Source organism: Lipotes vexillifer, unplaced genomic scaffold, assembly GCF_000442215.2.
Source record: "Lipotes vexillifer unplaced genomic scaffold, Lipotes_vexillifer_v1.1 scaffold343, whole genome shotgun sequence".
NCBI classification, from domain to species: domain Eukaryota; kingdom Metazoa; phylum Chordata; class Mammalia; order Artiodactyla; family Lipotidae; genus Lipotes; species Lipotes vexillifer.
In genome coordinates, this window is record NW_006777506.1 from 1,955,716 (window position 1) to 2,027,804 (window position 72,089).

Here is a 72,089-nt window from a genome sequence, read left to right on the forward strand (position 1 = left end):
TTGAGAGGGGAGTACAGGCCTGGTCACCTCAGTATGGGTTTTTCTTCATTCACCTTGCTTGGCACTTTGGGCTTTTTCAAATTGAACTTTTGTGGGTTGGTTTGTTTTTCAGAGCAGTTTGGGTTTACAATAAAATTAAGAGGAAGGTACAGAGATTATCCTGCCCACACATATGTAGATCCTCACCCATTATCAACATCATTCACCAGAATTGTATAGTTTTACCCAGAATGATCTACATGGACACATCATAATCACCCAATGTATTCAGTTTACCTTAGGGTTCACTATTAGTGCTATATATTCTATGGGTTTGGACATATATCCATCATTTATTTCCATTTCCCTAGGACGTGGATCAAAAAGGATCTTGCTGTGATTTATGTCAAAGAGTGTTCTGCCTATGTTTTCCTCTAAGAGTTTTATAGTGTCTGGCCTTACATTTAGGTCTTTAATCCATTTGGGAGTGTTTGGGAGTGTTCCTCCCTCTGCTATATTTTGGAAGAGTTTGAGAAGGATAGGTGTTAGCTCTTCTCTAAATGTTTGAGAGAATTCGCCTGTGAAGCCGTCTGGTCCTGGGCTTTTGTTTGTTGGAAGATTATAAATCACAGTTTCAATTTCAGTGCTTGTGATTGGTCTGTTCATATTTTCTATTTCTTCCTGGTTCAGTCTCAGAAGGCTGTGCATTTCTAAGAATTTGTCCATTTCTTCCAGGTTGTCCATTTTATTGAAATAGAGTTGCTTGTAGTAATCTCTCATGATCTTTTGTATTTCTGCAGTGTCAGTTGTTACTTCTCCTTTTTCATTTCTGATTCTATTGATTTGAGTCTTCTCCCTTTTTTTCTTGATGAGTCTGGCTAATGGTTTATCAATTTTGTTTACCTTCTCAAAGAACCAGCTTTTAGTTTTACTGATATTTTCTCTTGTTTCCTTCATTTCTTTTTCATTTAATTCTAATCTGATCTTTATGATTTCTTTCCTTCTGCTAATTTTGGGGTTTTTTCATTCTTCTTCTCTAATTGCTTTCGGTGTAAGGTTAGGTTGTTTATTTGAGATGTTTCTTGTTTCTTAAGGTAGGATTGTATTGCTATAAACTTCCCTCTTAGAATTGCTTTTGCTGCATCCCATAGGTTTTGGGTTGTCATGTTTTCATTGTCATTTGTTTCTAGGTATTTTTTGATTTCCTCTTTGATTTCTTCAGTGATCTCTTGGTTATTAAGTTGTTTAGCCTCCATGTGTTTATATTTCTTACAGATTTTTTCCTGTAATTGATATCTAGTCTCATAGCGTTGTGGTCGGAAAAGATACTTGATAGTATTTCAATTTTCTTAAATTTATCAAGGCTTGATTTTTGACCCAAGATATGATCTATCCTGGCGAATGTTCCATGAGCACTTGAGAAGAATGTGTATTCTATTGTTTGGATATGGAATGTCCTGTAAATATCAATTAAGTCCATCTTGTTTAATGTATCATTTAAAGCTTGTGTTTCCTTATTTATTTTCATTTTGGATGATCTGTCTATTGGTGAAAGTGGGGTGTTAAAGTCCCCTTCTATGATTGTGCTATTGTTAATTTCCCCTTTTATGGCTGCTAGTATTTGCCTTATGTATTGAGGTGCTCCTATGTTGGGTGTATAAATATTTACAATTGTTATATCTTCTTCTTGGATTGATCCCTTGATCATTATGTAGTGTCCTTCTTTGTCTCTTGTAATAGTCTTTGTTTTAAAGTCTATTTTGCCTGATATGAAAATTGCTACTCCAGCTTTCTTTTGATTTCCATTTGCATGGAATATCTTTTTCCATCCCCTCACTTTCAGTCTGTTTGTGTCCCTAGGTCTGAAGTGGGTCTCTTGTAGACAGCATATATACGGGTCTTGTTTCTGTATCCATTCAGCCAATCTATGTCTTTTGGTTGGAGCATTTAGTCCATTTATATTTAAGGTAATTATTGATATGTATATTCCTTTTACCATTTTCTGAATTGTTTTGGGTTTATTATTGTAGGTCTTTTCCTTCTCTTGTGTTTCCTGCCTAGAGAAGTTCCTTTAGCATTTGTTGTAGAGCTGGTTTGGTGGTGCTAAATTCTCTTAGTTTTTGGTTGTCTGTAAAGGTTTTAATTTCTCCATCATATCTGAATGAGATCCTTGCTGTGTAATCTTTGTTGTAGGTTTTTCTCCCTCATATGTCCTGCCACTCCCTTCTGACTTGCAGAGTTTCTGCTGAAAGATAAGCTGTTACCCTTATGGGGATTCACTTACGTGTTATTTGTTGTTTTCCCTTGCTTCTTTTAATATTTGTTCTTTGTATTTAATTTTTGATAGTTTGATTAATATGTGTTGCCATGTTTCTCCTTGGATTTATTCTGTATGGGAATCTCTGTGCTTCCTGGACTCGATTATTTCCTTTCCCATATTAGGGAATTTTTCAACTATAATCTGTTCACACATTTTCTCAGTCCCTTTCTTTTTCTCTTCTTCTTCTGGGACCCCTATAATTCAAATATTGGTGCATTTAATGTTGTCCCACAGGTCTCTGAGACTGTCCTCAATTCTTTTCATTCTTTTTTCTTTATTCTGCTCTGCAGTAGTTATTTCCACTATTTTATCTTCCAGGTCACTTATCCGTTCTTCTGCCTCAGTTATTCTGCCATTGATCCCTTCTAGAGAATTTTTAATTTCATTTATTGTGTTGTTCATCACTGTTTGCTCTTTAGTTCTTCTAGGTCCTTGTTGAACCTTTCTTGCATTTTCTTCATTCTATTTCCAAGATTTTGGATCATATTTACTATCATTATTCTGAGTTCTTTTTCAGGTAGATTGCCTATTTCTTCTTCATTTGTTAGGTCTGGTGGGTTTTTGCATTGCTCCTTCATCTGCTGTGTGTTTCTCTGTTTTCTCATTTTGCTTAACTTACTGTGTTTGGGGTCTCCTTTTCACAGGCTGCAGATTCGTAGTTCCCATTGTTTTTGGTGTCTGTTCCCAGTGGCTAAGGTTGGTTCAGTGGGTTGTTTAGGCTTCCTGGTGGAGGGGACTGTTGTCTGTGTTCTGGTGGATGAGGCTGGATCTTATCTTTTTGGTGGGCAGGTCCACGTCTGGTGGTGTGTTTTGGGGTGTCTGTGGCCTTACTATGATTTTAGGCAGCCTCTGTGCTAATGGATGGGGTTGTGTTCCTGTCTTGCTAGTTGTTTGGCATAGGGTGTCCAGCACTGTAGCTTGCTGGTCGTTGAGTGGAGCTGGGTCTTGGCGTTGAGATGGAGATCTCTGGGAGATTTTTGCCTTTTGATATTATGTGGAGCTGGGAGGTCTCTTGTGGACCAATGTCCTGAATTTGGCTCTCCCACCTCAGTGGCACAGCCCTGACGCCTGGCTGGAGCACCAAGAGCCTGTCGTCCACACAGCTAAGAACAAAAGGGAGGAAAGAAAGAAAGCAAGAAAGAAGATAAAATAAAATAAAGTAAAATAAAATTATTAAAATAAAAAGTAATAAGAAAAAAGATTTTTAAGTAATAAAAAATAAAAATAAAAACAGACAGAGAGAACCCTAGGACAAATGGTAAAAGCAAAGCTATACAGACAAAATCACACATAGAAGCATACAGATACACACTCACAAAAAGAGAAAAAGGGAAAAAAAATATATATCGTTGCTCCCGAAGTCCACCTCCTCAATTTGGGATGATTCATTGTCTATTCAGGTATTCCACAGATGCAGGGTACATCAAGTTGATTGTGGAGCTTTAATCCGCTGCTCCTGAGGCTGTTGGGAGAGATTTCCCTTTCTCTTCTTTGTTCTCACAGCTCCCAGGGCTCAGCTTTGGATTTGGCCCCGCCTCTGTGTGTAGGTCGCCTGAGGGCGTCTGTTCTTTGCTCAGACAGGATGGGGTTAAAGGAGCCGCTGATTCAGGGGCTCTGGCTCACTCAGGCTGGGGGATGGGAGGGGTACGGAGTGCGGGGCGAGCGTGCGGCGGCAGAGGCCAGCAGGACGTTGCACCAGCTTGAGGCGCGCTGTGTGTTCTCCCGGGGAAGTTGTCCCTGGATCCCGGGACCCTGGCATTGGCGGGCTGCACAGGCTCCCGGGAAGGGAGGTGGGCATACTGACCTGTGCTTGCACACAGGCTTCTTGTTGGCGGCAGCAGCAGCCTTAGCGTCTCATGCCCGTCTCTCGAGTCTGCGCTGATAGCCACGGCTCGCGCCCGTCTCTGGAGTTCCTTTAGGCGGCGCTCTTAATCCCCTCTCCTCACGCACCAGGAAACAAAGAGCCAAGAAAAAGTCTCTTACCTCTTCGGCAGGTCCAGACTTTTCCCCAGACTCCCTCCCAGCTAGCTGTGGTGCACTAGCCCCCTTCAAGCTGTGTTCACGCAGCCAGCCCCAGTCCTCTCCCTGGGATCCGACCTCCAAAGCCCGAGCCTCAGCTCCCAGCTCCCGCCCGCCCCGGCGGGTGAGCAGACAAGCCTCTCGGGCTGGTGAGTGCTGGTCGGCACCGATCCTCTGTGCAGGAATCTCTCCACTGTGCCCTCCGCACCACTGTTGGTGCGCTCTCCTCCGTGGCTCCGAAGCTTCCCCCACTCCACCACCTGCAGTCTCTGCCCACAAAGGGGCTTCCTGGTGTGTGGAAACCTTTCCTCCTTCACAGCTCCCTCCCTGTTATTTCTTTTGCCCTACCCAGGTAAGTGGCAAGTTTCTTGCCTTTTGGGAAGTCTGATGTCTTCTGCCAGCGTTCAGAAGGTGTTCTGTAGGAGTTGTTCCACGTGTAGATGTATTTCTGGTGTATCTGTGGGGAGGAAGGTGATCTCCGTGTCTTGCTCTTCCGCCATCTTGAAGCTCCTCCTAGTGTAGCTTTAAACTAAGTCTTGAAGTCAAGCAGTGTCAGTCTTCCAAATTTGCTCTTCTTCAATATTGTCGGCTATTCTGGGTCTTTTGTCTCTTCATATAAACTGTAGAATCAGTTTGTCAATATATGTCTAAAATGTCTTGCTGAGATTTTTATTTGGATTGCACTGAATCTAAAGCACACTTGGGAAGTACTCACATCTTGACACTATTGAATATTGAGTCTTCCTATCCATAACTTTGGAATATTTCTCCACTTATTTAGTTCGTCTCTGATTTCATTCATGAGAGTTTTCTGGTTTCCCTAATATAGACCTTGTACATTTTCATTAGACATACTTAAGCATTACATTTGGGGGGATGCTAATGTAAATGGTATTGTATTTTTTAATCTCATATTTTACTTGTTCATTGTTGGTATATAGAAAAGCAATTGACTTTCGTATATTAACCTGTATCCTGCAACCTTGGAGATGAATTGGGCCTTTTATGTTTATCCTTGTTTCTTAACTGTCCCACTATTTTCTTCATTATTTTGCTCTACATTCTGGAATATTTCCTTATCTTCCCAGTTAATAATTCGGCTTTTCAAGCCTATTAATTCTCTTAATTTGCCTTTCTGTTTAATTTTTAGTCAATATTTCAGTATCTAAAATCTATTTATTTTTCTCTGATTGCTCCTTTAGTGTAATACTGTTTTTATTTCATGAATGCAGTATTCTCTAATTTCTCTGAGTACAATGATTAAACATTCAACACTTTCCTTCTTTTATTTCTTACATGATCTTTTCCTTTTGAATTCACTGTTCTCTTAGTTTATCTTATCTTTCTCTTCACTTTGTTTTCTTCAAATGTCTAATGATCAGATTTATGAATAAAAGTCTATGTTGAGTGGAATTGCTGGATCATACAGCAGTTCTATTTTTAATTTTTTGAGAACACTCCATACTATTTTCCTTAGTGGCTGTACCAATGGACATTCCCATCAACGGTGCACAAGAGTCCACTTTTCTCCACACCCTCGTCAACACTTGTTATTTCTTTTCTTTTTGACGATAGCCATTCTGACTGTGTGAGGTGATAGCTCATTGTGGTTTTTATTTGCATTTCCCTGATGATTAGTATGCTGAGTATCTTTTCATGTGTCTGTTGGTCAACTGTATGTGTTCTTTGGGAAAATGCCTATTCAGATCCTCTGTCCATTTTGTAACTGGGTGATTTGCCTTTTTGATTTTGAGTTGTGTGAATTCTTTATATATTTTGGCTATTAGCCCCTTATTGAACATGTCATTTGCAAATATTTTCCCCCATTCAGTAGGTTGCCATTTCATTACATTGATGGTTTCTGTTGCTGTGCAAGAGCTTTTACATTTGAGTAGGTCCCACTTGTTTATTTTTGCCTATGTTTTCCTTGCCTGAGGAGACAAATCCCCCAAAATATTGCTAAGACCAATGTCAAAGAGCATACTGCCTATGTTTTCCTCTAGGAGTTTTATGGTTTCAGGTCTTATATTTAGGACTTTAAACTATTTTGAGTTTAATTTTGTATATGGTGTGAGGGAATGTTCTAGTTTCATTCTTTTTCCTGTAGGTGTCCAGTTTTGCCAAAAACACTTATTGAAAAGACTGTCTTTTCCCCACTGTATATTCTTGACTCATTCACTTATATGTGGAATCTAAAAAATAAAATAAATGAGCAAATATAACAACACAGAAACAGACTCAGAGATACAGAGAACAAACTAGTGACTACCAGAGGAGAGAGGGGTGGGAGAGGGGCAAAATAGGTGAAGGAGATTAAGAGGTAGAACTTCTATGTATAGCATAAATAAGTTATGAGGATGTAATGCATAATAAATAAGTTATGAGGGAATATAGTCAATATTTTCTAACTTTGTATAGAGTATAAGCTATAAAAATAGCAAATTATTATATTGTACCTGAAACTAATATAATATTATAAGTCAACTATACTTCAATTTTTAAAAAGGTCTATGTTTATTAATACAAGTAACTGGCTTGGGTAAGTTTTTTTGCAGTTGTGTAGCACTGTTAGAATAAAAAGCCTCTTTTCAAACATAAGTCAGATTGTGGCCCTGGGTAAGTAGTCAGGTCTTATAGAGAGGAAGCTTTCTCTTTATGGCATGTAACTATCTTAACAACCTAATTCTGACAAATTCTTACTAGGATATACTCAGTCTTATTCTCTCTTCCTTTCTCTCTCTCTCTCTCTCAGTTTGATTATTACAGGCAGGACTGTTGCATAATGTGAAGGAGAGGGAATTACCAAATCAAACTCAGGTTCTGGCATGAGCAGTGGTCTCATTTTCATACTGTTTATTGTATAAATGAGAAAAGATAAGGCAATTTTTTCCTTCACTAGTGATTTTCAAGAAATGATGGTAAAACTTCCTAATATAATTTTTATGATAACTGTATCTTCTTATAACCTTTTTTTGTTTATATTCAATTTTACCTAGAGGAAACAGAATTTTGTTAATGCTCGTTTTTTTTTTTTCATCTTTCCTTGTATATAACTGTACTTTCACCTACTACCCTTACCCAGACTAAACTATGTGACATTGCTAAGTTTGTACATGTGTGAGGGATTTAGTTCATCTATTTCCAATAAAATCTGCCTGTCACTTAGTCTAAAATTTACTAAAGGCATGGATAAGAACAGCAAACCCAGATTAGACACATGGTTTTCTTTTCTCTTCGTACTTTTTCTTTTTTTTTCCGGCTATGTGGGATCTTAGTTCCCCAACCAGGGATTGAACACATGTCCCCTGCATTGGAAGGGCAGAGTCCTAACCACTGGACCACCAGGGAAGTCTCTAGACTTCCAAGTCCCATGGTTTTAATCATTGGTTCTATCACTCCCCAGCTGAAAGGATATTACACTGTAATTATTTTATAGAAAATGTCTTTTAATTTGAATTGGATATGACCCTTATTGCTAATAAATCTGGTATTACATTATAATAAGTTACTGCTGTATTCTATTTCTAATTCTGTCCTTTCTGGCTCAATGAAAGTGAGAGCTAATATCTCTTTTAACTGTTGTTTCTGTTTAGAAAATGGTCCTCATTATCTGGGGATTATTGGAACTAGGTAAGATTTCAAAAATTAAGGAAATGATTATCAAAAGCATTACTGTGCTGGTACTTCTTGCAAATATTGTTGGTTATTTTTATATAATAACACCCTTTTTGTAGAGCATTTTGTCTGTTTTTGTACCAGAAACATCTATATATCTTTCCTCAGACATTCTATTAATAAACATGTTCTTGAGCATCGGTCTAGCACTTTGGAAGAAATTTTTTATAATTTTTAAGTGAATTTTCTGCTTTACTCTAACCTAATTTACATGGAATGTAAATGGGGCATCACTGTTTTACAGCTATGAAAACAGTCAGAGAGTTACCCTGAAAGAAATTGACGTTCTTAGAAGAGAACCAGGTAAGTCCTCTGGATCCAAGCAACATTCATCTAGAACAGAGAGCCAAGGAGACCAGGGCTGAGTCTTCACTCCATTTCTCACTGTGTGATCTTGCATAGCTCATTTAAACTCTCTGAACCTAAACTACTATACTGTCTGTAAAGCAAAAATCATATGTGTCTTTGACAGTAATTGTAAGTATTTGCTATAAATCACTAACCTGGTAAATTCAAAATAAAATAGTAACTATTACAACTACTACTACTATAACTACTACCACCACCACTACTACAATGCTGCTGCTACTACTATTACTGTTACTATTACTACTACTACCAACACTACTACTACTACTACTACTACTACTACTACTACTACTACTAATCCTAACTCTCCTTCTATTTATTGGCAGTTTCAGATACTTTGGTTAAAATGTATACCAAAGGACTTTTAATGTTGATGATAATCATAAGCATATTTCTGGACACACTTATCCATGGCAAAGACTTGCAATTTGGCTTCTTTCTTTCTTTTTATTGAAGTATAGTTGATTTATATATATATTTTCTTTTCCATTATAGATTATTACAAGATATTGAATATAGTTCCTTGTGCGATACAGTAGGACCTTGCTGTTTATCTATTTTATGTATAGCAGTTTGTATCTACTAATTCCAAACTCCTAACCTCCCCTCTTCCTGGCCCTCCCCACCCCACTATCCCCTTTGGTAACCATAAGTTTGTCTTCTATGTCTGTGAGTCTGTTTATATTTTGTAAATAAGTTCATTTGTGTCATATTTTAGATTCCACACGTAAGTGATATCACACAGTATTTATCTTTCTCTGTCTGACTTACTTCACTTAGTATGATAATCTGTTGGTTCATCCATGTTGCTGCAAATGGCATTATTTCATTCTTGTTATGGCTGAGTAATATTCCATTCTATAAATATATCACATCTTCTTTATGCATTCATCTGTTGAGGACATTTAGTTTGCTTCCTTGTCTTGGCTATTGTAAGTAGTGCTGCAATGAACATTGGGGTGCATGTATCTTTTCAAATTAGAGTTTTCTCCAGATATATGCCCAGGAGTGGGATTGCTGGATCATATGGTAACTCTATTTTCAGTTTTTTCCCTGAAAATAGAATTTTAAAAAAATTTTTTTTTTTTTTACACTTAAAAAGAAACAAACCCTTATGTCGAGGGCTGACTTTCAATAGATCACAGCTAGGGAGCTTCCCTGCTGCATACGAAACCCTGACCCAGAAGCAAGTCATTTACAAATGGTTTAGCACCAGGTTCCCCAAGAACACGTGATGCATGACGAGTAAGTAGGTGGCCGCCTTCCCGTCTGTGCCCCTGTTTTTTAAGGAAGCTCCATACTGTTTTCCATAGTGGCTGCACCAATTTACATTCCCATCAACTGTGTATGAGGGCTTCCTTTTCTCCATACCCTCTTCAGCATTTATTGTTTGCAGGCTTTTTGTTGTTGTTGTTGTTGCAGTATGCGGGCCTCTCACTGTTGTGGCCTCTCCCGTTGCGGAGCACAGGCTCCGGATGTGCAGGCTCAGTGGCCATGACTCACGGGTCCAGCCGCTCCGCGGCATGTGGGATCTTCCCGGACCGGGGCATGAACCCGTGTCCCCTGCATCGGCAGGCGGACTCTCAACCACTGCACCACCAGGGAAGCCCTGCAGGCTTTTTAATGATGGCCATTCTGACTGGTGTGAGATGATACCTCATTGTAGTTTTGATTTGTATTTCTCTGATAATTAGCGATGTCAAGAATCTTTCCTTGAGGACACAGGGAGTGGGAAGGGTAAGCTGGGACAAAGTGAGAGAGTGACATGGACATATATAAACTACCAAATGTAAAATAGATAGCTAGTGGGAAGCAGCCACATAGCATAGGGAGATCAGCTCGGTGCTTTGTGACCACCTAGAGGGGTGGGATAGGGAGGGTGGGAGGGAGACACAAGAGGGAGGGGATATGGGGATATATGTACACATATAGCTGACTCACTTTTTTATAAAGCAGCAACTAACACACCATTGTAAAGCAATTATACTCCGATAAATATGTTAAAAAAAAAAAGAGAGAGAGAGAGAAAATGAATTTCATGAGCCTATTGGCCATTTGTATGTCTTCTTTGGAGAAATGTCTATTTAGGTCTTCTACTCATTTTTTGATTGGGTTTTTTTGTTTGTTTGTTATTGAGTTGTATGAGCTGTTTATATATTTTGGAAATTAACCCCTTGTAGGTTGCATCATTTGCAAATATTGTTTCCTAGTCTGTACGTTGTCTTTTCATTTTGTTTATGGTTTCCTTTGCTGTGCAAAAGCTTATAAGTGTGATTAGGTCTCATTTGTTTATTTTTGCTTTTATTTCTATTGCCTTGGGAAATGAGCTAAGAAAATATTGCTATGATTTATTTCAGAGAATGTTTTGCCTATGTTCTCTTCTAGGAGTTTTATGTTATCCTGTCTTATATTTAAGTCTTTAAGCAATTTGGCTTCTTTCTAATTGATTTGATAAACTGTGGGTAAAAAGCTAAAATAACTTATTTTTGCAGCTAAAACCATTTTAAAAGCAATAGGTGGGGCTTCCCTGGTGGTGCAGTGGTTGAGAGTCCGCCTACCAATGCAGGGGACATGGGTTTGTGCCCCGGTCTGGGAGGATCCTGCATGCCGCGGAGCGGCTGGGCCCGTGAGCCATGGCCACTGGGCCTGTGCATCCGGAGCCTGTGCTCCGCAACGGGAGAGGCCGCAGCAGTGAGAGGCCTGCATACTGAAAAAAAAAAAAAGCAATAGGTGAATTGTATTTGTACTTTCCCATTCCCCACAATTATACCCTAATGACATATAATACAGTATGAAGCATGGGTCTTTATTCTTTTAAATGAGACTCTGGTTCAAATACTTCAAGTAAGAGAGCACTGAAAAACCAGTGCTATTTCTTATTATCCTTTAGTATTTATATATCACTGTTTGGAGTTAGTGCTGGTTGCCTAGTAAACGACATGGCCCTTTAATGTAAATACATAAAATATGACTAATAAACTGACTAGGCTCTAGCAAAATCTTAGGTAGTAGTTTGAACTAGTGAAAAATTTTCCTTCCCAAGATTCGTAACAGTTCTTATTCAAGCAATGAGTATTTCATTTATTGTCCCTCCTATTTGGGAGGTTTTCCTCTATACCTAGTTAACTTCTATTTCTCTTTCAGATCTCAGTTCAGATGTTACATTTTGGGGGAAGGCTTTCCTGACCCTCTCTAGGCTAAGTCAAGTCCCTTGTTAGTCCTTCTCATAGTACTGCTAGTGCTGAGTGTCTTTCCTAACACACTCCGCAACTGTTTATTCGTACGATTACTTGATCTAGCCATTTCAGTGTATTTCTAAATGCGTTAGGAAGGAAGTCATAGGATTCCATAGGAATCCTCATAGTTATTCTGAAATACTTTTTGCAGTTAATTCTATACTTTCTTATTCTAGAGCCATATGTATAGATTACTGCAAAAAATTGCCTTTTTTTCTTATTGATTGCAAATATATTTGTGTTTAGAAAGACTTCCCTGCCTCCTACCCATGGGTTTCTCTGTTTTACAGTATTTACATGGACATGATTTACACCTATGCTGATAATTTACTTGTTACTTCTGTTTGGATATATCCTTCATTTATTTGTTCATGGGATTTTTCCATCACAATGGAAGCATTTGGGATTTTCCGATTTTTAATCTTCAAATATTTCCCTTTAAATTTCTCATAATTACATAATTACATTGTGGGATGGCCCCATGACCCTTTTTTAAATGACACAGAAAACTCCTGGCAGGGCGTGTTTTCAGGGTCACTAAGATCCTTCTCTGTGTTCGGTGACTCACAAGTAACATTTTAGACCCAAACACCAGTAAAGCTAAAACTACTCAGCCTAACTATAAAATTGTCTTGCAGCTGTAGCTGCCTTGGAAAAATTCCATCTTCCTCCTTATGCAAAATACATTAATTCTTAGTTTCCTATGACAGTATAGGCTTTGTGTCAACATGCTTTACAATATGATGACTTAATATATGTTGAAATACAATGTATGCCTAACTCTTTAACAGATGTCTCCTTACAGGGTAACTAATTTTTAAAATAAGTTTTTACAAATAAAGCTTTATGGGGAGGGTGAACAGTTGAAAAGTCCAATCAAAATTAGGAGTTTAATGAGAAATTCAAAACTTAGTGGATGATTCTGTTGCCCCTGACTTTCCCTATAAAAATAATTTATGCCATAGTTTTTTCTATATCTTAGAAGAATTACACGTAATAATGGTTAAATAAACTTCCAAAGTTTGGACAATAAATTCTTTGTCCAAAACGAAAGTAAACTTAACAATCTTACAAACAATATACCTAGATACATTTTTAACCCTTAAGCCTGAAAACTGACTTAATGTTCTTTTGCTAAATTGCACCCGATTTCTCCAAAATCCTAGTTTCTTTATAATAAAACAAGGATAATAAATTATCCAGAACTTTATATGACGTAGGATTTGTAGAGTCTGACAAAGGGTTGATTAAAGGTGATGACAATGACCTTGCCCCTGAGTGAACACACTCAGCTTCTCTTAGCTTCCCCGGCTTGCTCTAGCCTCTTGGAAATTGTCTAAGGAAACCAAGCCCTTGCCCATCCTGAGTTTGGGGAATATCCAGGGACTTAAGAGCATAAAAGGGCTTGCAGCTCAACCAAAATAATCACAATGATAACATAAAATGGTAGCTAGAAAAACAATAATTTCAAAAATCATTAAAAAGGAATAAGTTTAGAATGTGAACAATTTCCTGGAGTTTATAGAGAATTATTTTTCCACAGTCCTTAGAACATAAATATGTATTGTGACTGTCCAGTAGAGGGCTGTAGTACACTGATTTTTCAAAATGTCATTGATGATGGAACAATTTTGCCCTGGGACATTTGATTGGGTTAGTGTTTCAAAGAATTCCCTTCAGTAAATTCTGCTCTGCTGTCAATTTTTGCTTATTCAGGTACTGATTGGCCAACTTTTAAGATATCCTATCTCTTTTACCATCATCTATTTTATATTGCTAATCATGACAAGTCATTTCAACTAAATCATAGGTGAAGAGATAAAACCTAAAGCAGTTTATTTTGCTAATTACTCGTAGCTCTGGCTTTTGATTTGTTTGATTTTCTTTTGGCTTTGGCCATGGTTGTCAGATTTTAGGTAGCCACCTGACCCAGGTTGGGTCAAAAAGAATATGGTATTAGACTGTCAGAAAAAAGGAAAACAGTTACACACTAAATGACTAAACTTCAACCTTAGGCTCTGTTGGCAGTTTTGTTTTCTGTCACATGCACTTGGAAACAAGAAAAGTAAAGGGGGAAAACAGGGAGTAAAGGTGAGAAAGAGAGAGAGAGAAGAAGGGCGGGGGGGAGGAGGGAGGAGCGGAGAAGAGAAGGAGACCAGTGAAGTTTCACAGAGATAAGCAAAGACGAAAGTTGAGAGAGACCCTGACTGAGTTAAATTCCCATTTCAGTTGTTCTTGAGTCAGCCATAGCCTGTTCCTATGTTCAGTAAGAAAACTGATTCCTTATAATACAGTCCCCTTTTTGCTTAATCAGTCAGAATCAGTTTAAGTTACTTACAACCAAAAGAATTGTCATTATTTCATCTAAGCATAAACAATTCAATTATTGAGTATTACATCTAATTTATGCCAATCTAACATTACAATCATGGTATCCATAGAAAATTTAGATTTTATTTTTTAAACTGGCACCTAATATTTAAATCCAGATCCTTTTAATAGGCACAGTTTATAGAAAACCCTAAATAAGCTATTATTTTGAGAAAACCAATATGTGTAATCAATTAACAAAAATATTGAGTATATACTTTTATTTTAAAATTTCATCTTCAGTTTAGTCTGCTTTTGCCATCTTGTTTTTATCCTTTCCCAGGTGTGTGCCAGACAATAAGAACAAGATGCTGTTACATTCTAGATAAAGATAATGAAATAATGTGTAGGCCTGATTTGCTGCAAAAAGTAGTGTAAATCTCTGACAGCATGGAATTTGTGAAGCACATTGGCAGAGACTATAAAATGGAATTTGAATAGAAAGTTGAATAAGGATATGTAATAGAAAAAGGGAAGAAGGCATTCCAGGATAGTTACCAGCATGAAGAAAGGTGAATAGTGTATTCAGGAAATGGTGGATGGGCTCTTTTGACTAGAATGTAAGAAACTTGAATGATATGAAGGTGGAAATACTGGTTGGAAACACTGTAAATGATCCTGAGCAACTGAAATTAGTGAAGGCTTTTAATGAATAGAGGGACCCAAATTGATATGTGTTTAGAAAGACAACTTTAGGGTTACTGTGAAGGATTTCTGTGAATGGGAGATGCTGGCCAAAAAGTATTATTGTTGATTATTTAATACATGAGGAGTGACCAAACTAAGGCTACAACAATGGAATTCACAAGAAAGATTGTATTTCAGAGGCACTTTGGGGGTATAATCACCATTGTGTAATAACTGATGAGAGTCTGATGTTGGGAGCAAAAGAAAGAAAAGTTGAAGCTGTCTGAGGTCTTTAAACAGGGAAGTACATGGATGGCAATATTAACAGAAACAAAATACAGAACTGAATGAATAAGGAAACAGAAGCTGGTTTTGAACATGTAAGACAGAAGCTTTGGAACAACCCAGTTTTACATGTACAATAAGCAGTTAGAGATACAGTAATAAATGTCCTTCTTGTTATAAATATGATCAGGACCAGAACTAGAGACATGGAAATCATCACTCTCATCTGAGGAACAAAACAGAAAGAAAACCAGGAGAGAATGGCTTTGGTAAAGACAAGGGAAAACAAAGTTTCAATGAGATGGTGCCAAGTATACAACACTGAGGCCAAACAAGATGAAAACTGAAAAGACCCAGTGAATCAGACAATAAGGGCTCTTCAGTATGGTCTGCAAGAGTGTAATCAGGAGGTAGACACCCTATACTGGCATTTGGGCATCCTGTAGGGAATTTTCCCTTTTCTGTGAAGCAAAAAATATCTTTGTTAGTGGAACCTTTCTTCTCGGCTCCCCATAGGTTTCAGACATATTTGGGTTGTCTGTAAGACTGGGTTGGAAAAACCCAAAAGAGTCTATTTGCATAAGTGACTGAGGGACCACCAGGAACAGAACTCATTCTAAGAGAATGTGAGTCAGTCCCAAGTCAAAGGATCAGTGTCATAATGGAAGGGCAATTCTGAGTAAAGCTGAGGATGTGCTGCTGAGCTTGCCCCTTTATTTTACCCTTGTCCCCAGACACTTGTGCCAGAGCCCCAAAAGAGGAGATGATAGAAATCAACGTTTCTAAGAACTTGAGGGGACAAGGAAACACTTCCTTGTATACTTCTGTTCCTATGCAACAGAGTGGAGGAAAGCTGTGGAATAAGGGACATTTCTCAATTTGTAGTTGCTTTTGGAGCACATTGAGTTATGGACCAGACACAATACCTGGAAAAGAAGCAGGAGAGGATGTCACCCTCAGAGATGACACAACAGAAACCAAGGACTAGAGGAGGGAAAAGTCTTGTGTGTGTGCTAATTGTGAAGCACAAATATGATTAACTCAGATGCTTCCAAGCACAAATTGGGAGAAAATAGAGCCCCTCCACTTGTGGCTGAGAGACAGAGGCAGAGATGTGCTATTTCATTACTATTTTTATGGCCTTTTGTCTTCTTTTAATCTGGAGAAATGTTCCATTTGCTCTATTTTAAAAATCTAGATATACAGTTATCTTCACAGAATCAAGTTAAATAAAAAAAGAGAATCATGCCACTTCTCCTTCACCCAAATCAAGAGAGACTCATGATAGACAATTGATGTATTCTCTAGAAGTTCTAAAGAAATTACACTCTGGTTTAAAAAAAAATTACTTTCTCATTGATGTACTTTATTTCAGTGTTGTACAGCTGGAAGTTTTATCTTCTCATTTAGGAAGTTCTTCAGTCCTTTGTGTTAAATCACGTTGTCCATTGGACATCTCTGTGGATAATGTTCTGGAAACAAATGTTCACTTCATGTTATTATGAAGTTCTTATGCATCAGTAACTTGACAAGAGTGTTACACATATTGTCTTACTAATTCCTTCAACAACTCTGAAAAGAGAGCATTATTACCTCCATGTTACAGATTGAGGATTAAAAAGTGAAACCTTATAACTAATAAGAACCTGCTGTATAAAATAAAATACAATTCAAAAAAAAAAAAAAAAGTGAAACCTTACCCAGGGCCATGCAGTTAATAAATAGTAGAGCAGGAATTTAACCCAAGTTTGTATAACCATTGCTATACTGTAGTCAGAAAAGTCATTAATAGTGTCTCAGGTATATCAGAATATCAGTATTGCTACATTTTTCTTTTCCACTGTTTTGAGATACAATACTTGATCATTCTGATTTGCTGGAAGTATCAAATTCTCCACATCATTCAAGGATACTACTTGGGGGACACTTCTACCATTAAACTCTAACTGTGTCCCTTTCACTCTGCCCTGTTTCTTCATAGCCTGAAAGTCAACCTGTAATAACTACTTCTAAGAATTATTCACTGGTAGCTTTTTCTGAAAAAATCCTGAACTATGAATATCATTATGAGTTTTCTCATTTCCTCTCATGTTGCTTTTCAACAAGGTAGAGATGACATTATAATAATCAGTAGTTGCCGGGCTTTGGATAAAACTCATGGTTATCATACCGACACCACACATATGGTACATGAAAATAATAGAACACATTTTTATTTCTGTAAAAAGGGAATTTTCCTCTTCATAATATTCGATCACATCCCATTTTATGTGGATCTAGCAAAGGTCAAAGGTTTCAAAATAGCAAATTGTTAAACTTGATAGTAAAAACTACCCTTATTTACATGACTCAGTTGAGAAAATGTTTAGTATTACACCGTATCTTGAAGGTTAATAAACTGGGGCTGGGTTAGAGCAGGGGGAGGAGATAAATTCCAGAGTGAAGCAAGTAAATAGAGAAAGAAAGAATGACATGAGAAAGATATCATCAGATTAGAAAATAATCTCTTTCCTTGCTTTCCAAGGAGGAAGGAGAATAGGGAATAAAGAATGTATGAACAGCTGCAAAGAGTAATAAAGTAAGCCATGTAGGTAATATCTCAGAAGTCACATTACCTTAATTTAGCACTAAATAGGAAAGGAAATCAAGAAATAAGGCAATAGAGAAATTTGGGGGGAATCATGGTTTTATCCCCCAACTTTATTGATAAAGATAATTTAATCTCACCAATTTCCTTATTTTTTTTTAATGCTACTGGATTTCCTAGCATTAGTTATAGGATTTCCTGACTACTCTGAATATAATGAAAGCTATGTGTTCTTAGCAGTTTTTCGATATGGCGAATATTTATTGGTTTGTGGCTGCCCAATATCTTGTTCTACTTCTAACAAGGGATTTCTTTTAGGGAATTAACATTTTCCCCCTTGGATATAATCTGATTGGACAGTCATCAGCTTTGCCCTCCCTAACCAAAGGTTGAGCACCTTATGAACATTGAACAACTGTTTGTTGAGACTTCACTCTGTCTGGGTTGCATCCTAGGTGTCCAGATTTTTAGATTTATAACCTTAATTATGGTTAGGCATTTCACACAAATTCTGCCAATTAGATGCTATTACCTTGTAATTTGATCTTGAGCAAGGTGACAAAGTATTGAACTTTATTCATTCCGTTAATGATGCTTTAATGCTCTAACCCAGAAAGTTTGTATATTTCCTACATTTTAGACCTCAAAGATTTGCTTTGGTTCCTGAGTTTGCCTTAGCCTTTCTTTAGGTTTCGTGACATCCCACTGGCCTTCCAGTATTTTCCTACTGCTTAGTTTAAAAAACCTGCTAGGGACTTGCCTGGTGGTCCAGTGGCTAGGCCTCTGCATTCCCAATGTAGGGGCCCCGGGTTTGATCCCCGGTCGGGGAACTAGATCCCACAAGCCACAACTAAGAGTTCGCATGTCGCAGCTAAAGATTCCGCATGCTGCAACTAAAGATTCCACATGCCGCAACGAAGATCCAGCACACAGCAACAAAGGTCCTGCATGTTGAAAATAAGACCCAGAGCAGCCAAGTAAATAAATAAGTAACTATTAAAAAGAAAAAAAACCCCATTAATCAAGCATGGAACTTTTACCTTTTTCCTTATTATTACCCCAGAGTGTTGCATCCTCACTGTCCCTTCAGAGATGGTTTCTGTACTTAGCAACAAAGAACTTCAGCTGATACATACAGTAGACTTTCCAAATGTCATCAAAGGGAAGCTATCTATTTACTTATTCAACAAAAGTATGAGTGCTTACTATGTACTAGAGACTATTGACAGATGTTTGGATGACGAACAAGCAAAACTTGGCTCTTCTCCTCACAGAGCGTATAGTATTCCTGTATCATGGTACCTAAGTAGTGTATTAACATTCTGGGAAGAATTAGAAACCAGGAATGTCAAAAAAGAACGATTGAGGAGTGGCAGAGAGGAAGCAAGACTCTAGGGGTATAATAAGAAAAGAAGATAAAGGTTGTATAGCTAATTAGCAGTTTTTTTTTTAAGTAAAAGGAATTATGTATGTAGATTCTAACAAAAAATACGTATTTATGTATCTAATTATTTCCCGGATATGCTCCAGCCTTGTTTCTGATATCAATTCCTTAATTCAGGTTCTCATTACTAAATACTTTATTTATTAGCTTCCTCTAGTCTAGTGATACCATTAATCTAGAACCACCCTTCTCTCCACTACTCCTAATCAACTTCCACACCATATTGCTTTCATCATTTTCTTTCTACTTTTTCTACTTTGCAAACTGTAATCAGTCCCCTGCCCAAGATTTTTCAACACTATAATTCTTCATTGCTTTTCTTTTTTTTTTTCACATCTTTATTGGAGTATAATTGCTTTACAATGGTGTATTAGTTTCTGCTTTATAACACATTGAATCAGCTATACATATACATATATCCCCATATCTCCTCCCTCTTGCGTCTCCCTCCCACCCTCCCTATCCCATCCCTCTAGGTGGTCACAAAGCAGCGAGCTGATCTCCCTGTGCTATGTGGCTCCTTCCCACTAGCTATCTATTTTACATTTGGTAGTATATATAAGTCCATACCACTCTCTCACTTTGTCCCAGCTGACACTTCTCCCTCCCCATGTCCTTAAATTCATTCTCTACATCTGCATCTTTATTCCTTTCCTGCCCCTAGGACCTTCATAACCTTTTTTGTTCTTTTTTTAGATTCCATATATATGTGTTAGAATATAGTATTTGTTTTTCTCTTTCTGACTTACTTCACTCTGTATGACAGACTCTAGGTCAATCTAGGTCCAGACTCTATAGTTTATCCACAAATAACTCAATTTTATTTCTTTTATTGGCTGAGTAATATTCCATTGTATATATGTGGCACATCTTCTTTATCCATTCATCTGTTGATGGACACTTAGGTTGCTTCCATGTCCTGGCTATTGTAAATAGAACTGCAATGAACATTGTGGTACATGACTCTTTTAGAATTATGATTTTCTCAGGGTATATGCCCAGTAATGTGATTGCTGGGTTGCATGGTAGTTCTATTTTTTGTTTTTAAGGAACCTCCACACTGTTCTCCATAGCGGCTGTATCAATTTACATTCCTATCAACAGTGCAAGAGGGTTCCCTTTTCTCCACACTGTCTCTAGCATTTATTTTTTGTAGTTCTTTTTTTTTTTTTTTTGCAGTACACAGGCCTCTCACCGCTGTGGCCTCTCCTGCTGCAGAGCACAGGCTCCGGACACGCAGGCCCAGTGGCCATGGCTCACTGGCTCAGCTGCTCCACGGCATGTGGGATCCTCCCAGACCAGGGCATGAACCTGCATCCCCTGCATCAGCAGGCAGACTCTTAACCACTGTGCCACCAGGGAAGCCCTGTAGTTCTTTTGATGATGGCCATACTGACTGGTGTGAGGTGATACCTCATTGTAGTTTTGATTTGTTTTTCTCTAATGATTAGTGATGTTGAGCATTCTTTCACGTGTCTGTTGGCAATCTGTATATACTCTTTGGAGAAACATGTATTTAGGTCTTCTGCCCATTTTTGGATTGGGTTGTTTGTTTTTTTGTTATTGAGCTACATGAGCTGCTTGTAAATTTTGGAGATTAATCCTTTGTCAGTTGCTTCATTTGCAAATATTTTCTCCCATTCTGAGGGTTGTCTTATTGTCTTGTTTATGGTTTCCTTTGCTGTGCAAAAGCTTTTAAGATTCATTAGGTACCATTTGTTTATTTTTGTTTTTATTTCCATTTCTCTAGGAGGTGGGTCAAAAAGGATCTTGCTGTGATTTATGTCATAGAGTGTTCTGCCTATGTTTTCCTCTAAGAGTTTGATAGTGTCCAAACTTACATTTAGGTCTTTAATCCATTTTGAGTTTATTTTTTTGTATGGTGTTAGGGAGTGTTCTAATTTCATTCTTTTACATGTAGCTGTCCAGTTTTCCCAGCACCACTTATTAAAGAGGCTGTCTTTTCTGGATTGTATATTCTTGCCTCCTTTATCAAAGATAGGGTGACCATAGGTGTGTGGCTTTATCTCTGGGCTTTATATCCTGTTCCATTGATCTATATTTCTGTTTTTGTGCCAGTAGAATATTGTCTTTTTTAAAAATTTAATTTAATTAATTTTTTTATACAGCATGTTCTTATTACTTATCCATTTTATACATATTAATGTATATATGTCAATCCCAATCTCCCATTTCATCCCATTACCACACCCCCGCACTTTCTCCACTTGGTATCCATACGTTTGTTCTCTACATCTGTGTCTCAATTTCTGCCCTGCAAACTGGTTCATCTGTACCATTTTTCTAGGTTCCACATAAATGCGTTAATATACGATGTTTGTTTTTCTCTTTCTGACTTACTTCACTCTGTATGATAGTCTCTAGATCCATCCACGTCTCTACAAATGACCCAATTTCGTTCCTTTTTATGGCTGAGTGATATTCCATTGTATATATGTACCACATCTTCTTTATCCATTCATCTGTCGATGGACATTTAGGTTGCTTCTATGTCCTGTCTATTGTAAATACTGCTGCAATAAACATTGGGGTTCATAAGTCTTTTTGAATTATGGTTTTCTCTGGGTATATGCCCAGTAGTGGGATTTCTGGGTCATATGGTAATTCTATTTTTAGTTTCTTAAGGAACCTCCATACTGTTCTCCATAGTGGTTGTATCAATTTACATTCCCACCAACAGTGCAAGAGGGTTCCCTTCTCTCCACACCCTCTCTAGCATTTGTTGTTTGTAGATTTTCTGATGATGCCCATTCTAACTGGTGTGAGGTGATACCTCATTGTAGTTTTGATTTGCATTTCTCTAGTAATTAGTGATGTTGAGCAGCTTTTCACGTGCTTCTTGGCAATCTGTATTTCTTCTTTGGAGAAATGTCTATTTAGGTCTTCCCATTTTTGGATTGGGTTGTTTGTTTTATTAATGTTGAGCTGCACGAACTGTTCATATATTTTGGAGATTAATCCTTTGTCTGTTGATTCATTTGCAAATATTTTCTCCCATTCTGGGTTGTCTTTTCGTCTTGTTTGTAGTTTCCTTTGCTGTGCAAAAGCTTTGAAGTTTCATTAGGTCCCATTTGTTTATTTTTGTTTTTATTTCCATTACTCTAGGAGGTGGATCAAAAAAGATCTTGCTGTGACTTATGTCAAAGAGTGTTCTTCCTATGTTTTCCTCTAAGAGTTTTATAGTGTCCAAACATACATTTGTGTCTCCAATCCATTTTGAGTTTATTTTTGTGTATGGTGTTAGGGAGTGTTCTAATTTCATTCTTTTACATGTAGCTGTCCAGTATTCCCAGCACCACTTATTGAAGAGGCTATCTTTTCTCCATTGTATTTCCTTGCCTCCTTTGTCATAGATTAATTGACCATATGTGCATGGGTTTATCTCTGGGCTTTCTATCCTGTTCCATTATCTATAATTCTGTTTTTGTGCCAATACCATATTGTCTTGATTACTGTGGCTTTGTAGTATAGTCTGAAGTCAGGGAGTCTGATTCCTCCAGCTCTGTTTTTTTCCCTCAAGACTGCTTTGGCTATTCGGGGTCTTTTGTATTTCCATACAAATTTTAAGATTTTTTGTTCTAGTTCTGTGAAAAAATGCTGTTGTTACTTTGTTAGGGATTACATTGAATCTGTAGATTGCTTTGGGTAGTATAGTCATTTTCACAATGTTGATTCTTCCAATCCAAGAACATGGTATATCTCTCCATCTGTTGGTATCATCTTTAATTTCTTTCATCAGTGTCTTATAGTTTTCTGCATATAGGTCTTCTGTCTCCTTAGGTAGGTTTTATTTCTAGGTATTTTGTTATTTTTGTTGCAATGGTAAATGGGAGTGTTTCATTAATTTCTCTTTCATTTTTTTCATCATTACTGTATAGGAATGCAAGAGATTTCTGTGCATGAATTTTGTATCCTGCAACTTTACCAAATTCATTGATTAGCTCTAGTAGTTTTCTGGTAGCACCTTTAGGATTCTCTATGTATATTACCATGTCATCTGCAAACAGTGACCATTTTACTTCTTCTTTTCTGATTTGGATTCCTTTTATTTCTTTTTCTTCTCTGATTGCTGTGGCTAAAAATTCCAAAACTATGTTGAATAATAGTGGTGAGACTGGGCAACCTTGTCTTGTTCCTGATCTTAGTGGAAATGGTTTCAGTTTTTCACCATTGAGAATGATGTTGTGGGTTTTTTGTATATGGCCTTTATTATGTTGAGGTAAGTTCCCTCTATGCCTACTTCCTGGAGGGTTTTTATCATAAATTGGTGTTGAATTTTGTCAAAACCTTTTTCTGCTCCTGAGAAGATCATATGGTTTTTATCCTTCAATTTGTTAATATGATTTATCACATTGATTGATTTGTGTATACTGAAGAATCCTTGCATTCCTGGGATAAACCCAACTTGATCATGGTGTATGATCCTTTTAATGTGCTGTTGGATTCTGTTTGCTAGTATTTTGTTGAGGATTTTTGCTTCTATGTTCATCAGTGATATTGGCCTGTAGTTTTCTTTCTTTGTGACATCTTTGTCTGGTTTTGGTATCAGGGTGATTGTGGCCTCGTAGAATGAGTTTGGGAGTGTTCCTCCCTCTGCTATATTTTGGAAGAGTTTGAGAAGGATAGGTGTAAGCTGTTCTAAAAATGTTTTATGGAATTCGCCTGTGAAGCCATCTGGTCCTGGGCTTTTGTTTGTTGGAAGATTTTTAATCACAGTCTCAATTTCAGTGCTTGTGATTGGTCTGTTTATATTTTCTATTTCTTCCTTGGAACAGTCTTGGAAGGTTGTGCTTTTCTAGGAATTTGTCCATTTCTTCCAGGTTGTCCATTTTATTGGCATAGAGTTGCTTGTAGTAATCTCTCATGATCCTCTGTATTTCTGCCGTGTCAGTTGTTACTTCTCCTTTTTCATTTCTAATTCTATTGATTTGAGTCTTCTCCCTTTTTTTCTTGATGAGTCTGGCTAGTGGTTTATCAATTTTGTTTATCTTCTTAAAGAACCAGCTTTTAGTTTTTTTGATCTTTGCTATTGTTCCCTTCATTTCTTTCCAATTTATTTCTGATCTCATCTTTATGATTCCTTTCCTTCTGCTAATTTTAGTGTTTTTTTGTTCTTCTTTCTCTAATTGCTTTCGGTGTAAGGTTAGGTTGTTTATTTGAGGTGTTTCTTGTTTCTTAAGGTAGGATTGTATTGCTATAAACTTCCCTCTTAGAATTGCTTTTGCTGCATCCCATAGGTTTTGGGTCACCATGTTTTCATTGTCATTTGTTTCTAGGTATTTTTTGATTTCCTCTTTGATTTATTCAGTGATCTCTTGGATGTTTAGTAGTGTATTGTTTAGCCTCCATGTTTTTGTATTTTTTACAGATTTTTTTCCTGTAACTGATATCTAGTCTCATAGCGTTGTGGTTGGAAAAGATACTTGATATGATTTAAATTTTCTTAAATTTACCAAGGCTTGATTTGTGACCCAAAATATGTTCTATCCTGGAGAATGTTCCATGAGCACATGAGAAGAAAGTGTATTCTGTTGTTTTGGGATGGAATGTCCTATAAATATCAATTAAGTCCATCTTGTTTAATGTATCATGTAAAGCTTGTGTTTCCTTATTTATTTCCATTTTGGATGAACGGTCCGTTGGTGAAAGTGGGGTCTTAAAGTCTCCACTGGTTGTGTTAATGTTGATTTCCCTTTTTATGACTGTTAGTATTTGCCTTATGTAATGAGGTGCTCATATGTTGGGTGCATAAATATTTACAATTGTTATATCTTATTCTTGGATTGATCCCTTGATCATTATGTAATGTCTTTCTTTGTCTCTTGTAATAGTCTTTATGTTAAAGTCTATTTTATCTGATCTGAGTATTGCTACTCCAGCTTTCTTTTGATTTCCATTTGCATGGAATATCTTTTTCCATCCCCTCACTTTCAGTCTGTTTGTGTCCCTAGGTCTGAAGTGGGTCTCTTGTAGACAGCATATATACAGGTCTTGTTTTTGTATCCATTCAGCCAATCTATGTCTTTTGGTTGGAGCAGTTAATCCATTTACATTTAAGGTAATTATCGATATGTATGTTCCTATTACCATTTTCTTAATTGTTTTGGGTTTATTATTGTAGGTCGTTTCCTTCTCTTGTGTTTCCTGCCTAGAGAAGTTCCTTTAGCATTTGTTGTAGAGCTGGTTTGGTGGTTCTGAAATCTCTTATTGTTTGCTTGTCTGTAAAGGTTTTAATTTCTCCATCAAGTCTGAAGGAGATCCTTCCTGGATAGAGTAATCTTGGTTGTAGGTTTTCCCTTTCATCAGTTTAGATACATCCTGCCACTCCCTTCTGACTTGCAGAGTTTCTGCTGAAAGATCAGCTGTTAACCTTATGGGGATTCCCTTGTATGTTATTTGTTGTTTTTCCCTTGCTGCTTTTAATATTCGTTCTTTGTGTTTCATTTTTGATAGCTTGATTAATGTATGTCTTGGTGTGTTTCTCCTTGGATTTATTCTGTATGGGACTCTCAGCACTTCCTGAACTTGATTCTCTATTTCCTTTCCCATATTAGGGAAGTTTTCAACTATAATCTCTTCAAATATTTTCTCAGTTCCTTTCTTTTTCTCTTCTTCTTCTGGGACCCCTATAATTTGACTGCTGGTGTGTTTAATGTTCCAGAAGTCTTTGAGACTGTCCTCAGTTATTTTCATTCTGTTTTCTTTATTCTGCTCTGCAGTAGTTATTTCCTCTATTTTATCTTCCAGGTCAATTATCTGTTCTTCTGCCTTAGTTATTCTGCTATTGGTTTCTTCTGGAGGATTTTTAATTTCATTTATTGTGTTTTTCATCATTGTTTGTTTGCTGTTTAGTTCTTCCAGGTCCTTGTTAAACATTTCTTGTATTTTCTCTGTTGTAGTTCCAAGACTTTGGATCATGTTTACTATCATTACTCTGAATTCTTTTTCAGGTTGACTGCCTATTTCCTCTTCATTTGTTTGGTCTGGTGGGTTTTTACCTTGCTCCTTCATCTGCTGTGTTTTTCTCTGTCTTCTTATTTTGCCTGCCTTACTGTGTTTGGGGTCTCCTTTTTGCAGGTTGCATGTTCATAGTTCCTGTTGTTTTTGGTGTCTTCCCCCAGTGGCTAACGTTGGTTCAGTGGGTTGTGTAGGCTTCTTGGCGGAGGGGACTAATGCCTGTGTTCTGGTGGATGAGGCTGGATCTTGTCTTTCTGGTGGGCAGGACCACGTCCAGTAGTGTGTTTTGGGGTGCCTGTGACCTTATTATGATTTTAGGCAGCCTCTCTACTAATGGGTGGGGTTGTGTTCCTATCTTGCTAGTTGCTTGGCATAGGGTGTCCAGCACTGTAGCTTGCTGGTCATTGAGTGGACCTGGGTCTTAGCGTTGAAATGGAGATCTCTGGGAGAGCTTTCCCCATTTGATATTATGTGGAGCCGGGAGGTCTCTGGTGGACCAATGTCCTGAACCAGGCTCTCCCATCTCAGAGGCACAGGCCTGACACCCGACCGGGGCACCAAGACCCTGTCAGCCACACAACTCAGAATAAAAGGGAGAAAAAAGAAAGAAGGAAAGAAAAAAATGAAATAAAGTTATTAAAATAAAAATTAATTATTATTAAAAGTAAAAAAATTAAAAAGAAAGAAAGAGCAACCATACCAAAAAACAAATCCACCAATGATAACAAGCACTAAAACCTATACTACCAAAAAAAAAAAAAAGGACAGACAGAACCCTTGGACGAATGGTAAAAGCAAAGCTATACAGACAAAATCACACAAAGAAGCATACACATATACACTCACAAAAAAAGAAAAAGGAAAAAAAATATATATCATTGCTCCCAAAGTCTAATGCAATTTTGGGATGATTTGTTGTCTATACAAGTATTCCACAGATGCAGGGTACATCAAGTTGATTGTGGACATTTAATCCACTGCTCCTGAGGCTGCTGGGAGAGATTTCCCTTTCTCTTTCTTCCCACAGCTCCCGGGGTTCAGCTTTGGATTTGGACCCGCCTCTGTGTGTAGGTTGCCTCAGGGTGTCTGTTCCCGCTCAGACAGGACAGGGTTAAAGGAGCAGCTGCTTCGGGGGCTCTGCCTCACTCAGGCCGGCGAAAGGGAGGGGTACTGATGCGGGGCGAACCTGCGGCGGCAGAGGCCGGCGTGACGTTGCACCAGCCTGAGGTGCGCCACGTGTTCTCCCCGGGAAGTCGTCCCTGGATCACAGGTTCCTGGCAGTTGCGGGCTGCACAGGCTCCCGGGAGGGGAGGTGTGGATAGTCACCTGTGCTTGCACACAGGCTTCTTTGTGGCTGCAGTAGCAGCTTTAGCGTCTCATGCCCGTCTCTGGTGTCTGTGCTGATAGCCGTGGCTCGCGCCCGTCTCTGGAGCTCGTGTAGGCGGCCACCAGAATCCCCTCTCCTCGTGCACCCGGAAACAATGGTCTCTTGCCTCTTCGGCAGCTCCAGACCTTTTCCCGGACTCTCTCCCGGCTAGCCGTGGTGCACTAACCCCCTGCAGGCTGTGATCACGCAGCCAACCCCAGCTCTCCCTGGGATCCGACCTCCGAAGCCCGAGCCTCCGCTCCCAGCCCCCACCCACCCTGGCGGTTGAGCAGACAAGCCTCTCGGGCTGGTGAGTGCTTGTCGGCCCCGATCCTCTGTGTGCGAATCTCTCCGCTTCGCCCTCCGCACCCCTGTTGCTGCGCTCTCCTCAGTGCTTCTCCTCCGAAGCTTCCACCCCCCGCCCCCCTACACCAGTCTCCGTCAGTGAAGGGGCTTCCTAGTGTGTGGAAACTTTTCTTCCTTCACAGCTCTCTCTCCAAGGTGCAGGTCCCATCCCTATTGTTTTGTCTGTTTTTTCTTTTGCCCTACCCAGGTATGTGGGGAGTTTCTTGCCCTTTGGGAGGTCTGAGGTCTTCTGCCAGCGTTCAGTAGGAGGTGTTCTGTAGGAGTTGTTCCACATGTAGATGTATTTCTGATGTATTTGTGGGGAGGAAGGTGATCTCCACGTCTTACTCCTCCACCATCTTGAGGGTTTCTCGAACTTCATTGCTTTTCTAATAAATATATGGCATGCAAAGGACTTTAATAATATGACATCCACCTGCTTATTCCAATTTCATACTTTGACACTTTCCCCAACACACTAGAGTTGTATCCCTTAGAAATTAATTGATTTTTTTTGGCCGCACCGTGTGGCATGCGAGATCTTAGTTCCTGGACCAGAGATCGGAACCCAGGCCTCCTGCATTGGGAGCACAGAATCTTAACCACTGGACTGCCAGGGAAGTCCCTGTATTTTTTTTAAAAAGGATATAAATTCTATTACATTCAAGAGTTAGCGTTCCAAGGCAATATTTGTAGACATTGATTTTTGCCTTAATCTATGTTCAACATTCAATTCTAAAATTAACCATTGCTATATTTATTACATGGAGTTACAAACCTATAAACTAGATATTGCATGAAACAGGCATCACTCGGTGCAATCATATATATCATGACTTCAAATTCTGTAATAAACTTTGTCAGCACTTATTAAATATATGGAATATGTATCCAGTATAAAATTTTATTGACTTCCATTTTGTTTTCAGGTTACCAAACTTCAAATAAACTTAATAAGAATCTTTCTCCAAGACTTCCCTGGCAGTCCAGTGGTTTGTAATACCAGTCAGGGCGTAGGAGCAAAGCAGCCCTGGGACAAACACCAGCTTTCCCTTTCTTAGCCTTTTCTAATGAAGTGAGTAATTTAACATTTATAAATTCAGGATTTAATAAATGTTAAATGTTATGTTGAAAAGAAGTCAAGATTCTTTACTGTGTTTGAGAGTATTTCTGCCATAAGCACCATGTATTTTTACTTATACCTTAATTGAGATAAAAAGGAAAACAGTTTTGCCAAAAGAACTTGGACAGATTTTATGCTTTTCAAGTTAATTATAGTAAGATCAGAGAAATCATAGCTGGGAGGGTAAATATCAGAAAGCTCAATACCATGAGTAAACATAATTTTCTTCAAGAAATTAAACAAGGGAATTCCCTGGCAGTCCAGTGGTTAGGACTCCGAACTCTCACTGCCGAGGGCCAGGATTCAATCCCTGGTTGGGGAACTAAGATCCCACAATCTGCTCAGTGTGGCCAAACAAACAAACAAACAAAAAAAAAGGAGGCAAGAAATTAAACAAATATTTATAGTCTGAGTGTTAGTTAATAACTAACACTTTCAAAAGAATTTCATATGAATAAACAACTCATTTTTATGATAATAAAGATAAGTATAATCTCATAAGAAAGAACTTCCACCTTTAAACTGGCTAAAATGTTTATATTCTTAGGTTGTCAACGTATCAGTCATATAAATATCTTCTAGCTTTTACCCGTATTTATATAAGAAGATTATCACAGCTAGTTCAGTGCATTATAATTTTAATTTTTAAGTTTCATAGTCTAGTTTCTCAATCTGACAAAATTCATATTATTAAAATTTGTGCTCTTTGATGAATTTTAATTAAGACCAAATAAAAAATTGTGGGCTTATGATAATTCTACCCATTTCAAAGGATTTCTGTGAAAAGTCAATAATAATAATTTGAGGCTTGGCACAAATGCTGATATGCAATAAGTGTTCAGTAAATGTTATTTAATGTTATTTTTATTATTCTTATTTTCTTAACCTTGCAGAGGATGGCCCAAGTATAAGTTAAATGGTTTCTCCTTCCATGTAAATAATTTTCTGGTCTAGACTAAAAGAAGAAGAGAAAATTTTACATTCACAGTAAATACACATAATGTTAGATGCAAAGCTTTTTACTTTTGTTTGATCATTTGCACAAAGAATAAGCCTCGGTGTCAACTAGTTTTCTGTTTGTCCCATCCATCCATGGTGTCAGACACATATCTTGTTAATTTCCAAGATCTTCGGATGTGATTCAAAAGACTATTTACAGAAGCAAACAAATAAAAAGAATCAATAGTCTCTTCTTTTCTTTGACAAGTTTGACTACACAAAGAATATGCTGTGTTTATGTTGAAATTATAGAACTCTGTCCTTTATATTTACCATAAGGGCTTAAATGATGAATCAGCTTTGATGCATTATATAATAAATAATGCTCTCAGCTAAATGAATTTATTAGAAGGGAGCCTTTCTCACATTTCAAAAATTTATATAGATTTTGATTAATTATATAGACACAGCCTCATATTTAATAAAATTCTCAATAACAGGGTGGATTGTTATATGTGAAAATTTCCCTTTGGGGACATTAAGAGGCAGATGCGTTTTTGAACATTACTTCCTCAGAACTTTTAGAGAAAGTAACACATTCCTGTTTGTCCCGGGTTTCCTTTGTGTACTTTTCTTGAGATTCACATAGACTACATATAGTAATGTGTGTGTTTAGCATTAATTTCTGTTTTAAGAGCAGCCCTATAAAAATTGACTATTGACTCTCAGGTGCTATACAAACAGCTTAGGGAGCTATCAGCTTACCGTTGACTTCCTTGGGCCAAAGGGTTCATCTTTTCCCCCAAGACAGATATTTAATTACTTCAACTATGTGTTTAGCCTGTTAAAAATAAGTTTTTAATTAAAATAATGGTCAAATGGGCTTGTCTTCTTCTTTCACTACTTGCTTCATTAGAGGGTATGATCCTTTCAAAGTAACATACAGAATTTATATCTTCCTCTGAATGTTTAATGAGTTACTTATACCTTTCCTTTTCAGTTTTTCATACCAGTGCTAAGTTATAAACTTTTTCACTCATTCTGAATCTCTATGTTCTAAACTCAACTTCAGCACTTAAGCAAGTTTCTTATGGCTTCTCAAACTGAAGACATCAGTTATCTTCTTATATCTCTATATGACCAGTCCTTTTATTCCTCTTTCATATACAGTGAAACCTCTTTCTTTTATCCTTGATATGAAACACAAGGTTAACCTCCACATTATAGGCTCACATAGCATCCTTAACTTTTTCAAAGTGATTATTAAAATTATAATTCATACATTTCTTTCAACAAATATTCATTAAATGTCCATTGTGTGTCAAGTACTAATCTTGATGGACTCAACAGGGAATAAAACAGATATTCTAGTGGGGAAGACAGACAATAAACTAGGTAAGTAGGCCAAGTATATTGTATGTTACTCAGAGAGGAGAATTAAGGAGAAAAGATAAGAAATAGGGATAATTATAATTAATTATTCGCATAATTATTTGGTGGATGCTTGTCTTCCTCATGGATGTTTGTCTACCTCATGAGCTGTGTTGGACATGTTCAAAGCCATCTCTCCAGGACCTGGCAGCACCTGACATGTAGTAGATGCTCAGTAAATATTCACTGGGGAAAGAGATGTTGCTACAAAACTCCTGCTTTTAAAAACATAGAGAAAAACATTTCAAAAAAGTTTAGATTCATTAATAGCATGGTTATGTTTAGTATTTTGTTCTAGTCAATCAGGAAGAGTTTATTCCAAGGATTATCCTTACAAAGGAGGTTCAGAAAGAAGGAAAGGAAAGGTATTAACATTAGTCAAGTCCCAGGATGTGCCAGAACTGCACTGGGTGCTCTATATCCAATATCTCACTTAGTCCTTTAACAGCTGGAGCTGGAAGGTATTGCTTCCTCATTTTAAATAGGAAGAACTGAAATTATTTTTCAAAGGTTTATTAAAGATTATCCTTTAATGAGACTAGCAATTTCATGTCATTTCCATCTTTAGTGTAATTTCTTGCTAGATAAGTTTTTATCTCTAAACTTTTCAATTAAAGCTATGAAGCTGTTTCCTTATATTTGGACTCCCCTCTTGTTTTCAACTTGACAAACTCTTGCTGTAGCATCTGCTTTAATTAAAGTAGAAAAGGTAGTAGTTGCAAATATGATCACAAAGATAATCGCTGCTCTCCAGTATCAGGCAGTTTCTCTTCTGAATATTAATGTTTGATCCATATTTTCATGACTAAATTTTAAGGATTACAGCCTGAAACCAACTTTTCTGTTTTTCTGATTAAGCTATTCATCTTCATATCCAGATTAGGAAGCTGTACTGTAGTTGAACATTGTAATTATATCATACTGTTGACTAAGGTAAGAAAAAAAAAAATTGGCATGACTAAAGAAGTCATCAACTACAGAAAGTATATGGGATTTCCCCTAATCTCAGATCATCTGGCTTCATTAATGTAAACAGAGTTCAAGGAGTTGACGTGAAGTCACTTTATGAAGTAATAATTTGTTGTGAATTTGTATCTGGAAGAATAAAGAACGTTCAAGGTGATACAGGAGATTCTGCAGTTTTTGGAAAGCAAGATGTTGACATCTGACTTTAATGTGTGAAGAGGTTAGAGTTAGTAATCTGTATGGGTATTTTATCATGATGGTGGAAGTGACAAAGCAGTACAGGAAGTATTGTGTATAAACATGTTTTACTGCCTTACATTTACCTGCATACCTAAGAAAGTGCCAGGGTCTTTGTTGCTACTTTTGTTGTTGTTGTTGTTTATTTTTTTGTAGAGTAAGTACTCCCTAGTATCATTTGGAATTGAAATTTTTGGCTTACAAAATACCGTTTGGGAAAGAAACTGTCCCCCAGTTGGTATCGTCATAAGGCCTAGAGCCCTCAAAGATAATGTGCTCACAACTATGTAAGAAGGAAAGGGTCATGTTAAATCATTTCTTTGTATCTCTTGTTTACAGAACAGTGGCTGGTCTATGGTAACAACTCAATACATATTTGTTAACTTAATGAATACTGTTACGTTACCCCGTTGTTCTCAAAGTGTGTTCTGGGGATTTCTGGGCATTCATGAAGTCAAAATCACATATAGATAAAAGATTCATTCAAAGTACAAATAGACCAGTAGATTTTAACATAACGGCACGAAAAGTTCTTTGATATGGTTTCAGAGTCCACAGTGCAGATCATCTTTAAGGAACACTTCTTAAGGTTTAGTGTAAGGTCAAAGAAGAATATTTGTAATTATCTGAAAAGGCTATTAAAACAACCGTCACCTTTCTAACTACATATCTATGTGAGGTGGGGGTTTTTTCATGTGGTGTAACTAAAACAATATATCACAGCAGATTGAATAAGAAAGCAGATTTAAGAATAAAATTGTCTTTTCTTTTTTTCTTTGGCTGCACAGTGCAGCGTGTGGGATCTTAGTTCCCCAATCAGGGATCGAACCCTTGCCCCCTGCATTGGAAGTGCAGAGTCTTAACCACTGGCCCACCAGGGGAGTCCTCACAATTGTCTTTTATTAAGCCAGACACTGAGAGTTGAAAAATATAGACCTATGCCTCTCTTCTCACTAAACAGTTTTTGTTATGTAGAATAGCTTTCTTTTAATATGGTATTTTTAAACATAAGGAATGCTATTTATGCCAACATGCCATGGACTTATTATTTTTATTTTAAAAGAATTAATACATATTTTAAATATTTTTGTTCTAATTTTAATATAGTAAATATATATGTATTCCCCATAAACGAAAGCATTTTAAAAATCACTCAATTTTTAAAAGTAAAAAAGGGTCCTGAGACCAAAAATGTTGAGAACTGCTGATGTAAGGCCCACACATTTTCACATACATTAACCGTTTACTCAGCCCCCAACCTGGGCGTTATCTCTGATTTTTCACTTCTTCTCATTCTCCACAAATAGTCAATCAGCAACATCTGCAGGCTCTATCTTGCACTTGTTCTCCTCCATTTTAGCCCAAGTCAACAATATCTCTCTGTGGATGAGTGTTATAGCCTCCTAATTTGTATACCTACCTCTATTCTTGACTCCAGTGAGCGTATTCTTTATACAGCAGCCAAAGTGGCATTTTTTTAAAACATAAAGTAGGTTGTTTTGTTCTTCTGCGTTTAAGACATTCCAATGGCTTCCCATCATACACAGAATAACATTTAAGCTTTTCATTACCTAATTGGTTCTGCATTATCTGCGGGCTTCTGACCCCATACACTACCACTCTACTCTTTTTACACCATGCTCCAGCCAATGGATGTTTGCTGTCCCTCACACTGTCAACTTCTTCCCATGATTCAGATCTCTGCTCAAATGTCACCTCCTCAGAGAATTCCTTCTTGATCATGCTTACCCTCATGGTCTCCTATCCCCTGACTTATTTTTACTCCCTAGTCTCATAAACAGTCATAATCTCTTTATAGTATTGACCACTATCTTGAGTTCTATATTTATTTAATTTTATCACCTGAATCTCTGCACTAGACTGTAAACTCCATGAATTAAGGATTTTGTCTTGTTCACCACGTTATTCCTAGTATTTAAACTAATATGTTCAAACTAATGCTAAACTAATATGCACATAGTAGATTCTCAATAAATATTTATTAAATAATGAATTTTAAAATAAGACACTCAAACAAAACCATAAATGTTGAGTGAACGGGGACAGAATCCAGTCAAAAGAAACCACAATGGTAATTTGAACAGAGAACATTTGATATGAAAAATTGTTAACCAGTAAAAGGTGGTTAACTAGTAAAAGGGGGAAATAAAAGTCTAAGTACAGAAGTAGCAAATACAGAAAGAATTTACTATTCCTTGGGCTAAAGAATCTCAAAGAAGGAAGGAAGGAAGAATCTAGAAGACCTCTCCTCCCTTTGCCCAAGACTAAGATTCAGACCTCTGGAGAGGGTGTGGCTGCCAAAGGAACATGCAGCCTGCTGGTGACAAGAAACTTGCTGAGGGTGTAGCTACAGCTGGTCCACAGGACTGACCTGCAGAGTGGCAGAAAAACTTCTCAGAGTGTCTATGAGCAGAGCTGATAATGCAAGAACTACTAGGCCTCTCCCAGGCCCATCAACTGGCTGCCATGCCAAAAATACCACTCTGGATGCAGGAAGGGAAGCCCCTCCTCCTGCTGGCCTTGTGGTGCCCCTCCAGCACCCTCTATTGACAAAGTCTAAAACTGAGCCAGGTGTCAAAGGAGAAATGTTTAAAAAAAACAGCTCCGGAATCACAAAACAGGGCAAAGAAGGGTGGATTTGGAATTAAAAGGCAATAAATCAATAGCCGACACACTATACTATGGAAAGAATGTGCATAAATTAGAAAGAAAATGTCGTAGAACATATAGAGCATGTTTCAATTTGGGGGAGCCAACTCACCAATATGCTCTTATTTTTGTAGGAGCAAATGAAAATAAGAATCATACCCAGTCCCCCAAACTGTGAACTGTATGTATACCAAGGGATAAAATCAGGGGACAAAAGGGGAGAATAGTAGTTTTACTGTAGACACTGTTGATGTATTGAATTGCAACAGTGAGCGCATATTACTTTGGAAATGCCGACAACATGTGGCAGACTTCATTTCTTGCCAACACTATAGCTCTATCCCCACCCCCCTCCATATAGGCAGGGTCCCAACAGTGTTAGAAAGCACATCCTCCTCCTTTGAAAAAGCCTTGCTTGATCTATGAGAATCAAAGTGATCTCACTCTGACCCCATTCTGACCAAAGATATATAGTAGTAATTGGCTGGGGACAGGGAGGATTCTGAGAAAACTCTTTGTTCTTAAAAAGAGAACCATGGAAAGAGGTATCCCTTTTTTCTGCCTTTAGTCCACTTGTATGTGAGGATGTACTGCTAGGAGCTTCAACAATCTCTTGTGACCATGAAGAGAATTAGCTTACCCTCTGAGCATGAGAAAACTGAAAGATGTAAATACTCTGGATTTTTGATTATTTCTTTTAGCCACAGATTTAACCATCTCTTTATAGCCATGTGGTTTCTAGACTCCCTGCTGTGTGAGATAATAAATCTCTTAAGTTTAATTCACTTGTAGATGGCTTTTCTGTTACTTGAAGGTGAAACTGTTTTCTCTTATGACAATCATGCATATGATGGGAATTCCATGGCGGTCCAGTGGTTAGGACTCTGAGCTTGCACTGCTGTGGGCCCAGATTCAATCCCTGGTCAGGGAACTAAGACCCTGCAAGCCACGAGGTGTGGCCAAAAAAGAAAAACAAAAAATTGTGCATATGAGCCTTTTCAGTACATTGACTGTACAAATAAAGCTTATTTCATACTACCTTCTTCACTCTGTATATGAAATCATACCAATAATGATAGCTAATATTTATTATTATATATCTGACTTTGTGATATATAATTGTGAGATATAATTGGTATACAACAATATATACGATTCAGGTGTACAAAATAATGATTGGATATTTGTATATACTGCAAAATGATCACCATGATAAGTCTGGTCAATATCTATTGCCATATATAGTTACAATTTTTTTTCTTGTGATGAGGACTCTTAATATTTATTCTGGTAGAGGGACTTCCCTGGTGGTCCAGTGGTTAAGAGTCCACCTTCCATTGCAGGGGAGGCAGGTTTGATCCCTGGTTGGGGAACTAAGATCCCACATACCGCAGGGCAACTAAGCCTGCGAGCTAGATCTAGAGCCCTTGCGCCACAACTAGAGAGCCCAAGGCACTGCAACTACTGAGCCCATGCACTCTGGAGCCCACGTTCCACAACTAGAGAGAAGCCCAGGTGCTGCAACAAAGAGCCTGTGTGCTGCAATGAAAGATCCCGCATGACGCAACAAAGATCCCGAGTGCCACAGCTAAGACCCGATGCAGCCAAATAAATAAATTAATTAATTTGAAAAAAAGATACACGTACCCCTATGTTCATAGCAGCACTATTCACAGTAGCCAAGACATGGAAGCAACCTAAATGTCCATTGGCAGATGAATGGATAAAAGAAGATGTGGTACATATATACAATGGAATACTACTCAGCCATAAAAAAACACAAAATAATACCATTTGCAGCAGCATGGATACAACTAGAGATTATCATACTAACTGAAATAAGTCAGAAAGAGAAAGACAAATACCATGATATCACTTATATGTGGAATCTAAAATATGACACAAATGAACCTATCTATGAAACAGAAAGAGTCTCATGGAGAACAGGCTTGTGGTTGCCAAGGGGGAGGGCAGGTGGGGGAGGGAAGGGTTGGGAGTTGGGATTAGCAGATGCAAACTAGTATATGTCTAGGATGGATAGACAGCAAGGTCCTACACACAGGGAACTTTATTCAATATCCTATGATAAACCATAATGGAAAAGAATTTTAAAAAGTATAAAAAATATTTATTCTCTTAGCAACTTTCAAGTATTTAAAATACAATATTGTTAACTATAGTCACCATGCTGTACATTACATTCTGGTGTCTTATTTATTTTATAACTGGAAGTTTGTAGCTTTTGACCCCCTTCACCCATTTTGTCTACTCCCCCACCTCTGACATCTACCAGTTTGCTCTCTGTACATAGCTATGAGCTTGGCTTTTATTTTGTTTTGTTTTGTTATTTGTTGTTGTTTATTTTGTTTTGTTTTACAGATTCTATGTATAAGTGAGATCTATGGTATTTATCTTTCTCTCTTACTTGTTTCACTTAGCATAATGCCCTAAACTTCCATCCATGTTGTCTCAAATGACAAGATTTCATTCTTTTTTATGGCTGAATACTTTAAAGGCTTTAAGTACATTATTTCATGAAGTTCTCACAAGAACACTGATATGTGGTATACTTTGTGTTTGGGTTACATATGTGAAAATATAATCTATACCTACCCTGAAAGGGCTCACAAATCGGTGAGTAGGCAGACAAACACACTGTATTAATATAGTTTGAGAAGGGATGCAGTAGACATATGTACCCTTCTACGTCCAGCATCTATTTGGAGGAATCATTTCTCCCATTCACAGTTTATGACCCTACCCATTACCCCAGCACCTACGGTGGGCCTGTGGCCTAGGCCTGGCCCGTCAAGTTATCTCATTGTCCTAACCAAAGCAATTATTCAGTAAAACAGACATGTGGCCACAGTTAGGTCAATGAGAAACCATCCTAGGATTTCTTTTTTTTTTTTTCTTTTTTTTTTTCATCCTAGGATTTTTGACAGAAATTTCAAGAAAGAAGCTGACAGCCTTCTTTGCCACCATGTAGTGACAGCCTGTCTGAGAATAAAGCCAATATAGAGAAAAATAAAGAGAAAGATGGAAAAAATACACAGACTCCTGAGGACACTGGTGAAGCCACTGTATTCAGCTATTCTTTAAAATTCACTTCGTGGGCTTTCCACTAGCTTTTACTTAATACATTCATTTTGGTAATCCCTTACCTATCTTTAAATCTGATTTGGGTTTAGTTTCAGAACAGGTGAACAAGAGGCCTGGTATTATAAATGTAATAAGAGAGACAAAGATCTATGGATCCCCAAGGGAAGCTCACTTATTTCAATTCTAGGCAATTTTATTAAAAGTTCAGATAAGATAAATCTTTTTTTTTTTTTTTGGCTGTGCCGCACGGCATGTGGGATCTTAGTTCCCCACCAGGCATCCAACCTGCGCCCCCTGCACTGGAAGCACAGAGTCCTAACCACTGGACAGCCAGGGAAGCCCTGATAAAACTTGATAGAAGTGAAACTGAGATGTTTTCCAAGAAGAAGTAATAATTAGTAATGCTGAGAAGAAAAGAGGAAGAGGGAAATTAATGGGAACGTGTGGGAAAAGAGCATTATGACATGTTTACAAAACTGCAGTTGTTGAGTGTGACCAGATCTCAGGATGCCTGTGGAGTTCAGAGAAGGTAAGACTGGGAAGGCAGGCAGGAGCCAGATTACCTAAAGCCTTAGGTTTGGGTTTTATCTGGAGTTACTGATTTGTGTATTAGACCTTTATTTTGATGGCATTGGGGAGGTTGTACCGGAAGAGATGAAACTAAAGGGAGAAGTGCAGTGAGGCTATGATAGGAATCTAGATAAGAAGTGGAAAAGCCTGAAATGAATACTTGAAGACGCATTTAATAAATAGAGTTGGCAGGGCTTGAAGATCAATGAATGTGGGAAATAAGGAAGAGAGAAAAATCCTCAGAGGACTCCATGTTTTTTATTTGTGCAACTGGGTGGTGCCATTTGCCAAAAAGGGAGCACAGAGGATAAGAGAGTTTGTGGAGCCACATGATGAGTTCAGACTGACACTTGTGGACAAAGCTCAGTTTAGGCTCAAAGGTTAGGATGGCAGCAGGCAGAAGTACTATTTGAGGCCTTGAACAAAGAAGAGATGATAAGGATAAGTGTACAGATGGAGAAGAGAGAGGGACCCATGATGGAATTCTGGGGAGCATCAAGTTTTAAATGAGTCTCCAAAATACACAAAAAAAGGAACAGGAGGTAGAAAGAGAACAGGAAGAGTGTGATTGCACAGAAGACAAACTAAACCTTTCAAGGAAGAAGTGGTGAAGAGTGGCGAAATGTACAATGCCAAGGAATTCAAGTACGATGCCTGAAAATTATCCCTTGGGTTTGGACAATGGATGGTCATTAGTGACCATCACTAATACTTTCATTGGAGTGATTGGGAAAAAACCCTAACTGCTATGGCTTGAGAAGAATGTGAGAGTGAATAATTTAAGAGAGTACTAAGGTTGGTTTAAGGAAGGAGTCCAATGATTGTACAGAAGCTAGGAGACCTAGAGATCAGTGTTCTCTCTCTCTCTCTCCATGTTTGTCTCTTTGTCTCTCTTTCTGTCTCCTTCTCTCTCTCAAGTCTCTATGGGAGAGACTTGACTTGTTTAAATGCTGAGGGGCAAAATCTGGGTGAAAGGAGGGGCTGATGAGAAAGATGAATTAATGTAAATGGTGGAGCAAGTTTCTGAGAGTGGGCTGAGGGATTTATCTTGGGCAGGAGAAGTTCCCCTCTTTTACTGAATAAAAGAGATGTAGACAAGCCACAGTGCAGAGCCAGTTACTTGTTGGAGGTGGAGCAGGAAGTTGCTGCGTTGGATTTCAGCTTGAAGGAATAGCATTTTTAAGATCTGCTACTCATTGTGATGGTAGTAATTACAGGCAAAACTAAAAGAGATTTTTTTCATTTCAAATCAAGAATAAGTTGTAAAGTATGTAAGTGAGATATTTTACATTCAAAAGTTACCTATAGGTTGGGGAGATCAGCTCGGTGCTTTGTGACCACCTAGAGGGGTGAGATAGGGAGACTGGGAAGGAGGGAGATGCAAGAGGGAAGAGATATTGGGATATATGTATTTGTATAGCTGATTCACTTTGTTATAAAGCAGAAACTAACATACCACTGTAAAGCAATTATACTCCAATAAAGATGTTAAAAAAAAAAAAGTTACCTATAGGGACTTCCCTGGTGGTACAGTGGTTAAGAATCTGCCTGCCAATTCAGGGGACACGGGTTCAAGCCCTGGTCCGGGAAGATCCCACATGCCATGGAGCAACTAAGCCTGTGAGCCACAGCTACTGAGTCCATGTGCCACAACTACTGAAGCCTGTGCACCTAGAGCCCATGATCTGCAACAAGAGAAGCCACTGCAGTGAGAAGCCCGTGCAAGCCTGTGTGAAGCAACAAAGACCCAACACAGCCAAAAATAATAAAATAAACAAATAAATTTATTTTAAAAATTTTCTTATAGAGATGAAGTAATGACAGAAGTGTATTATAAAAAGAAGATTAAAAAAATTCTAACATGATTAATAAGGCATTTATCTAGTAACTTCTAGGACTGATGAAATTATTGAAAAGTTTTAGAGATTGGTTCCAATTGGCAGCTAACTAAAAGAATGGAACCTGAGCAGCATAATTTTGATGTGTGCAGATTTCTTCCTACAAAACATAATTAAGCTTATTATTTTGAAATAGACTCTGGAAACATTTTGGGGGCTCCATATCCTGTGAAAGGAGTGAACTGTTGCCCCATGACATCTTTTAAAAATGACAGGGCTTAGAATGAGAGAAGTCTGTGATAGTTTTGACTAAAATCAGCATTACCCACCCTGATTAGCAACTTTATTCATCAGGCATGATGGCAAATAATCATTTTCTGTTAAAAAATATCAAACTTCCCCAAATTAGAAATCTATACTCTCACTGGGGATATTCAGAAAACTGCAATCCTATTTAGTTGGCAGTTCTTAAAGGCATATATCAAAATATTTTAAAAATTGTGATTGGAATAGGAATAATACATAGCAGTTTCTACTTTCATGAGTGGTAACATTAATTTACTTAAATTGCCAGTTCCAGTATATTTGTTAAAATCATAATTTATTTTTAGTCAAGTTTTTCTATTTCTTTTGTTTTTAAAATGTTCATTGAAAAATTTAAAGTATACAGATGTATAAACATGTTTTTAAAAATTCAAACCGTATATGTGTGTCTGTGAATATATTTTTAAAGAGTGAGAGACAAATATTTTCCACTTAATATTATAGCATTGACATAGTTTAATGTTATTATACCTCATTATTTTTAATGGCTACCTAATACTCTATGGTATGGATTTGCTAAAAATGATTTAATCATGCTTCTGCATTATTAAAAAATTAATGTATGTTCACTCTTAAAAGAGTTCCTGGCACATAGGAAGCACTGTATATGCTAGATCTTATTAAAACTATTGTTATATTTTATCATGATTATTATTAACCCATTGCAGATGAGAAAACTGAGTACCAGAAAGATCAGGTGACTTGAACAATGTCACATGGTTAGCGGAGGAGGCAGAACTGGAATCCACAGCTTTGATCTTTTACAAGAGGCCATAGGGCTTCCCTGGTGGCGCAGTGGTTAAGAATCTGCCTGCCAATGCAGGGGACACAGGTTCAAGCCCTAGTCTGGGAAGATCCCACATGCCACGGAGCAACTAATCCTGTGCACCACAAGTACTGAGCCTGCGCTCTAGAGCCCACGAGCCACAACTACTGAAGCCTGCGTGCCTAGAACCCGTGCTCCTCAACAATAGAAGCCACCACAATGAGAGGCCACACACCACAAGGAAGAGTAGCGCCCGCTCGCCACAACTACAGAAAGCGCGTGCACAGCAACAAAGACCCGACATAGCCAAAAATAAAAAAACAAAACCCCCAAAGGCCATAGTAGTACCTAGTGTCAATTAAAAAATAAGAAATAAAAGCAGAACATGAAAGAAAAAGAAGTCTAGGGGACTCCCCTGGTGGTCCAGTGGTTAAGACTCCATGCCCCTAATTCAGGGGGCCTGGGTTCAATCCCTAGTTAGGGAACTAGATCCCGCATGCGCAACTGAAGAGCCCGTGTGCTGCAACTAAGACCCCGCGCGGCCAAATAAATAAGTAAATAAATAAATGAATATTAAAAAAGCCAAAAAAGAAATCTAAACCATATTGTGGAAGCATTGAGGGAAAAATAATTAACTCCCTGGTGGAGTCAGGAAAGGATTGCATTTGAGCTGCTCACTAGTTCCTTGAGACTAAAATAAAGGCTGAAAAAGTACGGGTACATCCAAAGTGTTTGAAATAAGATAGAGGACAGTGGATGGGACTTGTCAGGGTTTGGTGAGAAGGAGAGAAAGCTGATTTAATTTAGAGGAATTTAAAAAGTTTGGGAGAGTTTTGTGGGGAATCGATAGGGACTCAGAGGACTCAGTAGAGGTTGAGAGAAGATTCCTAGACTTGGTGGCACCCGTGGTTGTGTGGCCGTCAGAGTCCAACGCAGACCAGGAGATGCTCTGGGTCCGGGGCCAGCAGACGATCTGCAGACAAGGCTTTTCATGAACCATTTTTGGGAAAATACACTTTATGTGAAGTAGAGAGTTGTAGTTTCAGGATTTCACACAAATTAGCTTTTCGGGAGAGAGCCGCTGAACATCTGTGAGGAGTGGTCTTGGTGCCAAGTGTGGTTCTGCTGTGTTTGGCAGGTGAGACACGTGTTATAGACAAGATGCCTTTCCCAGAGCATAGCATGCCCTAAAGGAAATGCCTGCCATCCATGCAAGGGGGAAGTGGTTGAGTTTGGGACTTGTGCAATACAAAGCCATTGTCACAGAAAACTCCAAATGCGTTTCAGTTTTTACATGCTGAATTACACACAGAATTGCGCAAGGGCAGTCTCAGAAAGCTTCCAGCCAGACAGCCATAATCATCCTGACGTACCTTGATTCCCACTGCCTTTCCCTCCAAGAACATATGTGGGACATTTAAAAAAATCTTCCTCCAGGGACAAAGAGGAAGCATTTTGCTGTGAAAATCTGCCGTTTTGCGAATGGATGAGGAAAACTGCATGCACATTTAATTCAAGAACTTAACATATCTGGCAAAAGCATTTCTTATTTAGTAGGGATTGAGAGTTTTTAAAAAACATTTCTCTATGGCCTTAACTAATGCTTCATTCATTTATAGTTAATGCACTTGTTTATTCTTTAATTAATTAATTAATTTTAGATGTTGGGGGTAGGAGTTTATTAATTAATTAATTAATTTTTGCTGTGTTGGGTCTTCGTTTCTGTGCGAGGGCTTTCTCTAGTTGCGGTGAGCGGGGGCCACTCTTCATCGCGGTGCGCGGGCCTCTCACTGTCGCGGCCTCTCTTGTTGCGGAGCACAGGCTCCAGACGGGCAGGCTCAGTAGTTGTGGCTCACGGGCCTAGTTGCTCCGCGGCATGTGGGATCCTCCCAGACCAGGGCTCGAACCCGTGTCCCCTGCATTGGCAGGCAGATTCTCAACCACTGCGCCACCAGGGAAGCCCCTCTTTAATTTATTAATGATGTTCTCAGAGGTGTTGGTTCCTCATTACATCCCCTTTCCCTATCAGAAATAGTTCAGCTGGTCCCCAGATGAGTTAAGCTGTTCACTATTTAAGAGCTGTATTGCTATTACTTTCAGCAAAACAAACAAAAAAAAAGTATACATGCAGATACAAATCTGTAAAAAGCAAATTCAAGCAAAATTTAAATCATCAATTTAATCAGGTGAACAGTGTTGTGCTGCTCACAGCAGGAAATCCCTGCTGACTGCTATGGCCCAAGTCCTTTTGCACTTATCAGGCTTAGACTACATTGTGTCCCCTTTTGACTCAATTCTGCCAGAGCTTTCCTACATTGTCTCTTGGAAGGTGCAGAGAGGTAGCAGGTAAGGGCAGAGGCTATACAGCTAGACTGTCTGGGTGGTTTAAATCCTGCTTTTATTGGCTCTATGGCCTTACGTGAGTTACTTAACTATTCTTTATTCAGTTTCCACATCTGGAAAATGGGGAAAAAAATAGCCCCTACAGCATTGAGTTGTGATAATTCAATGACTTAATGCCCAAAGAATAGAACACAGAAAATATTCAATAAATTGTGTTTCTATTTATAAACAAGGCTGCGATGTCATTTGGCATACACACATCATTTATAATTTAATTTGCGTAGGCTTGTGTGTGACTTTGCAATGTGTCAAGTTGGCTAGCCTGAAATCTGTTTCTCAGAATGAACTTCCTTGTATGTTTCTGGTTAGGGTAAGCCACAAGAGATATTCTTGTGCAAGATTTGGAGGGCAGAATTGAAGGAGCAGGGACTTCCCTGGTGGCTCAGTGGTTAAGAATCCACCTGCCAATGCAGGGGACACGGGTTTGAGCCCCGGTCTGGGAGGATCCCACATGCCATGCAACATCTAAATCTATGCACCGCAATGCAGCCAAAAATTAATTAATTAATTTTTTTAAAAAAGAAGTGAAGCAGCAATTTTTTCTTTTAATTTTTTTTCTTTTTCTTTCTTTTTTTTTTTTTTTGCGGTACGCGGGCCTCTCACTGTTGTGGCCTCTCCCGTTGCGGAGCACAGGGTCCGGACGCGCAGGCTCAGCGGCCATGGCTCATGGGCCCAGGTGCTCTGCGGCATGTGGGATCTTCCCGGACCGGGGCATGAACCCGTGTCCCCTGCAACGGCAGGCAGACTCTCAACCAGGGAAGCCCAGCAATTATTTTGTAGCTCCCACACATTATTATTTATCAGCTGGCTCACCCAATTTGTGTAAACCAGTGGCTGAGCCTGCAACTCCTCCACCTTCCCCTGGATCCTCCAACAGCTTCTCTGACTCCTGGGAGAGGTGTGTTTGTTTAGCTCCATGGAGAAGCCCTGACTACTGCAGGACACCCACACCTCTAAGGACAGAGGCAACAAGAACTGACACCAGTTTCAGTCCACCCTTGCAGGTTCCAGCTTGTGCTTATGGGTTCTAGCTTATTCTTGGTCTCCCTGACTTTACATCCATTTTCTCTTCCTGCCTGCCTGTCTCATGGATTTTAAGCTCCAGCATCACACAGAAAGATAACAGACTTAATTGAGACTGCTTCTTTACCAGCTTCCACAGTTATGTAAGTTCAAATCACTGTAGAAAATCCTGTAGGTAGGTAGGTAGATAGATACCCAGACAGACAAATGGATAGATCCCTGACGGTCCTGACTCTCTGAACCTTCTATCTGATAAAGCCAGTGATAAGTAAAATAGTTCCACATTGTAACAACATGATCATAAGCACAAATGAAAACATGGACAATAAAATCATGTGGGATAGTTGGTTTTAAAGAGGTAATTTATAGTACTCAGAATAATTCATAACTGGGTTTTTTATAGTCAGTGTTACCCAAAAACTGAGTTTGCCTCTTGGCGGGTATTGAGCCAGAAGACACAACCTACTCAAAGAGTTGGAGAAGGAAGGCTTTATTACTTGCAGCAAGTAAGGAGAACACTGGGGCTCTTTCCCAAAGCAGTGTCTCCCCAAACAGCAAAACTGGGGACGTTTTAAGCTAAGGGTACATTCATCTTCCTGAAGGGGTTTAAGCAAAGGAGAATTCAGCATAGAATTGCGGCAGGTCTAGCAGAGGGCTGGCATACATATTAAGAATTTAACACTGGGGACTTCTCTGGTGGCACAATGGTTAAGAATCTGCCTGCCAAGGCAGGGGACCCGGGTTTGAGCCCTGAGCTGGGAAGATCCCACATGCCACGGAGCAACTAAGCCCGTGCACCACAACTATGGAGCCTGCACTCTGGAGGCCATGAGCCACAACTATTGAGCCCACGTGCCACAACTACTGAAGGCCATGCGCCTAGAGCCTGTGCTCCACAACAAGAAAAGTCACTGCAATGAGAAGCCCGCGCTCCACAACTAGAGAAAGCCCACACCCAGCAATGAAGACCCAAGGCAGCCAAAATAAATAAATAAATAAATTTATTTAAAAGAAAAACAGTGCTTCAGGCTAATTTTTTGCCATTGAGACAGAACTGGGAGTCTTTACAAGTGGTTTATTATCTTTGCTATTGTTACTCTTCTTGCCCAATAACAGTCCTTTGTTCCTGCGTTCTTTTGTTCCCTTAAGATCATTAATTACTGAGACCTGTTCAAGGGCAAGCACTGTGGTCAGGCTTAGATCACAAAATGGCTTAGGCCAAAAATGGCTTCTCTTATGTCAAGACAGCCATCCCTTGTTCTCTCTCTGGAGCTCCCCCTACCCTATCAGCTTACAAAATTTTAAGCAACAAGTTCAAGGAATAGTCCAAGCAAATTATATTAGATTTTTTTTTTCAGTATCATACCATTTAAGAGTCACAGATTTAGAAAGGTCTTAATTACCACTCTTCCCTAGAACAGACTGAAGCCCCAGTCTCTCAAAGCCTGCACCATCAAACCCCTCACCCTTCTTTCCTTCCTTTCCTCTGTAGCCATTCCAAGGATAAAACTCCAAGCAAAGCTTCTTTTGAGTCGATGTCTTTTTTCAACTGAGCTTCTACAATTCTCTCTTTTTTTTTTTTTTTACAATTCTCTTTTCCGCTTTGCCCAGTTTGGTTTTATGGTTCAGCAAAACTTTCTTCCAGACTTTCTCTATTTCTTAGCAGCATAGAGGTATTAAAATCGTGGCACAATCTAAATATAGTCTAGGCCAATGAACAATAGTCATACCTACTACTTCCCAGAGCTGTGATTCCAGGTCTCTGAACTTGGCTGCAGTTATTTTCAATAATTTTTCTGATTGTGAACTCATATCGCAACAGGAGGGAAGGGGGCAGGGCACAACCTTTAAAAGAATGACATAGCCATTGAGGACACAACAAAAACTGGTTAGAACCAACTAGATCCAAGACAGCAGAAGGTCTGACTTCCAGTAGACCTTGAGCCTCATTATACGCTCATTGTAATGCATTAGCATGCTAAATGAAACACCCACCAGCACCGGCACAGTTCCAAGGCCAACCATAAAAGGCCAAAAAGTGATCAGTGGCCCAATTCCTGGAAATCTCTGACCCCTCTCCAAAATAGTTGGGATAATCCTCCCACTCATTAGCCTATGAAATTACCCAGCCCATAAAAACTAACCGCACCATATTTCAGGGCCTCTTGCCCTCTGAGATGACCCACACTCTCCTAAAGCCATTCTTGCCTTTTGAGATAGACCACATTCTGTCTCTGGAATGTGTATCTCTCTAAATAAATCCACTTCTTACCTATCACTTTGTTTCTCACTGATTCTTTCTGCGATGAGACATAAAGAACCTGAACTTCATTAAGTCCTGAGACCAGGTGTGTGATCTCAAAAGACAGTGGGTTCAAGTCCCAATCTGGGTCATGTGTTTTCAATATACCCTTCTGCGGCTGCTTATAAAAGCATTTTGGAATCACTTTATAGATGCCTTGTTTGAGTGGTGCCTCTCAGAATAAAATAACTTTTTTCTAATTGTAGTATTAACCCTCGCTAATTAGAGGCATTTAATGTTGTCTGTCCTTTTTGGGATATTCAGTAAAACTGGTATGCTATTTCTATTTTAGGGCAACCCCACTTTCAGCTGCTCAGCATGTTTATACAACCTACTTTATTTGTGCTTTCATTAACAGAAGCCAGAACTGTTCATATGTTCCCACAGGAGATGCCAGGGCCCTTCTAGCTCTGGTCTTAAGTTTATACTCAAACAAGCCTGGAATTTTTCTGAGTAGACCATAATGACTTTTTCAGATTTTAAATCCTTTCCTGAAATTCCTTATCTACATGATACCAAAACAAACACTGATACAATGAATCAGGTAACTGGTTTAATCAGGAAAATCCATTTCATGGCAGTTTTTACTTTCAAAATAATGAACAAATTTTAACAAATTAAGACTCATCTTGTGTATTTTGCACAGTTTGGGATCAAAATTAATGAAAAACTCCTGCCTAATTTGCATTTTATATATATTCACTATAGTTGTTTGCGGAAACAGGAATTTTTTACTTTGATGCAATGTGACTCTTAACGAACATATTAGCTTTTCTTTCAAACCATTTATTTAATTTTTTCTCCTAGAAAGACTTGGAGTTTTTTCTTCACTATGATTTTACTTGCCAAACAAACTTCTTTTTCTAATACAAAACAGATTATTTGTTTAAACAACATTTTTATAGAAGCCAGTAAGAAAATATATAGACCTCAAAGTACTTTCTATTAGTTTTAATATAGTGATTGAAGAGCCTAAATTCAGCGTAAAATATAACTGAGAATAAAGCTGAGAGTGGAAACAGGTTTTTCTCCCCCATCAATCTAAGGGGAATAAATGAATGTGCTCATAATGCAATTTAATAATTTAGTAGTCCATTTTTCCCTTCAGATTTTTTACCATATTATTTCCAAAGCAAATATGTTCAAAAAATAAAGAGAGTATGAAACAAAAGCAAAGTGCTAAACAGTTTTCCTAAATTTCTCCCACTTTTTAAAAACTTCCTAAAAGTGTGACATTTCTCAGATATATTCTTCATCTTGCTGGCCTCAGAGAGAAACACTGTGACCTGTGTCAGAGAGAACACTGGTTTCTATCAGGTAATGATGTTACTATAATCATTGATGATTTACCCAAGACTAGTAGGTAATAGCACTGAGATGCACCCCCAGGTCTTCTGAAGGTCCTCAGGCTTTTTCCTAAACACCATGTTCTTATCTCTGCATTCATTGAGTTGTTTCTTTTTTGAAAAATAAGTGATTATCATGGCCTGCATACAAAACTAAGGTTCAGCTGTAGACTTACCTAATACACCCTATATACCTTCTAATCCTGTTATACTGCAATGCTTCAGGTCAATGCAGTAGAAACATGTTACGAGTGAAGCAGTGCCTAAGGAAAGCCATCTGAGAAATGTAGATTAGGTCCAAAAATGGGCTTTTTCTTCCTTTTAACATCTATGTATTCAGTGCTTATTACATCCCTGGCAGTAATCACTAGTAACCCATGATAAACAAGAGATAGTCCCTACTGCCTCAAGGAGTTACACTGTAGTGAGGAAGATAGCTAAGAAAGCAAAAAAAAAAAAAAAAAAAAAAATATGGATACAGTGAATTGAATATTATTATATGGAATTACACAAGAGGAGTAACAGAATAAAACCTTAGGTGGTGGTGGGCATTGGTGGAAGGGAGTCTCATCTAAACCAGTATGAAAGGAAGGGAAATTTTAAAAACGTTAGCAGGATCTGTGAGTAGAATGGAACAGAGTGGTGGGAAGAGGAATTACTAGGAGAAGGCACTGGGTGATAAAAGATTGCTTCTAATGCTGTAACAAAGGCTAAGGTAACAGTGACTTAATCAGGTTCAATTCATTTTGTAAGCAGATAGGGTACCCCCACCCCTGGGCCCGCCCTTGAGGAAGAGAAACAGGCATGGTTTTCTTTTTTTTTTTTTTTGAGTTACGCGGGCCTCTCACTGTTGTGGCCTCTCCCGTTGCAGAGCACAGGCTCCTGACGCACAGGCTCAGCGGCCATGGCTCATGGGCCCAGCCGCTCCGCGGCATGTGGGATCTTCCCAGACCGGGGCACGAACCCGCGTCCCCTGCATCGGCAGGTGGAGTCTCAAACACTGCACCACCAGGGAAGCCCTGGCATGGTTTTCTTGACATAAGAGAAGGCATTTTCGGCTTAAGCCATTTTGTGATCTAAGCCTGACCATAATGCTTGCCCTTGAACAAGTCTCAGTAATTAATAATCTTAAGGGAACAAAGAACGCAGAAACAAGGGACTGTTATTAGGCAAGAGAAGTAACAATAGCAAAGATAACAACCACTTGTAAAGACTCCCAGTTCTGTCTCAATGGCAAAGATTAAGCTGAAGCACTTTCTTGAGCTGTTTTGCAGAATTTAAGCCCCCTTGAGTGCTCAACCAGCAGATCAAGCGGAACCTAAGGGACGATGATGTTGACCTTTTCTGACCCTTGTGACTTCAGTCAACTAAAGCATGGACTCTGTTGACCTTTGTCTCAATTCTAGGCTGAATTTTCCTCTGCTCAGGACCCTTCATGAAGATGCATGTACCCTTAGCTTAAAACGTCCCTGATTTTGCTGTTTGGGGAGATAGATACTTCTTTGGGAAAGATCCCTGGTGTTCTCCTTACTTGCTGCAAGTAATAAATCCTCCTTTCTCCAGCTCTTTGAGTAGGTTGTGTCTTTCGGCTCAACAACAACCAAGAGGGGAATCCAGTTTTCAGGTAACAATTTCTCTCTCATCTAAAGGTCTTTAATAGGTGGCTCCTGACAAAGAGTGCAGCTTGTACATAAAGTTCACCCAAGGACCCAGGTTCCTCAGGTGTGGCTGCAGTTCCAAGGTGACTGTTTCACATTTGACCAGCAGGAAATGGAGGAGAAGGGTGGGTATACTCTGTTTCTAAACCCATGAATAACAGTGACACGCATTAATTCTGCTCACATCCCTTAGCCAGAACCTAGTTACATGGTCCCACCTAGCTACGAAGGAAGCTAAAAAAGAGAATCTTAAGCTCAGCAGCCTAATAGAAGTTTCCTACCTGAAACTTTTATTACTACAGATAAAGTGGAAAACAGATATTGAGAGCACAACAACCTCTGCCAAAACCACTTTGGCGACCCAAAAATCTGAGCATACCAACTTTTCATACATAGAACACATTCACCCCTATGACAGGGAGGCAGTCCCTGAGTATTATCTGTTTGCCGCATTCGCTTCAAGTCCAAGATTGCTGGGTGATGTCCAATATCTCTGCATGATGTATGTCCTTTAATTAGGATGGGATGTGTGTCTTATGATCCAATGGCCTGTAAACTAAAAGAAACGCTTTCTCCACAAACCTCTGCCCCAACCAGTATACAAAGAAAGGATGGGAACCAAATAAGTTCAGTACAAACTGAAGCATTTTGAAAGTGAAAGAATTGGAAATGCATAAAAATCACTGATCTCTGGCAATTTTTAAATCCCACTAGCAGAAATTATAAAAACTCCCTACCCTGAGTAATATTCCATTGTATATGTATACTAAATCTTTATCAGTTCATCTGTTGATGGGTATTTAGGGTGTTTCCATATCTTGGCTGTTGAAAATAATGCTTCTATGAACCTTGGGTGCATATATATATTTGAATTAGTGTTCTTTGGATAAATATCCCAGAAGTGGAATTGCTGGATCATATGGTAGTTCTATTTTTAATTTTTTAAGAAACCCCTATACAGTTTGCCATACTGGCTGCATCAATGTACATTTCCACTAACAGTGCATAGTGTTCCCCTTTCTCCACATCCTCACCAGCACTTATTATTTCTTGTCTTTTTGATGATATTTCTTGTCTTTTTGACAATAGCCATCTGACTACTGTGAGGTGATATCTCGTTGTGGTTCTGATTTGAATTTCCTTGATGATTAGTGATGCTGAGCATCTTTTCATGTGCCTGTTGGCCATCTGTATGTGTTCTTAGAAAAATCTCTCTCCAGGTCTTCTGACTATTTTTAATTTTAATTTTATTTAATTTTATTTTTTTGTGGTACGTGGGCCCCTCACTGTTGTGGCCTCTCCCGTTGCGGAGCACAGGCTCCGCACGCACAGGCTCAGCGGCCATGGCTCATGGGCCCAGCCCGCTCCGCGGCATGTGGGATCTTCCCAGACTGGGGCACAAACCCGCATCCCCTGCATCGGCAGGCGGACTCTCAACCGCTGCGCCACCAGGGAAGCCCTTCTGCCCATTTTTTAAATGGGTTATTTGGGTTTTGTTTTCGTTTTTTTTTTTTTTTTTTGGATATTGAATTGTATGAGTTATTTATATACTTTGGATATTAATCCCTTATCAGACATATCAGTTGCAAATGTCTTCTCTTATTCAGTAGGCTGCCTTTTCATTTTGTTGATGGTTTCCTTTGATATGCAAAAGATTTTAAGTTTGGTTAGGCTCCATTTGTTTGTTTTTGCTTTTGTTTCCCTTGCTGAGGAGATAGATCCAAAAAATATTGCTAAGAGTATTGCCTACGTTTTCTTCTTGGAGTTTTATGGTTTCAGGTCTTAGGTGTCTTTAATCCATTTTGAGTTTATAAAGTAGGTTTGGTTACTCTATCTTTCAACCCCTGATTCTGCTCTCTGGAAGGGATTTCTGTTTTCTGTGATTGTATTTAAAGTGGGTAGTGGGATTATGCCCTACTTAGGAGGCTAAACATCTTTCACCCTGCTTCTTGTTGGTGCAGATTTGGGAACTGGAGGTTGCTTTAGAGATCAAAAAATCATAGGCTTTTGTGAGCCAGCCTGTAAGTTCTTTTTAGCAGTTAATTTCCCTTAGTAGGTTTCTTGTGTTTCCAGGTAACCACAGCAAAGCCTATCATCTAGGCACAGGGTGATTGAAACCTCTGGCCTTTAACTTCCTGCCCTTGGTGCTCTATCCACACCTGTCACTCACCTCTAAATTGAAGCTGTCTGGAAGAAAAGCCTTGAGTAGGAAAGTAGCAACCAGAATCTTCTTGCCAGTGATAAATTTCACCATGAGCAAGTTCCAATTATCTGTCTGGAAAGTCTTTTTTTGAAAAAATATTTTATTTATTTATTTTTGGCTGAGTTGGGTCTTTGTTGCTGCACACAGGCTTTCTCTAGTTGCGGTGAGTGAGGGCTGCTCTTCGTTGAAGAGGTGCGCGGGCTTCTCATCGCGGTGGCTTCTCTTGCTGCAGAGCACGGGCTCTAGGTGCACAGGCTTCAATAGTTCCAGCATGTGGGCTCAGTACTTGTGGCTCGCAGACTCTAATGCGCAGGCTCAGTAGTTGTGGTGCACGGGCCCAGCTGCTCCGCAGCATGTGGGATCTTCCCGGACCAGGTCTTGAACCCATGTCCCCTGCATTGGCAAGCGGATTCTTAACCACTGCACCAGGGAAGTCCTGTCTGGGAAGTCTTAATGGGGATCCTTGAGAAAGGCTGGGCTACAGCTTTTTTTTTTTTTTTCCTGTGCCACCTCTCTAGAACCAGAATCACCTCTTAGAGCTAGCATGCATTCATGACTCTCTTACAACTTTGGTAAGAGGCAAGAAGCAGCTGACTCACACTGATATTATGAGTTTTTCCAGTTATTTCCACTTGGTTTGTAGGCTCTGTCAGCATACAGTTTGTGTGCAAGCTGTTACAAGTTACGGTTCTACAAAAACTTTTTTCAATATAAAACAAGTATCCCTAGGGCATTCCCTGGCCCGGGTTCAGTCCCTAAAAGATCCTGCAAGCTGCGTGGCATTGCCAAAAACAAGAGCAAAGCCACAAGTATCCCTAAATTTTCACTCTGCAGTATCTGTCCCTTTGTCACCAATTCCCCAGTCTTCACACAGCATTCACCCTGTTTGTGTGTCTGTGTCCAAATTTCCTGCTTTTAGAAGGGCACCTGTCAGATTAGGGGTCTACATACACTCTTGTAACTTTATCTGGTTTAACTAATTACATCTGCAATAACCTTATTTCCAAGTAAGGTCACATTCTGAGGTTCTCAGGAGTTAGAATTTCAACCTATGAGTTTAGGAGGGGGCACAATTCAACTCATTATAGAGTGACATTCCTAGATGTAAGGGATAGAAAGTTGCTAAGAGCAAACTCCCAAACTCAGGAAGGAAGTGAATACCAGTTAGATGCAGTTGAAAATAGAGTGGCTGAGGTAGAGAATGGAGTCATCTGATAAGGATAATAATGTCTATCACCTTATTATAAGGATTAAAGAAGATAATACATGTAAAACATTTAATACAAAACCCAGAATGTATAAAAAGTAAATATTTTTCCTTTCAATAAACAGTAGTTGCCACTATAAAAATAGCACTATCTCTAATAATAATATTCTTACATTTATTCATTAATTCAGTTATAATTTATGAACTCCCATCTGTTCTAGCCCCTGTGTTAAGAGCAGAAACGTAAAGTAGATTAAAATTAAATATTTGTTTAATGAATGAATGAGTGAGATTACAGTCAATGGAACAGAAAGGCATGTAGACAATTATGGGCCAGTGAATCAAAAAGGCATACAGAGTCCTATGGGGAGAATTGGAGGGCCAGGGATGGCTTCAGCAAGAGATGATAGTCGAATATTTACCTGTGCCTACACACCATCGGAGTGGTAAAAAGTAGGCACCACAACACTGATAACTTTTACATCATTGACTCAATTACTTCATAAAAATTGACAGTGAGTGTGCATCTCTCCCCAAACTATGGTAGCATGTTTTTATATTGGGAGTTCCATAATGCTGAGGGATTAAGTTTCCAATTGTAGAAGGCTTGAGTCTGAATATAGCTCAAAAGAAGAATTTAAAGAATTGTTTGATAGAACCCATGCATAATTATAAAAAATATCTGATGAGAATCCTTATGAAGCATATCAATTTTAAAAGCTTAACATCTTTGATTACAAAGAAATAGGACAGGGCTTCCCTGGTGGCACAGTGAGAGTCAGCCTGCCGATGCAGGGGACACGGGTTCGTGCCCCGGTCTGGGAAGATCCCACATGCCGCAGAGCAGCTGGGCCTGTGAGCCATGGCCGCTGAGCCTGTGCATCTGGAGCCTGTGCTCTGCAACAGGAGAGGCCACAACAGTGAGAGGCCACAACAGTGAGAGGCCCGCGTACTGCAAAAAAAATAAAATAAAGAAATAGGACAGATCATGTTCACAGAAGTTCAGAAATAGGGCTTCCCTGGTGGCACAGTGGTTAAGAATCCGCCTACTAATGCAGGGGACACGGGTTCGAGCCCTGGTCGGGGAAGATCGCACATGTCGCAGAGCAACTAATCCTGTGTGCCACAACTACTGAGCCTGCACTCTAGAGCCTGTAAGTCACAACTACTGAAGCCCACACGCCTAGAGCCCATGCTCCACAACAAGAGAAGCCACCACAATGAGAAGCCCTCGCACTGCAATGAAGAGTAGCCCCCACTCGCTGCAACTAGAGAAATGTTGCACGCAGCAACGAAGACCCAGCACAGCCAAAAATAAAAAATTAATTAATTAATTAAATAAAATAAATTAATTAAAAAAAAGAAGTTCAGAAATAGTGAATAACACATAAAACCAACTCTTGAAACAAAGACAATACTTTACTTCACACTCTCCTTTTCTTTACCTCTTAAAGTTACATTGTATGTTTTGTATCTCTTACTTTGGCTGATGAAATTTGAGTAGATATATTACATGTCATTTCCACACAGAAACTCTGAAAGTCAGAGTGTGATAAACCACACTGGCTTTTCCTATCTTAGTGATCAGAAAATATTGCCTAGACAGTGGTGCCCCATCAGCCTGTTTCTGAGTGCCAGTGATTACCAAAGACATGTACCAACTTACATCGTACAGGTGAGTGAGAAATATACCTTGTTTTGTACTCAACCACTGAGACTGAGGGTTGTTTGTTAATGCAGCATAACCTAGTACATTCTGCTGATGTAGTAATTGCACTTTAAAGCAGCACTTAATGCATCAATATCTTTGAGGGCACAATTAGAAGCTGTTTTTTTTTCCCTCTTACCATGAAATCTTGTTCAGTTCATAGATGGACTTTCCTCACTATAGAAAGGACTTCTTAATACCTTATAAAGGATTTCAGAGGGTTTGTCATCTCCTTAAACTATAAAAAATATTTTGAGGTTTTTGGCCATGCAAGTTTCTTTTTCTTTTCTTTTTTTTTTTTTTTTGTAGAGAACTGTTCATAGTTTTTATCTAGTTCCCCAAGAAGCCCATAACCCATATAAGATTAAGAACAACCACTATAGAAGCCTGTATTTGTAGATTCCTTCATCAGTGAACAGTTGCATAACAACTTAACATTAACCAGTAAACAGTAGCTATAGTTAGGATGTGAGTTGGAGAGAACACTATTTTGGAAAATTTAATGAACAGTAACTATATACAGACTTCTAAATTAAATAATACTCTGGTTTTTTGACTTTAAATTTGTCAAGTTTTTTCATCATTAATAGCTCTTCAATGTATCATAACATTTTTTAAGGGGCCATTGGATGAAGAATTGTTTTATCAATGGATACTGTCTACCAATTTCTGATCTGGGTCTATGGAAAATACGCATGAACACATACACACATAAACACATACACATACACATACACATACACATGCACAAACATACACATACACTTGGTAGAAATTCAATCAAAAGGGTAAGCTGAAATATCTTCAGATATCACTACAGGGTTCATGGTATATTCTATGGAACCCTAGGTGTATCACGGGCAAGACAGAGGTGGGTCTGAAACCACTGAGACTTGAACCCATGAGCCAGGACTTGAACCAACCAAAACCCAGATTGGGACTTGTACCTATGGTCTTTTAACTGAGATCACATACCCGGTCTCAGGACTTAGTGAAGCTCATGTTCTTGATGTCTCTCCTACTCTCCTGACATTTCTGCCTCAACCTAAAGAGAAGGAAGTTTTCTTCCCAAGGAAGAAGGAGTTGATAATCATACTGGTTAAAGCCATCTTTCATTGCCTCCCAAATTTAGCAAACTGACCTGGGAATGCACCTTTGAGACAGTTAGAGATCACTGGCTCTGTGAACACAGGAGACAATGGGGATTAAGCTCTGACAGATTAATTTGACTTGCTAGTGAGCCCTGGATCACAAAGCTATTAAATTGAACCATATGAACTGCTGATATTAAAGCCAAATCTGACCTCTGTATCCTGACACTGAATTAATTCTTGGAGACAGAGTTTTGGGTGAAATAGAAAAGAACAGCTTTATTGCTTTGCCAGGCAATGGGGACCATGGAGGGCTAATGCCCTCAAAACTGTGTGTCCCAACTTGGAGGGGGTAGTGAGAAGTTTTATAAGAATGGTTCAAAGAGGGCATGATCAGCTCATGGACATTCTTCTGATTGGTTAGTGGTTAAGTGGGAGTCAGCATCATCAACCTTCTGTTTCCAACGGTCTGGGCTCTAAGTGCTTGGGAGCATCCTACCATTAACTTCCCCCACCTGGTGGGGGTCTCAGTATCTGCAAAATGGCTCAAAGATATTGTTATGTATATCTATTGTGGGGGAATCAGGACGCTGCCCCAAGGCTGCACTGTTGTTTCTTTTGATTGTTCCTCCCTTGTCTCTGCATCCCCTCCCTTCCCTAATTAGCAAATATTTGAACCTGCTCATTGAAACTCAGGAAAGGTCATGGAGGCTGAATGAAGCCTATTTCTCGTAATCAAGAAATGGGGGACACAGAAAGGCTTTTGTGCCCAGGAGACCCACAGGGTCCTGCTCAGTACCAATATTCAACCATTTTTAGCCTACAAAAATGGAGGTTGTATATGATTCTACATAATTCTATTTATATGAACTGAGGTTTGATTTCAGATTGGTCTAGTTCCAAAGCTTGACTCTTTTCACTCTGAAGCACTGCCTTTTCTGCAAAATGTCTGAAATTTATTTATTGGCCATTTTCGAGAGGTGTGTTTATGGGAGGGGGGAGCATGATGATTGGAAGTGGTGAAGTGGTGATTATAAAGACTGATCTGGAAACAATGTGTAGGATGGATTGGAGAAGAGGCTTATGTAGAGAGACCAGGTACGAAAGGGACCAGTAGACCAGGAAGAAGCATGAAATCAAAATGGATAGAAACTATGGGAAGAGTTCAAAAGAAAAAAAAAATCAGGAAACTTAACTTCTCCACCCTTGCCAGCAGGGCACTAAAGAGATCACTCCTTGCTTTTTGGGACAATCCAACCCTGCCCGAGTCTTTTTAAAGTACAATCAGTAGACAGACCTGATATCCCATCTGATGACTCAGCTCTTATGCAGTGGCAGTGAAAGTGATTCACTTCTCTTCTGTCTACATTTTCTCTCTGGGCTGTCTTTTCCAGTCCCATAGCCTAGACTGCCAACTGAATGTCAATGACTTGCCAATCTTTATCTCTTGACAAAAGCTTTCTCTTGGCCACAGACTCCTTTACATAATTGACAATGGAATACCTTCTCATCATTGTCCCAGAAGCATCTCAAACTCAGTATATACAAAGTTGAACTCATAGATTTCCCCACTAATTTGGTCTTCCCGGTATTTCTATAATTCATTAATTAATATCATACTAAGGATACATCTTCTATTGATTCCTTCTCCTCCATCCTCAACATCTAATCTGTTTTTCTATCCTTTTATCTCCTAGACGTTTCCTTCGCTCTATTCTCATTGTCAAAGTTCAGTTGCACGTTATTTTTTATAATGGCCTCTTTTTTTGTGGGGGGCGGGTTGGGGGGAGGCAGGACTCTCCACGTGGCTTGCAGGATCTTAGTTCCCCAACCAGGGACCAGGGATCAAAACCATGTCCCCTGCAGTGGAAGCATGGAGTCCTAACCACTGGATCATCAGGGAATTCTTTATAACGGCCTCCTTATTAGTCTTCTTTCTCTATTTTTAAAATACACTCTTCAAGTAAACTGCCAGTAATTCCCCCTCAGAAACCATCAGAGAATTAGTTTCAAACTCTTTACTATGGCTTATTTTTGCCACCTGTTTACTGCTTAATTTTCTAGCTTCATCTCCCATCATTCTCTCCCTTGCATTTTTTTTTTCATTTCTCTTATGATTTCTAGGCCAAACGGATTGTCAACTCCCCCTACATACCATACCTTGTCATACTTTCATGCATGTGTACAGACTTTCCCTCCACCTAGAATGCCCTTTCCTCCACCTCTGCCACACCTCATACTCTGCCTTGTCCACCCGGTTGTCTTAGTCACACTTAAAAACAGCTTTCCATCTTCTCTTTGAATCCTACCCACACCTCCTTCCCCTTCCCCCAGGCAGAGTGAGTTGTTCCCTCTTTTCTACTCCCATAATACCTTCTTTCTACATTTACATTGCACTAATCACCTTCGTACATAATAATTCTCTGCCCCATAGACTGTGTATTCTTGCAGGTCATATCTTGAATGGATGAATGAATGAGGGAGTCTAAGCCAATTTTAGTTCCCTTTTATGATATAAAAGTAGTTTGAACTATTGAAATGTAACTGATATTTCCAGAAGTCTGTGAAACACAAACTATTATGATTCAACCCTAACAAGGACCAACTCAAAAATGGACAGAAATGTTCTCTTCTTATTTTCTTTTCTTATTCTCTGTAATTAAACAAGGAAAATCTTGGGTTATGCCTTGTAGTCTATAGGACTTCTGGAAATATATCTAATGTTCGAAATAAAAAGATTAGGATAAAATCGCCAATTATAGATACAGTTAAGAGTTGCTTATGTGCTACTAAGGTGGTTGTTAGGCCAGAAGATTTTAAGAGACCAAGTGCCTTGGAGGATATTTTTCCACTTGGTTGTTTATTATCTTCATTGTCTTTTAGCTACGGTCAGGTATCATATGTTGATTTCACCAAAATATTCAACTTCTATTCTTTCTTTTGAATTTCATGCTGTCATAGAGGAAGTCTTTCATCTTTGTGTATATAGAAATATTAATTGATGATTAATTACTGTATTTCACTGATTAGTTGAGAGCTAAACCAATAAACAAGATCTTTAAAAATCTATTCATTTCTATTATCCAGAGCTCTTTATCCAGGGAAAGATCATAGTTTCAGAAATGTTAGGCCTTTTCTAGCTAGTTCCTAAAAACGTAATTTTCTAGAGTACTTAAAAGTCAAGAATTCAAAATTTCATTATTCAAACATTTTTGAGCAATTAACACTTCTTGATATGTTGCAGTCCGACATTTAATTTCTCTTTATTTATAGGCTCAAAGTGTTATCGAACCACTATTTGGGAAACAGAGTTGAGAAGGAGCTCTAATTCCTTCTTCCAAAGAAATACTAACCTTCCAAAGGAATATTAATCTGATTGGATCCAAGTCTCAGACATGTTGGACCGCATCTACCTGTGGATGGGGTTACAGTGTATTGAAAGGTCCTGCAGCTAATTGTGAATCTCTCTTCTTCCTTTTGCCCCTTGAAGCAAGAGCCACAGAAACTTTCAAAGGATCTTCTCCAAAGGTAATCCTAGCCATGCTACTCTCCTTCTTTGCCCTTCTTAGCATCCACAAAATATTCTCATGTCTTTAGTCTTTTGTACTGAGTGATCAACCTGAATCCATATCCTGAGGTATGGATTTATACTTAAACTGGTGAGAAAGGCACTTAAAGTAATCCTTTTCACCAGGTCACATTTTCTAATCTGGCTAACCAGATATCTCTGCATTGGAATTTAAGTACAGGACCACTTAATAATAAATGGTAACTTTTTTGCCATTTCCATTGGATCCTTGTGCATATTTCTTCTTTGTGGAAATCATGGGAGAAGGGATGAGTGGGCAAAGACTAGACTGAAGAATTTTGGGGTTTGTTGGCAATAATACCAGTTAAGGATTCTCCAAACTCTCATGATCTCTCATAACAAGCTTTTGGGGACTTTTTTTTTTTTTTTTTTTTTTTTTTTTTGCGGTACGCGGACCTCTCACTGTTGTGGCCTCTCCTGTTGCAGAGCACAGGCTCCGGACGTGCAGCCTCAGCGGCCATGGCTCACGGGCCTAGCTGCTCCACGGCATGTGGGATCTTCCCAGACCAGGGCACGAACCCGTGTCCCCTGCATTGGCAGGCGGACTCTCAACCACTGCGCCACCAGGGAAGCCCGGGGACTTTGTTTTTATTGTCCTCATTATCAGAGTTATTGTCATCATCATCATCATTTGGATATTACTCAGAGTTTTCATGGCTGAAATTGCAGAAGAATTACGAAAATATTGGAAGAAACTGAAAGGTGAGATGGTATTAAATGTAAGGCTATGGACTTCCCTGGTGGCTCAGTGGTTAAGAATCCGCCTGCCAATGCAGGGGACATGGGTCCGGGAATATCCCACATGCTGCGGAGCAACTAAACCCATGCAGCTAAGCCCACGTGCCACAACTACTGAAGACCGCGCGCCTAGAGCCCGTGCTCCGCAGCAAGAGAAGCCACCGCAGGGAGAAGCTTGTGCACTGCAACGAAGAGTAGCCCCCGCTCGTCACAACTAGAGAAAGCCTGTGTGCAGCAACAAAGACCCAACACAGCCAGTAACTAGCTAACTAAATTTATTTTTTTTTAAAAGTAAGACTACCAGGAAAAGATAATGACAGACTAATGACATTAAAGATTATTTTCATAATAATGATCACAATAGTGACATTAGCAGCTAACACTTATTGGACATTTACTCTGTGCTACACCCTTTGGTCATTGCCTTATATGTGCAATTTTACTAAATTCTCAAAACAACCCTATGAAGTAGGTACTATTATCAGTTTCATTATACAGATTGGAAAACCAAGGGCTAGAAAAGCTATATAATTTTCCTGAAGTCTAAGATGACACTAGTGTTTGGTATAATGTTAATTTGGGAATTTGGAAGGAAAGTGATGATGTCACAAATCTTATTTCTAGACTTACGTTCTCATCATTAATATAAGCAAACTTTGAAAAGGGGCTAAATGCAAATAAAATTTTATGGAATTTTTTTGGTAAGATATATTTATTAAAATAAAATACTGACTTAGGCATCTACTTTTGTTTTTGTTTTTGTTTTTTTTTGCGGTACGTGGGCCTCTCACTGTTGCGGCCTCTCCCGTTGCGGAGCACAGGCTCCGGACACGCAGGCTCAGCGGCCATGGCTCACCGGCCTAGCCACTCCGCGGCATGTGGGATCTTCCCGGACCGGGGCACGAACCCGTGTCCCCTGCATCGGCAGGTGGACTCTCAACCACTGCGCCACCAGGGAAGCCCAGGCATCTACTTTTATTTGGAGACTCAGTATTCTTTTATTTAGATTTATGGCCTAATTAAAATTATGTTGTTGAATTTCAACTTTGCCTCTAGCACTTCTATGGGTTTTCTTTTAATACACATCATTGAATAACTGAACTCCAAGGATTTATTAATGAGTACAAACCTCATGCTCTTTGCAACTTTGAACTTAACAGAAATCTGGTAGAAAAACATATATGGTAGAATGACTATCTACATAGCCATTCACTTTTGATGTTAATCAGTGTCATGATTTGCCATTAAAAAAGATTTTGTTTACATGTTTGTTTGGCTTTCACTGTTTCTAGGCACAGTCTCATCCTATGTGGCAGGTTATAGCATCATCCAGTTCTCCAAAGGAATTTCTTAGAGTAAGAGGTGTAAGGTTCCCTCCCTGCCTTCTAGTAGAAGACACATAATTTCCCTTGGGGAGCCTTAAGACCAGCCAGTTCTTCAGCCAGAGCAATGATGTATGAGTGGCTTCAAGCCTATGAATGGCTTGAAGGGCAGGGCACTGCAACTTGATGCCTGCAGTAAAAGGGAGACAAATTTTCATGTAAATGTATCCTTTTGCATAATATACCTGCTTCCAAGTTATGCAAGTTATAACAAGCAGTGTTTTGGAAACAAACACACAGGTATAATCAGCTACTAAGATACATAAACGGAATATGTGGAAAATGTTTTTCTCCTACACGGCCTTGTGAGTGGCATGGAAAGGAGCTTTTAAAAATGAGGGAGACACCAAATCCTGTTGCCGTGCAAGGCTGTAAAAAGTGAACAGTATACACACTCCTGGGGCTCTTGTTTAAAGGATCTGGATTGGAATGAGAACAGCAGATATCACATCAAACTGTTGCCATGAAAATCAAAGGAGTTAACCCAGGACCAGAAGATTCATGTCAACAGGTTGAAAGTTATGGGAACACCATTATAAGTGTTCATATTTATTAGGTAGATGATATTTCCTTCTAGACAATTTTCTTAATATTTTGGCTTGAAGTAATGTGAAAAAATAACTTTTTTGCTGAATTAGAAAACTATCTTTATCCATGTGGAATATCTAGTGCTCTTATGAATCATCCTGACTGTACAAATCACTGCATTTATGAAGAATTGGTTTTCAGGGTGTTATGGCCTGAATTGTATCCCAATACATGTATATGTTGAAATTCTAAACCCCAGTACCTCAGAATGTGATTGTATTTAGAGCTAAAGCCTTTAAAGAGGTGATTAAGGTAAAATGAGGTCATTAGGGTGGATCCTAAACTAGTATGCCTGAAGTCCTTATAAGAAGAGATTAGAACACAGATGCACAGGAAAGATCAGGTGAGGACACTGGCCGAAGGCGGCCATCTTCAAGCCAAGGAAAGAGGCCTCAGGAGAAACCAAACCTGCTGACACCTTGATCTTAGAATTCTAGCCTCCAGAATTGTGAGATAATAAATTTCTGGTATTTAAGTCACCCAGTGTGTGGTATTATGTTATGGCAACCCTAGCAAACTAATGCAGGGTGTGTGAAATTTAAAATGACCTCGTATTTTCTTATCTTTTAAAAGAATAATTCCCAATATTATTTTTTTTATTCCCTGTACAGAATAAAATATGTGACTTTCTTCCGAAGTTGACTGAAGTTGCAGAGCTCCTCAATTTAGATATGGGTCTCCCTGGCTGGCCTGTAAATTCCTTCAGAAAAGAAGCTGAACCCTGTTCTTGTTTTTTGTGCATTCTCTGGGTAATAGCATCTATTAGGCACTCACTCTTTTTTTTTTTTTGGCCACACAGTGCAGGATCTTAGTTCCCCAACCAGAGATCGAAACAGTGCCTCCTGCAATGGAAGCACAGTCTTTTTTTTTTTTTTTTTTTAATATCTTTATTGGAGTAAAACTGCTTTACAATGGTGTGTTAGTTTCTGCTTTATAACAGAGTGAATCAGCTATACATATACATATATCCCCATATCTCCTCCTCCCTCCCACCCTCCCTATCCCACCCCTCTAGGTGGTCACAAAGCACTGAGCTGATCTCCCTGTGCTATGTGGCTGCTTCCCACTAGCTATCTATTTTACATTTGGTAGTGTATATATGTCCATGCCACTCTCTCACTTTGTCCCAGCTTACCCTTCCCCCTCCCCATGTCCTCAAGTCCATTCTCTAGTAGGTCTGCGTCTTTATTCCCATCCTGCCCCTAGGTTCTTCATGACTATTTTTTTTTTTTAGATTCCATATATATGTGTTAGCATACAGTATTTGTTTTTCTCTTTCTGACTTACTCCACTCTATATGACAGACTCTAGGTCCATCCACCTCACTACAAATAACTCAATTTCGTTTCTTTTTATGGCTGAGTAATATGCCATTGTATATATGTCGCACATCTTCCTTATCCATTCATCTGTCGATGGACACTTAGGTTGCTTCCACGTCCTGGCTATTGTAAACAGAGCTGCAATGAACACTGTGGTACATGACTCTTTTTGAATTATGGTTTCCTCAGGGTATATGCCCAGTAGTGGGATTGCTGGGTCATACGGTAGCTCTATTTTTAGTTTTTTAAGGAACCTCCATACTGTTCTCCATAGTGGCTGTATCAATTTACATTCCCACCAACAGGGCAAAAGGGTTCCCTTTTCTCCGCACTCTCTCCAGCACCTCACACCAGTCAGAATGGCCACCAACAAAAAATCTACAAACATTTATTATTTAAAAGAACCTTTAAAATTTATTTATAGGGCAAACTTCCCCTACCTCTAGATGAAAATTGATGGAGATACTATTCCTTTGCTGTTACGTCTCAGAACTTCAGGGACTTAGAAGCTGGGCCGTGATACTGCTGGAAATCACCTATTCCTGCTTGATTCATTCTGCCATTCTTTGGCAGAGTGCTGCCTGCACAGCACCAGAAGTTGAGGAGAAAAAGAGGTTCCTATTGATCTGGATTTCTAAGCCGAATCTTGCTTAGGTCATATTCCAGGTTTTTACCAACTCTAAACTTTTATATTCTTTCTTGTGATGCTGGGTCTGGGACTACATCTCTCAGACTTCTTTGTCAGCTGGTTTCTTATGAGGGTCTATCAATGGGAGGCATGAGAGGAAAATTAGAGGGCAAGAGGTGGGAAAAAAGGAATTTCTTCCCCTTTTTCTGTTCGTATCTCATCACTTCAGCAGCAGGGGAAAGTGATGCAAGATTCCAGCTCCTTTCTGAACACCCAGCACCCCCTTTTATTGTGTTCCTTAGAGGAACCAGCAACTACCAGGACATACCCCTTTCAGTTGGAGTAACAGTTCTGATGCACGTCACCTACTAGGCTGTAGCTTCCAGGCCATTCGGCGATCTGCCCAGACAAATATCCTCTGCAAAAGTCCACACCCCAGTAGTGGAGAGTCTCCCCCTAAAACTTGGAGCAACAGATCTACAGGACTCCTCCCATGAATTCCTACATCCTTACCCCTCATCCCTTTTTTGCTTCTGCAGATCTAGCAGTTATTAACCTCCTGTTTGCTCTTTCAACCTTCTCATACTTAAGAAAAGAGTTTCCTGGATTAATTCCTCTCTCTTTGAAATACCCAGTGTAGTTTCTGTTTACTTTCTTGGTCCCTGAGATACACAGGTCACAGGGCTAATCACTAATTGCTGAGTCCAGAGAATGACCACAGTTGGTCAATTCGGGGACATAAGCCCACTTCTGCAGCTGAGAGCTGGGTCTTTTACTAGGAAAGGGATACATAAGGAAGATGACACTAGTGAACAGCTATGAAACAAAAAACTATAGTCATCATAGTAAAAAACAATTCTTTTTCCCCCCCCCCATGGGAAAGGAGGAAGGAGGATGGTAACTTGTAAGGAGGAAGTGAGATTAAGGGAGGAGGTTGCTTCTGAAAGGGACATGCATGTTTAAGTGCTGATAGGAAGGACTAATATATGGGAAGAGGTAAAGAGACCAGAGAAAGAAAAGACAATGGTTGGTGTTGGGCTAACAGGGGGATGGGAACCCAGGTTGAGGCTAGGCCTTGAATAGGAGGAAGGGCACATTTGCTGAAATAGGAGTGAAGGAGTGTATAGTAGACCCAGGTGCAGGGACGTTTTCTAGGTATGATAGGATGAACTTGTTGGTGTTCACCTATGCTGGCCTCTGTTTTCTCTATTAAGGTGGAAGTAGGTCATCTTCAGGGAGAAAGGGGAAGAATGGGTCCAGGGCAGAAGTTTGAGGAGAGAGAAAGTGTGAAAAAGCCCTCTTGGAAAGGAAGGAGAGGGTTGGTCAGGAAACTCAATGGAATCCCTAGGAATACTGAAGTCACATTTTAATTTAGTAATCATGAATTTGTAAGAATGCCAGCTTTGTCTCCTGTGAGTATGGAACAAGTGTCGAGAAAGCATGAGGAAAGTATGGAGTAAGTGTGGAGAAAATGTGGAGAAAGTGAATATTTAGTTGCTTCCAGGGATTTTACCATAAAAAAAGGAATGAAAAGAGGGACAAGAAAGCTTAATGTTTTGGCAAGAGAATTATTGAGGTGATGGACCATTTATTCTGGAAAAGCAGAGAACAAAAGACAAAAGGGAGCTGAAGAAGAGATACAGTAGAGTTGCTAAAGCACTGGAGAGCCCAAGGGGATCCAGGAGTGGCCCCAGGGGAAGGGGGAGAAGATTAAGCAAGCAAGTGATCTGGAAAAATAGAAGGATATGGTCACAGAGCAAAATGCTTGACTTAATAGCCTGATGACTTTATCTAGGTGATGATTATGGAAATGGACCACTAAGGAAGAGTGGAGGGAAATTTATTGAAGAAGAGAATGTCAAGGAACCATGATATATTTGTTTGTAATTGCTACAATAACTCCATGCTTTATAATTTCAATGTTTGTTTTCTCCACTGAGTTAAATTGGGAGTGCATTGAGAGCAGAGACTGCATATAAAATATATTTTTGTTCACCTAGAGCCTCACAAAACCTCTCTCCTGTGGAATATTTTGGTAGATACAGCACTATTTTAATGACATAATAAAAATAGCAATTCAAAGAATTTTCTTTTTGACCGGTTTCATTGCCTTCAGGAAGATAAGATGCAATTATCCTGTTTTGCAGGTAGAGCAACAGAAGTTCTGAATAGGGTAAATTATCACCCCAAAGGAGCTAAAACTAACTTCAAATGAACAGAAACTTAGTTGACTTAAAACAAGACACATTCTTCTGAATTTGTTGTAGCACAGAACATGGCTTTTTGCATGGGTTTTCTTTCCATATATGGTTTTGTAAAATTGATAATGAAATGGCTATCACCAGGCATAAGAGCAGGCTCAAAGGGGCATGGTAGTTAGTGACAGTGACAGTCCAGCCACTGGGAACTTGAGGGAAATGGGAAGTGTAAATGACTTCCATGTTTTCATATTTCCTGTTTCAAAACCACAGGAAAGGTGATGCTCCACTCCTTTGCACACCATTTTCCCCGTCACCCCTCCTCCTTACTCCTGTATAACATTTCAACTGGGCCAGCCCTCTTTGCCTCATGCCCACCATCTCTGGTCCCCTCCCCGCACGGTCTGCTGAGAGTTGACACAGTTTAGGATTAAGCTATCAACGGCTTAATGCTTAGGGACTTTTAAAAGTTACCCATGTAAAGTCATATTTATTCAGATAGACATCCCATGTGATGCTCATTACAAATAATAGCAGCTTTCATGACCCACCTGCTCCTACCTCTGACTGCATTCCTCTTGTTCAGAAATTCTTAATCAGTGAATTCATCATCACTCCTGAGGCAGATTTAAGTTATTTATAAAAGTGAAAGACCCAAGGTTTGCAAATGTTTACTTCCTTAAAAATAAATTTGAGATGAAACAACTGAAATGTCTTTCAGTGGGTGAGTTGTTAAGGAAACATTCATACAGTGGAATCTATAACAATGGAATAGTGTTCAGTAATAAAAAGGAAGGAACTATTATTTATTTATTTATTTTATTTATTTATTTTTGGCTGTGTTGGGTCTTTGCTGCTGCGTATGGCTGTATTGGGTCTTTGCTGCAACTTTCTCTGCTACTCTTTGTTGCAGTGCACGGGCTTCTCATTGTGGTGGCTTCTCATTGTGGAGCATGGGCTCTAGGCGTGCGGGCTTCAGTAGCTGAGGCACGTGGGCTCTAGAGCACAGGCTAAGTAGTTGTGGTGCACGGGCTTAGTTGCTCCGCGACATGTGGGATCTTCCTGGACCAGGAATCGAACTTGTGTCCCCTGCATTGGCAGGTGGATTCTCAACCACTGCGCCACCAGGGAAGTCCAAGGAAGGAACTATTGACACATGACACATGCAACAACTTGGATGGATCTCAAGGGACTCATGCTTAGTGAAAAAAGCCAGTCTCAAAGGTTACATAGTACATGGTTTCATTGACATAGAATTCTCAAAATGACAAAACTATGAAGGTGGAGAATAGATGAGTGGACAGGGACAGGAGTGGGAAGGTATGACTATAAAAGAAGAGCATGCGAAGTTACTGTATGCTGGTGGAACATTTCTGTATCTCTTTTTTCCACCATACATGGTTACAATTTTTTTTCTTGTGATGAGAACCTTTAAGCTCTGCTCTCTTAGCAACTTTTAATATACAATATAGTATTATTAACTATAGTCACCATGCTGCACATTATATCCTCAGGACATAGTTATTTTATAACTGGAAGTTTGTACCTTTTGACCACCTTAACCCATTTCACACACCCTCCACCCCCTGCCTCTGAAATCCACCAGTCTGTTCTTTTTATGTATGAGGTCAGTGGTTTTTATTAGATTTTACATATAAGTGAGCTCATATATGGTATTTGTCTTTTTCTAACTTATTTCATTTTGTATAATGCTTTCAAGGTCCATCCACATTGTTGCAAGTGACAGGATTTCCTTTTATTATGACTGAATAACAAATATATATGTATATATATATATATATTTTTTCTTTATCCATTCAGTAGTCTTGGCTACTGTAAATAATGTTTCAAAAAAATGTGCAGATATCTTTTTGAGTTACTGTTTTAATTTTTTTCAGATAAATACCCAGAAGTGGAATTTCTGGATCATATAGTAGTTCTATTTTTAGTTTTTTGTTTTCCATAGTGGCTATGGAAATTTATACATTATTGGTGGGAAATTTACATTCCCACTAACAACATATAAGCTTTTCCTTTTCTGTACATCCTTGCCAACACTTGTTATTTGTCTTTTTGATAATAGCCATTCTAACTGGTGTGGGATGATATCTCATTGTGATTTTGATTTGCATTTCCCTGATGATTAGTGATGCTGAGAACCTTTTCATGTACCTGTATGTACACTGGCCATCTGTACGTCTTCCCTGAGAAAATCTCTATTCAGATCCTTTGTCATTTATTAATCAGACTGTGTTTATTTTTGAATTTTATTTTATTTATTTTTTATACAGCAGGTTCTTATTAGTTACCTATTTTATACATATTAATGTATACGTGTCAATCCCAATCTCCCAATTCATACCACCACCACCACCACCACCACCACCACCACCACCCCACTTTCCCCCCTTGGTGTCCATACGTTTGTTCTCTAAATCTGTCTATATTTCTGCCCTGCAAACCAGTTCATCTGTACCCTTTTTCTAGGTTCCACATATATGCGTTAACATACGATATTTGTTTTTCTCTTTCTGACTTACTTCATTCTGTATGACAGTCTCTAGATCCACCCATGTCATATTCCATTGCATATATGTACCACATCTTCTTTGTCCATTTGTCTGCCTACAGACATTTAGATTGCTTTTACAATTTACATTCCCACCAACAGTGCAAGAGGGTTCCCTTTTCTCCACACCCTCTCCAACATTTGTTGTTTGTAGATTTTCTGATGATGCCTATTCTAACTGGTATGAGGTGATAGCTCATTATATTTTGATTTGCATTTCTCTAATAATTAGTGATGGTGAGCAGTTTTTCATGTGCTTCTTGGCCATCTGTGTCTTCTTTGGAGAAATGTCTATTTAGGTCTTCTGCCCATTTTTTGATTGGGTTGTTTGTTGTTTTAATATTGAGCTGCATGAGCTGTTTGTATATTTTGGAGATTAATCCTTTGTCCATTGATTTGTTTGCAAATATTTTTTCCCACTCTGAGGGTTGTCTTTTCATCTTGTTTGTAGTTTCCTTTGCTTTGCAAAAGCTTTTAAGTTTCATTAGGTACCATTTGCTTATTTTTGTTTTTATTTCCATTACTCTAGGAGGTGGATCAAGAAAGATCTTGCTGTGATTTATGTCAAAGAGTGTTCTTCCTATGTTTTCCTCTAAGAGTTTTATAGTGTCCGGTCTTATATTTAGGTCTCTAATCCATTTCGAGTTTATTTTTGTGTATGGTGTTAGGGAGTGTTCTAATTTCATTCTTTTACATGTAGCTGTCCAGTTTTCCCAGCACCACTTATTGAAGAGACTGTCTTTTCTCCATTGTATATCCTTGCCTCCTTTGTCATAGATTAGTTGACCTGGGTGCATGGGTTTATCTCTGAGCTTTCTATCCTGTTCCATTGATCTATATTACTGTTTTTGTGCCAGTACCATATTGTCTTGATTACTGTAGCTTTGTAGTATAGTCTGAAGTCAGGGAGCCTGATTCCTCCAGCTCCATTTTTTTCCCTCAAGAGTGCTTTGGCTATTTGGGGTCTTTTGTGTCTCCATACAAATTTTAAGATTTTTTGTTTTAGTTCTGTAAAAAAAAAAATGCCATTGGTAATTTGATAGGGATTGCATTGAATCTGTAGATTGCTTTGGGTAGTAGAGTCATTTTCACAATATTGATTCTTCAAATCCAAGAACATGGTATATCTCTCTATCTGTTTGTGTCATCTTTAATTTCTTTCATCAGTGTCTTATAGTTTTCTGAGTACAGGTCTTTTACCTCCTTAGGTAAGTTTATTCCTAGGTATTTTATTCTTTTTGTTGCAATGGTGAATGGGATTGTTTCCCTAATTTCTGTTTCTGATCTTTCGTTGTTAGTGTATAGAAATGCAAGAGATTTCTGTGCATTAATTTTGTATCCTGCAACTTTACAAAATTCATTAATTAGCTCTAGTAGTTTTCTGGTGACATCTTTAGGATTCTCTATGTATAGTATCATGTCATCTGCAAACAGTGACAGTTTTACTCCTTCTTTTCCAATTTGTATTCCTTTTATTTCTTTCTCTTCTCTGATTGCCGTGGCTAGGACTTCCAAAACTATGTTGAATAATAATGGTGAGAGTGGACATCCTTGTCTTGTTCCTTGTCTTAGAGGAAATGCTTTCAGTTTTTCACCATTGAGAATGATGTTTGCTGTGAGTTTGTCCTATATGGCCTTTATTATGTTGAGGTAGGTTCCCTCTATGCCCACTTTCTGGAGAATTTTTATCATAAATGAGTGTTGAAATTTGTCAAAAGCTTTTTCTGCATCTACTGAGAGGATCATATGGTTTTTCTTCTTCAATTTGTTAATATGGTATATCACATTGATTGATTTTATCAGATTGTTCTTATGCTATCGAGTTGTATGAGTAGTTCTGTATGTAGATTTTGATGGTGCTTACATGAATTTGTATATGGTATTAAAATTGCATAGAAGTATATACACACAGACAAGCTAATGGGTGTATGTAAAAATTACTGAAAACTGAATAAGGTATATAGTCTAATTAGCAGTTGTATTAGTCAGGATTCTCTAGAGAAACCTAACCAAAATTACAATTTGATATAAGGTATATGTTCATGCAATTATAAAGGCTGAGAAGTCCCATGAGATGCCATCTGGATGCTGAAGACCCAGGAAAGCCAGTGGTGTGGTTTAAAGACCTGAGAAATATGCTTTTACTCTGTGTGAGACAGAAAATCTTTGATGGGTACTTTTTACTGACCCCCTAAAATTTCACACCTGTTACCTGGAAGACCAGTGCCAAGTGTTTTCTGGTATCATTTCCTTTGGTTCCATTATTTACCACATTTAACAAATTAAGAGACTAAGGCTTAGGGAGGTTACAAAAATTACCCAAGGTCATATAATCAGTAAATTGCAAATTTCTGCTGCAAATCTAGTTCTGCTAACCTCAAAGCTCACTCTCTGAACTACTCTGCTCCCCTTCTGGAACATAATCTGATTTAGGAAGTGGAAGGAAATAAGGCTGTAGAGGTAGGCAGTCCTCAGATTGTCAAAGATTTTGTATGACATATATAGTAGATGTTTCTGTATTGTATCTGTCTGGTTTCCCCTCCCCTTCCTGCCCAGGCTACCCATTAT